General features: G+C 47.9%; 3 protein-coding genes across 3 annotated transcripts; 1 reads left to right on the top strand and 2 right to left on the bottom strand.

Moving 5' to 3' along the window:
* Positions 1 to 25,605: 25,605 nt before the first annotated feature.
* LOC115331084 (putative nuclease HARBI1) lies at positions 25,606 to 27,499 on the bottom strand. The gene is made up of 3 exons (XM_040213178.3): positions 27,482 to 27,499; positions 26,711 to 26,925; positions 25,606 to 26,162 (listed from the first exon to the last, which is right to left on the bottom strand). The coding sequence occupies exons 2-3, from the start codon at positions 26,767 to 26,769 to the stop codon at positions 25,847 to 25,849; spliced, it is 375 nt and encodes a 124-aa protein (XP_040069112.3). The 5' UTR covers positions 26,770 to 26,925; positions 27,482 to 27,499; the 3' UTR covers positions 25,606 to 25,846.
* Positions 27,500 to 31,361: 3,862 nt separating this feature from the next.
* Positions 31,362 to 47,651, bottom strand: LOC120842150. Its single transcript, XM_040213179.1, has 3 exons — positions 47,603 to 47,651; positions 46,026 to 46,385; positions 31,362 to 31,603 (listed from the first exon to the last, which is right to left on the bottom strand). Exons 1-3 carry the CDS (start codon positions 47,649 to 47,651, stop codon positions 31,362 to 31,364), a joined length of 651 nt encoding a protein of 216 aa, XP_040069113.1.
* A 13,436-nt stretch (positions 47,652 to 61,087) lies between these two features.
* LOC120842160 lies at positions 61,088 to 64,177 on the top strand. Its single transcript, XM_040213189.1, has 6 exons — positions 61,088 to 61,290; positions 62,273 to 62,479; positions 62,555 to 62,827; positions 63,411 to 63,582; positions 63,648 to 63,817; positions 63,913 to 64,177. The coding sequence occupies exons 1-6, from the start codon at positions 61,088 to 61,090 to the stop codon at positions 64,175 to 64,177; spliced, it is 1,290 nt and encodes a 429-aa protein (XP_040069123.1).
* The last annotated feature ends 7,050 nt before the right edge of the window (positions 64,178 to 71,227 follow it).

Genomic DNA, 71,227 nt, shown 5'->3' on the forward strand with positions numbered 1-71,227 from the left:
TAGGAATTCTGTTTTGAGAGGAAATTATCTTCTTAGGTATCTTTTTTTTTTAACAAAAAGTTTGGCCTTTAATTGATCCAGAGTACTGTTCTTGCTTGTTCTATTCAATAAATATTTTGGCTGATACTTTCTGCCTACTCTTCTGTTAAAATAATTATAATTTTTTGTGTGTGTTGGTTTCATGGTTCTGAAGGAGCCTGCGCAGCATCCATCGCAAGCCAGGTCAGCATTTGCATGGGTGACCCCAAAAAGGCCAGTCAGCTATCAAGCATCGCCTAATGGTACTTTTGAGACATGGTGCCCTGACCACATGCAGCAAACATTAAAAAGAATAAGCACCCCAGGTGAATTAAATCAGCTGTATGTTCTCAGCAGTCGTGTCAAAATTTGTCACTATATTTTTCATTGTGACTAATTCCGTAAAATTAATTAAGTCAGCTCTTTAAATATTGGTTTAAGAGCTGAACTGTGATTAGCAATGTTGTAGAGCATCAGGAGAAAGCTACAATTATACTGTTTAAAACAAGGTGTGGTTTCTATAGTCCTGTTTACAAAACAAAAAATACCTCAGGAATTTTAAAACGCCCTTTGACCACCCACCTTGCAATAGCGGTCTGTGTGCCTTGGTTCATGGGTGTTTTTTCTTGCCTTTCAAAGAGGACTAGTCAGAGCACACACTGTTGTAAAAATCATAATCGATCATTTCTTATGACATTCTAGAACTTCAAATACCACTTGAGCTCCTAGACCAATAAATAGAAAGTTGATCAATTAATTTTACCAATGAAATAAATAGGGACATTTTCTGAAGATGTCTGCGTCATCATATTGTTGCTTTTATCCGTCTAATGTTTCATTATTTCATGAAATTCGCTGCATGTTATCTGAGGCACCCTGTATATATACAGGGTGTTTCACGAAAGGTGGACAAATTCGATATTGTGAAAACTACGCGTCGCAACAAAAGAAGACGTTATTTTCGTCCTGGGCCAGGGGCCTATTTAAGAAAATTATTAGAGTCAGGGATAATTAGATTGCTAATTTTTTTGCGTAATCAACTTTTTAATATTGGGCATGGTTTCAATTAAACAATTGCTCAGCATCATTGAAAAACACTAAATCGACAAATTCAGAACGATAGAATGCACGCGCAGCATTTTACGGCTTTCTGAAAAACAGCACAAATTCGACGGGCTTTTAAGTTCCGGTTTGCTATCAGAGTGCATCTCGGCCCCGACGGCACCGCGCCCCGTGGAGATATAGTGCAACCAGCCTCTGCTGCGTCGGGCAATGACAGCGCAGCAAAGGTTGGTTGCACTATTTCTACACGGGGCGCGGTGCCGTCGGGGCCGAGATGCGCTCTGATAACAAACCGAAACTTAAAAGCCCGTCGAATTTGTGCTGTTTTTCAGAAAGCCGTAAAATGCTGCGCGTGCATTCTATCGTTCTGCAATTTGTCGATTTAGTGTTTTTTGATGATGCTGAGCAATTTTTTCATTGAAACCATGCCCAATATTAAAGAGTTAATTATGCAAAAAATTAGCAATCTGATTATCCCGGACTCTAATAATTTTCCTAAATAGGCCCCTGGCCCAGAACGAAAATGACACGAGTCTTTTTTTCTTGCGACGCTTAGTTTTTGCAATATCGAATTTGTCCACCTTTCGTGGAACACCCTGTATATTTCTGAACTTCATTAATGATCAAACGCTTCCTTGACGATATGCACTGACTGAACCAGTAGGGTGCCTTTATCCCAGAAAGGTCCCCATGCAGTCCTTAGGGCTGGCAACTCAGGATGTTCTCAGGACATAATGGGTCTGGACAAAAAGGTCATTTGAGGATCATTCGAGACTCTTTCAGGATGTCCTCGGGACTACCCATCATCCTGGACTCGACATCCACAGTACATCCTCAGGATGCCATTGCGTTGACTGGGATTAGATTCAATTGTGTCCTTTTCTAAGGCTTCGGCCTTTGTAGAGGATTGTCAACTACCGTTTCAGTTGCTCGGCATCTCGGTAAGACAAGAGAAGGTCAGCAATGGCGGCTGTAATTTGGCGCGTGTGTAAAGCGTCTATAGGCTCAGCCGTACTAAACGAACAATCGCATGGCATTGAAGTGGCTTGGGCACACATAACCTTCTCCACTTCTTTCGAGTCAGACATCTCGCCCCCACAGTTTACTTTAGGTCAAACCTTCACCTAACGTTTGCCTTCGTGCAGGTGGACTCGTACGTGTCTGCGTGGTGAAAGCGTTAAATTTTTACTTTTTCGTTTGTCAAAGTTTAAGCGATTAACTATTTAACCACGATTGAAGCATTAATTGATCCATCGGTAGGTTGTTAGATCAAGTGCTCAGACCTAGTTATAACGTGACGGTAGGAAAACATAAGCAAACGGCCCTGTGTGAGTGGACCTTGCCTCATTCAGCAGTTTGAAGAACAATGGCCAGGCTAGAGTGAACAGGCGCGATCTCTTACGGCCTTTGCACCGGGAGTAGTTGCTTCCTGCGGCGGCAGCTTGAAGGGGTCGCTGTAACCCTTACGCTCCTACAGCGCTTTAATTTCTTCTGAGAGGCACGTCTTCCTCGCCGTATTGTCCGCTTTGCTCCAAAGTTGAGTTGGACAAGTTTCTAGAGTAATTAGACCCACAGGTCGTGAGGCTGGCTGTTTTCAGGGACTTATGCGAAACAAGTGTTTCTCTTCATGTCCTTAAAGGAGCTGTCCAACAATTTCAGGGCTTTGCTTAAATTATTGGGAAAGTTGATGCCTGACACTTCTGAAGTGAACTACAGAAAACAGACTTCGCCTGGATACCCTAGTTTTTATTTTAAAAAAATGAAAACGATCCAGGTTTTTGCCGCCTCTAAACTTGTACGTCGTCTTCCGGGTCACGTGCGCAGTGACGTTGATGGGGTAGGCGCGGGGTTCCGGAAAATTTCTCTCTTTAGAGCCACCCGTGAGCAGCGAGGCTCCGTATTTTCGGCATTAATTTGAAGTGCAGGGGGCGTGGCCAATGACGTGACGGACGTCAAAATAAGCGTTTTTATTTTTACATTTTAGTTATTTTGACGTGAACACGCGTTTTCTTTGCATGCCGCTGACTGCGTTTTGAAATCTCGGCCGCTCGGCGTGTGTGTGGTCGGATGCTCGGCGGTGTCCGCGCAGGTGCGTGTTGTCGACGTTGCCGCCTGTAGTCGTCGCGTTCTCATGAACATCAAAATAAGCGATCTCCATTTTCAAACTTCGCCCGCTGCCGTTGATGACTCCTGTTGCAAATGAAGATTACGTGTACCGGAGGCGACAGAGCCCAGCCGCAGTAATTTCGTACGCGTTTTCCTGGAGTTGTACCTGTGTGTAAGTCTGATTCAGACTAATTCAGACAGTTGCGTTTGACTTCGTCTGACTGCGTTGTGGCAGCGAGAAACCAGGACATCCCTGCTGCTTATATCGCGTGCCAAGATGATTCCTTGAATTGGATTCCACGCTTCATACGAAGCACAGATGTGCCGGTGACTCGCTTTCGGTTCTCGACGCAACGCTGTCAAACGCATTCAAACGCAAGTGTCTGAACCGGCCTTAATACGACGGATTATGGCACTTTAGACCCATGTTACAGATAGGAAAAACAGCACGCGGGATGGCCAAAAAAACATGCTTTTCGTGCAAGGCTCGTCAAGTTATGAGGCGCTGGAGAAATGCAGCATTCTGCGTTAAGTCCTTATTTCGAACTCTTTTTGTTTGCCTTCCGCCCATTGAAAAGCATGCGGGAAGGGCCTTAGAACGCACCTGGTATCGCTGCGCCGGAGCGTTCTTCCGCAGCATAAAGTTCGTCTGCTTTCTTCGCCGTCCCCATGGCAACGAACGCCGAATGAATGGAAGCACGCACGGTACCGCCGCGTGAAGCCAGCAACAGTTGACGTCATTTTACGAGTGCCGTCTGCTAGCCAAAGCCGAACGCGGTGTGTCAGATCAACCGCCTTCGCCGGTGCGCCGTTAGCAAAGACGACGAAGCTGAGGCACGCCGACGGCAAATGGGCGAGCAACAGCACCGCGGGACGACTGCAACTGCGGCATTTATTGGAATAAAAGGGGCGAAATAAGCAAGAACAATTTTTATTTGAATCAAAACATGCGATATCCAAGTTGGGGACCACATACCTTTGCTGGGTCTTTCCTGTGAACTTTTTACAGGGACACGGGGTGCCGCATTCAAAACACAGCTCCGTTTGCAAAATATGGGGGCCCTGAAAAGGGCCGTTTACACCGCTACCAGAACCTATAACTGACGTAACGAGCACTTGACGAGCGGTTGATCGCATAAGTCGTCTTTGTGCACGCAGGCGGGTGACGGGCTCAGCGCAGCGGATCACTCAAAGTCACCGGGGCCGTCAGAATCCTCGTCCTTCGCACTATAGGGAAGGTCCCTGTCTGCGTCGGGGCTGTAGATTTTGGCGTCCGCGGCGACGAACGACTGGAATCTATCAGTGTTTCCGCGCGCCTTCTCTCTCCTCCAAAACATGAACTTTGCAAGGTAACCAGTGAAATGGTGGCTCTCGCGCCGTCCAGGTGGAAGAGAGCTTTTGACGTGGGCCCAGGTGCCCTCCACCGTATTGGTGTGCGCACCAGTGTTCGGGTCGACAAAGTGCAGCTTGTGGTTAACGGTGAGGTGCGTGAAGCAAGCGTCATCTGCAAGCTTGCGATAGCCAGCCCAACAATCAGTGATTATTCTTGTTCCAGAGCCGGACCCACTTGGCTATTAGCTCTAGCAGGGTTTTAGCGTCACGGGTCTCCACGGGAACAAGAAAGCAGCACCCGCTGCCACGCTCCACACCGCCGAAAACCCACTGGCCACCTTATGTTGGGTGAAACTCCGTTTCACCCAACATAAGGTGAAACTCCGTTTCACCTTATGTTGTACCGCGGCAAAGGCTAGAAGCGCGAGCTCATAGCGTCGGCAGCTGCTTTTGGTGCACGAGAGCTTGTGCCGCCGAGATGTGCCCTAGAGCAAGGAGCTCGTGCTTGTAGCCTTTCCTGCGGTAAAACACAAGGTATAGCTCGCGTTTTAGAGCGCAGCTCTTAGGGGCCCGTTTCCGGCTTCAGCGGCGTCGGCGTCGCCGTCGCCGTCGGCGTCGGCGTAACCGCGCGGTGCATCATGTGAAATGTCCCATAATGCACCGCGCGAGCCCCCACCGGGGTCACGTGACCCCCGCCCCCCGAGGTCACGTGACTCCCCTGAGGTCACGTGACCTCCTCCTCGAGGTCACGTGACCCCCCGAGGTCACGTGACCCCCGCCGATGTCGCGTGACCCCCCGATGACGTCATCCACACTGATGACGTCACCGGCATCCACATCGTCATCATCACTGATGACGTCATCATCAGTGATGATGACGATGACGATGCGGATGCCGGTGACGTCATCAGTGATGATGACAATGACGATGTGAATACCGGTGACGTCATCAGTGATGATGACAATGACGATGTGGATGCCGGTGACGTCATCAGTGATGATGACGTCATCAATGATGATGACGTCATCAGTGACGATGTGGATGCCGGTGACGTCATCAGTGATGATGACGATGACGATGTGGAGGCCAGTGACGTCATCAGTGATGATGACGTCATCAGTGATGATGACGATGAAGATGCGGATGGCGGGGACGTCATCAGTGATGATGACGATGACGATGTGGATGCCGGTGATGTGATCAGTGATGATGACGATGACGATGTGGATGCCGGTGACGTGATCAGTGATGATGACGATGACGATGTGGATGCCGGTGACGTCATCAGTGATGATGACGATGACGATGTGGATGCCGGTGACGTTACCGACATCCGCATCGTCATCGTCATCATCACTGATGACGTCATCAGTGACGTCACTGATGTCGTCACCGGCATCCGCATCGTCATCGTCATCATCACTGATGACGTCGTCAGCGACGTCACTGATGACGTCACCGACATTCGCATCGTCATCGTCATCATCACTGGTGAAGTCATCAGTGACATCACTAATGACGTCATCGGTACCCGCATCGTCGTCGTCACTGATGACATCATCAGTGACGTCAGTGATGACATCATCGGCATTGGGGGTCACGCGACCCCCAAGGTCATACTTCGGAAATTAAAAACAGCGCGGAAAGACGAGGACCAGACAAAGAAGTGACTCGGACGTAGCGGACAGCGCTACGTCCGTGTCACTTCTTTGTCTGGTCCTCGTCTTTCCGCGCTGTTTTTAATTTCCGAAGTATGTACCAACTCGCCCAAGCCTCAACTTTAACCCCAAGGTCACGTGACCCCCCAAGGTCACGTGACCCCCCCCCCCCCCCCCTGGTTAGTCTAACCGCCCCCAGCGCCCTTCCCTCCTCCTCCTCAAGAGCTGCGCTCTAATTCGGCGTTACAGGGAGTTGTAAGCGGCTTTCACTTTTTCGAACGACAAATCTGGGTCTCTGTTGTGCTGTCACATTTCATTTCATTTCATTTCATTTCATTTATGTACTCTCAAGGCTAATACTAACGTAACATTCCAGCTTATTAACGAAAAGACCTTAAGCGAGTTTCAGAAAGAGCTTAAGGATATGTGCTGGGACGAAGTTTTTCAACAAGGAGATGCCAATATAGCTTATAATATTTTCCTCAGCATACTTGTTGCAGCATATAAGAAGCACTTTATCAATAAGGAGCGCAAGTTCAATAAGAAATTTCGGAAACCTTGGTTAACAAAAGAGCTCTTAAGGAAAATTAAGAAGCGGGAGAGGCTTTATCTAACATTTATTAAGAAAAGGATCCCTTCAGACTTCGAAACGTTTAAGGTCTATCGTAATAAACTAACTAAAGTGTTAAGGAATGCCAAGGAAGCTTACTACATAAACCTCTTTTCTAGCTGTGCAGGGGACACAGATAAGCTATGGAGCAAGCTAAGTGTAGTTATGAAACGAAAACAGAATGTTGAAACAATAGAGAGAATTTCTCTCAATGGACGCGTACTGACAGGAGTTGAACTAGTGAATGCGTTTAACCACTATTTTGTCCATAGAGAACCTGAACTGTGTTCAAATGAGTCTTGTCGGAAACGAAAGCAGTATTTTTTAGCACTGCCGTCGACAACATTTTTTTTCTTTTCAGTGTTAATCATAAAAAAGAAATGGAAATATCGCCAAATGCCCGAACAAAACAAAATGTTCGGAAAAACAAAATATATAACTATACCGCCGCCGCAGATTGAACCCACGACCACTTGCGTGTGAAGCAGACGTCTCAACTACTAAGCTACGCTACAGGTTCGAAAATGTCGTTTTGACAATTCATTTTATACGGGACTTTTAACGCGAAGTACGTACCATCGGTGGAGTATCGTCGGACGCCCCTTGAACGCTCTGCAAAAGTGCCGTCGGACGGTCACGGTACTGTAGTCACTTCGAATCTTCTTTTGCAACAGAAGTGACCGACGGCCCTTGGCGAGCGAAAATGGAAAGCACTGTTTCTGGATGTCCGAATATAATACGCGACGAGCACAGACGGCACGTCGACACACAGCAGCGAGTACACCGCCGTGCCGCCGAGCACCCGACCACGCGCACACACTCGCCGACCAACCGACGTTTCAAAATGCAGTCGGCGGCATCCAAAATAAAACGTGTTTATGTCAAAGAACACCAAATATATTGAACGTCGGTGGCGGCATTGGCCGCGCCCCCTGCACTTCAAATTGGTTGCAAAAATACGCAGCCGAGGAGCGAAAACTCATCCGCTCTCGACCGCGTGCTGGCGGGCGCCGCGTGAACAATATGGTAAAAGGAGGAAAGTCTCATCCGGGTCCGGCCATGCCCGTCCGACCTAAAGTTCCTTGATAAAGCCGTTTTTTACAAGTACCGCCGACCATTGTTGTGGAAATGCGCGAGACACGTGCCACGAGCGGGTGCTCCGCCGCCATTCGCTTCCAAGGGCCGCTCATTTCAGTGCTGCGCCGCCATTTGCTTCACTCTAAAAAAAAGGGTGTCATGGGGTACACCCATAGGGGGTGTAAGTGCTTGTCACATATACTACACCCTTTGAGGGACTACATGTGCACCCCAAATATGGGAGTACGTGTACACCCGTTGGTGTGGTGCACATGTACACCCTTTTCTACAGAAATCTCACTCGAAGGGAACACAGGTGCACCCCATTCAATGGTGTACGGCTACACCTCTTTCTACACCCAATGAGATGAAAGGGAACACAGATGCACCCCATTCGATGGTGTACCATTGCACCGCTTCATACACCCGCCTCACTCAAAGGGAACACAGATGCACCCCGCTCAATAGTGTACCATTACTCCCCTTTCTACACCTACTGCTCTGAAAGGGAACACAGGAGCACCCCGTTCAATAGTGTACTGTTACACCTCTTCCTACACTCACTGAATTCGGAGAGAACACAGATGCACCCGATTCAAAGGTCCATGGTCACACACACCACTTTATGCACCCGTTTCATAACTTCATAAACCTATTTAAGACATCAAGGAAAACAGTAAAAAATGTATGCGCCCCGGTGATTGCAAAAAGGCAGGAAAACGGACACACGGTATTTGTTTTCAAATCTCATAGAAGTTTATTAGACGGCCTATTTCGTAAACAAGTACAAACTTGCAAGCAATCCGTCATATCTGAAGTCGTACAAAGAAGCTGTTACACAACTGAAATGATCACTAAGTAAACAAGAACCGGGGGTGAGTCTTAGGTAGTGTCCATTCTGCCAGCAGCCGGGAAAATTATTTCCACAAATTCCACCGGCAGTCGCCATTAATTCATCAAACGACGTTTTGTCGACAGCTCAGATTAGCTTTTCTATATTAACTTCTCTCCTTTCTTTTCTTGTAATAAGCCGCCCCAGAATGTATCCGCGAAGTGACGTGTATGGGTGGCACAGGTGGGTTAGCGTTTTCGTAATGAGCCGCCGCAGACTCGCCACGAAGTAGCGCGAACGGGTGGGCTGGGTTGGTGAGCACGCGCCTCAGAGATACACGCGCGACAAAATGTCCCTACAGCGTGCATTTTGCGTAACGAGTGACGATGAAACGTTAAGGCCCGTTCACACTCTTGCGACCGAGTACGACTGAGAAATACCAGACCGGTTTTTAAGCCTCTTGCGATCTCTTAGGACCAGCTCGGCAGCATCGCATCCGGTCCTAAGAAGTCGAAAAATGCTTAAAAGCCGGTCTGGTCTCTCTCGGTCTTACTCGGTCGCAAGAGTGTGAACGGCGATTTAGTGTCGATGAAACGTGTCTACAAAACGTGTATCGGCAAAAACGTGTTTTCACAAAACGCCAGGAGAATAAGAAAGTCAGTATTCTACCTGCGGTTGTCACATGATTGTAGTCAAATAATGGCAGGCGACTGCCGATAGAATTTCGGGGAAATTATTTTCCCGGCTGCTAGAAATTAGACACTGCCTAATTCTAGAAGTAATCCGAACGGAACGGTCAATTGTTGCAAAGGAGTAAGTTGCAGAGCACTTACGATGAAAACGCCGGACTCGAAATATGTAATCCGAAATATATGTCGACACGGGCACTGCAGAACAACACAAAAACGAAAGGAAAGGGGTCCGTGAAGATCCCACACAATGTAGCAGAAGCAGTAGTTCGCCGAACCGAACACTAAACTCATCACAAGAATTCCTTGGGCTTTTCTGAAGAACTCGCTTGTTGCCGATATACTCGTAGGACTTTTGAAACACTAAAAATCTTGGCACACTCGAATGCATCGTCGCGGACGAAATCTACGGCAGCCCCGCTGGTCGCGGCACAGCGCACAAGAAACTAGGCCGGGAAGCACCGAGTTCAAAAAAAGATACTAAGTCATCCTTGAAACCTTTACCTTCTTCCGTGCTTTCAGATTATGGAGAGAAAGAAAAAGAAAGGAGTATGAAAATTGCAACTCCTTCAAGGCCAAAAGGGGGTGCCCTCGCAAAGGCTTATCTTCAGGGGCAACCCAACAATGAACACAACGAAAGGATTTGTCACTTATATCCTCTTGAAAGTTCGACCCAAATTTAATAGTGCAGTGGATGCTATCCGTGGCCTTGGCCTTCAGGCAGGTGCCGTGTTCTGCCTTATCTCTAGCTTGGAGACTATAGTCACGTGATACTTCCCGGAGACCCAATTGGCCTAAAACAAGCATAGCGCCCACTCTACTGTCAATACCGAGTGAATGGGATAGCTCCATAATTTCTAAGAAACTGCCAAACCCAACAAGTGACCCCCAAAGGGGAATCCAAGCACAAGCTGATCGGGACGCGCGGCTAGCGTGGGGGTGCACTGATACACCTAGAGGTTTTTAAGGGAGAGGAGGATGCTCATTGTCGGTGTACAAGTACACTGGCTGGGAAACACAGGGTGCATCTTTTAGGAAAAGGGTGCATGTGTGCCCGATGCACCCGACTACACCTCGAGACACGGGCCACGTGAGCTCGCGCATTTGACGCTACTTGCAAGACAAACGGAAACATATCAGGGGGCCTTAGTCAATACCACCTAGAACACAAGGCCTGCGCGTTTCCTCTTCTAAACGTCATCACTAGTAGATCCCCTCAGCGCCCCCTAGCTAGCCCGGATGAGCAACATCGTCCGCTACATCGTCTGCAACATCGTCTGCTCCATTGACTGCTTCAGTGGTTTGTGTAGCAGATAATGAAACAGATGCTCATGTCGAGTGTCTTTTGCTATAGCATACGATGAAGTTAGACGTTCACGCGGAGCGTCAAATGCATGAGTGAAAGTGCCTTACTGCTGTGCGAAGGGCCGCAAAGCCCTCCGCTGGGCGCTGGACGCTGGCACTGGACGCCATTTTTGAGGGCGCTGTTCATACTCCGTTCATTCCTCAGCAGAGAACGCAGCCAATGCCAGAAGCACGAGAGTTCGAGGTGGCTGCTTTGAAGCGTTCTTCGGCAGAACGAGCGCACGCTCGAGAAATGCTCGTCCCAGAGCCAGGAGCGCGTGCTAGCCGGCGCTTCTGGCCCAGGGAGTGTTCGCATGCACGTTACAAATGACCTGCAAGCTCGCTATCAGCTCGCGCTCAGCAGACGCGCACGCAGCTGTGGCCGCAAGTGAATGCGACGTAGTTGGCCGTGTTCCAAAATTTACTCGATCTTACTCCAGGATAAGGTGTTTATACCTTGGCGTTCTAAAACCTACCCGCGTCCAGCGTTTTTCAATATCTGTCTTGTCACGTGACACGACCCGTCGGAGTAACTCGGATCCGTTTGGGTAAGATTTGGAACGCGGCCGTAGTTCTGAAGCGGCCCATATATACTCTCGTCAAGCTTCGGGGTGTTTGCCGCTTGGGGCGGGTCGGGGATCTACTAACTAAAGCCCCTTGATAAAGGCGTTTTTTACAAGTACCGCCAACCATTGTTGTGGAGCCGCGCGAGACACGTGCTATGAGCGGGTGCTCCGCCGCCATTCGCTTCCAAGGGCCGCTCAAGACGCGGGTCTCGTGCACTCGTGGATTTGACGCTACTTGCACGACAAACGCAAACATATCGAGGGGCTTTACTACTAACGAAACGTCATGCGCAGGCCTTGTCTTCTAGGTGGTATTGCTTTAGTCCGGCCTAGAGCCACTGGTCCGGCCCGGTCCCCCTTCCCCACTGACTTCTGGCGGCTGTTCGCGGTAGCAAAGAGAGCTGACGGTTTTGTGGACCTAGGATAGATTGCGCCACTAAAACTCCGTATAATAAAAGTTTTGTCGGTGATACCAAGTTTTTGATGCATTTATATACATGTTGGAACGACAAGATTAATAGAAAAGTTACCTTTTATCGAGCAGGTATACGCACAACTTGCTATCTTTCTACAAGATTCCCCATTGACGTCATGCCGCATGTTTCTCATGGCCGCCGCTCGCGGTGTCAAGTCGGGGAATATTTTAAGTTTTGCCTCGCTATTACGCGGCGGAATCGCAACATTTCGATGAAAGGAGGTGTGTTTTCTGTCATTTGTGACACAGTGAACAATATCAAAAGCAGAAGATTCTAATTCTTTCAACGTTAAAATGGTTGCACAGCTCCTTTAAGAAACACGTTTCTATAGTTTAGTAGGGTACGTTGTTGGGCTAGTTGGTTCATCTTAGTAAAACATATAAAACAGCACAAAAAAGACAGGGGCAGGAAGTATACAGGACAGGCGCTAGTCCTGTATGCCGCATGAAGAAATGTACCGTTCTGTCATCGGGTGTATCGCAGCAAGTGGCGTGGTGGCTTTCCAGAATGCTTCTGGTATTCCTCTGGACAGTTTCATGACATTACTGTAATTTTATCTAGGTAACACGTTTGTGTCATTTGATGACAAGCTGTTTATACAGCGCAAGAACATTTGTATTGGGTCCTGCGTCACACCGGTGATTTGTAACATTTTTTTTTTGGTCCGCGATTGATCGTGGATTGAATCGTGTTTAGACGCCGACAATGCTTTTAAGGTATTAGATACGTGGACGATTTTCTTGTACTTTTAAAAACTAACACCTCTGTGACGCACTTTGATACAGTAGAAAGTGTTCTGCTAGGTATTGAACAACATGGGAAAGGTTTACGTTTTACTCATGACAATAATCATTTGCAGTTTTTAGATATATATATCACATCAACAAGCGACGTGCGTGTTAGATGTATCGACCTCGCGCGCGTAGAGTTACTTCCTTTTGATTCAGCTCATTCGAAGACGGTTAAGAAAGCTATTGCAACTTCGTGCCTGCAGTCTGCATTGCTGGTCTTGTGACCATCAGGCGGATGCTAGTTTTAAATATCAGATTTCTAGACTGGAATTGGCTGTGTTCGGTCTTGGTCTCTGACCGCCCTACAAAAAATTAAGGGGTTGAAAAGAAAGGTCCCAACGAAACAGAGAACAAAAAGACGAGAAGTTATTCCGTACATCCCCAAGGTTGCCCACAATCTGAACAAAGTCGCAAGCAAGTCCGATGTTCCCGTTGTGTTCTCTGACCCAAAGACGTTGGCTGGGTTCTGCTCCCGCATTTCTGATAAGAAGGCAAAAGCATCATGTGATAAGAAACACGTCACCCCTAACGTGGACTGCACAGTGGGTGTGGCCTACGAAATCCCACTGAGTTGTGGAAAGGTAGACATCGGCCAGACGGGTCGGTGCATCAATAACTGAGCACGGGAGCACACATTCTCAGTAAAAAAAAAATAATATGGCTCGCATTTGCCTATACATTGCAACACGTGTGGCTGTGTTCCGCGACTTCAGCAGATAAGGATACTGGAGACAAGCCGAAAGATGGTCGCTCGAGAGCTACTGGAAGCATTCTTTATCAAAAAAAGAAAGGGGGGACGGCATGTGCCAGCGACACTTCTATTGTACTTCATAGTAATAAATTTCAGTTCTTGAATGATCGGGTAAAACATTAATAAACTTTTACGTGGTGCTGCTTTGCCTGTCGTGTGGCTGTCTTGTTGTATTTTTCTTGTCCTTGTCTTTGTTGCGCTATTTTATATGTTTTACTAAGTTTGTATAGACAAGCATTTAATTATTGTCAGGCGAAACGTATTTCAATCGGCTCACTACAGTTATTTCAAGCAAGTATAATTGCACACATTTTAAATCACAGTGGTCGGGTAACAGTTGTTCGGGATGGCTCAGGTGGAACTGGGCATGGTTGTGAGGTCGTACCCCTACGCGGAAAAAGAAGTTCCGTCGCTTCACGGTGAAAGTGGAGGCCACAAGGAAAGCGCTCTCTAGCCTGGTCGTGAAAGAACATGGCAGGGCAGCACTGAGCATCTCGATTGATTTCATTTCGATGCACTCATTGCGAGGACTCTGAAGAACGAAAGAGAAGCGCGAGGAAACTTCACGAGTTGTGATTTTGAGCTGGCTTGCTAGAACAGCGTCTCAGCTGAGACTGAGTGAAAGAAAGCAGTGCAAAGGGGTGAGGCGCGCGACCGTCTTGAGACGTGGCTTGAGTCCCAATGGCCTTTGGAATTGCTTTCTTTCCCACACACTCAGCTGAGACGGATAAGCTGCCAGGCGGACTTGGCAGCTTATCCTTAGTAGCAAAGGGCAGGAGTCATGGTTGGTGTAAAGCGCAAAGTGGAAGCTTGGAGTCGCTGCATTATGAAACCAACACCATTGATATCATTCTTATTTGAATAAATATAATAAAAATTAATCCAAAGAAAAACGACCTAGTATGGGCTTCGCACATGTTCAACGCTTTCGATAGGGCACTTCATGGAAAGGGTGTTAGACCCTTTTCCTTAGCATCAGATTTGAACCACGATGACTGGCTCTTTGTATCCTTACCGTGAGGCCGAGTCGTTAAAACTTAAAATCTCAAATCCCTGCACGATGGCGAATAAAACAGAACCAGCGCAGATAAAAAGCTGAAACCTTAAAAAAAAAAGTCTGTTAAAATTATTGGAGTGAAGGGAATGAAATCCTCTCTTGCAGTCACCATCATGTGTAGCTCAATATTTGCACCTTTCATGGTGTCGGAACATGGCGGGCAGCATTGAATAGTTTATTTTTAGGAACTAGGTGTTTTCTAGAACTTGCTCGTGACCCTCGTAATTCTTGTGACGCGCTTCTCGTTTTTCTTTATTTTCTTTTTTTTTTCTGCGAGATTTACTGTGATTCATTGCAAGAACGAGGAAGCAGCGCGAGGAAATATTTGAGAGAAGAATCCTCTGCGTCAGGGACAGAATCAGCCCCACTTTTCCTGAACTTCAGCCACCTTTCAAAAGATGGCGCAAGAGTGCTTCGTCTGCTACAACTTAGGTTCTTTTTTATTATTTAATACAATTAGCATGCTTTAAAAACTTACAATCATAGAAAGTGATTTTAATTAAAACAAGAAGAGCTCTAATTAAAGAATCGTTGTTTAAATAATTGTCCTCTTTTATGAAACCGGTTTCTTGCGTACAACGTCGAGATTCAAAATAGTCCCATGATTTAAAATGATTTTAAACAAATATGAATAAGAATACAAAAAAATCCCGCTTACAGTGAACCACCTCTGTTCGTCCAGCATACAATTTAAAAAAAAAATTTCATCAGATGCCAGAATGCTGCCTGAGAAAACCAAGAACGCGTGAAGGGAATTCTTTGAAATTTTATCACAATCAAGTTGTGCTTGCAAGAAAACTGCTGGTGTTGCACTTCTAATATTTTGTATGCTGGGTTCCCATGTTTTCCAGGGGCATGCCCTTAAATATCGTTGCTGCGTTATGACGTGAGACTGGGTTACGAGACTTCAAAATCACATAAAAAAAAGGCTATTTTTAAGTAAGCATTAAAAACTGTGAGTGTTCTAATTAAGAAAAAGACGTTTACACAAAACTAGACGAGTTCTTCATCTATTAAATAAAACAATAATGCTGCTTGGATGCATTACAAGTCTAGAAACATGAAATGCATACGTCTTTGAAAATACCAAAACTTGCACTTTTTGTTTTTTTATTGTGCGTTACGTTTTGAAAAAAATGTAAATCACATTTTGCACTAAAACAGTGATGACAAATTAAAATTTGGACAAAAAACAAAAAAAAAACACGAAATACGTGGCACGCGCACAGACACCACATTTGCACCGCAGATGGGAGCATTAGCACAGCTGCCACCGGTATCATGGTTGGGGCCGTGGGACCGCCGCCTTAAAGGCTAGCCCACATGGTGCGCTTTTCTCCGCGTCTGCGTCGCGTCTGCGCCTGCGCTTTGACGTCACTTCCGGCGCCGGGACGAAACGCAGCGTTTTTTGGCGCATCCCGGCGTATCTGGAGGAGCCAGATATTTTGCGTCCACGCGTCGCGTCTCGCGCTGCGTCCAGAAGGCAACAACCAATGAACCGCCGTGTTCACTAGTTGCAAGGAGCGTTTGAATTTTCTCCACTGTAGGACTGTAGTTTTCGCCACAGACCTCGCGACGAAGGCGATAATAATAATAATAATACTTTTTATTTGCACATATTGCGATACCCACTCGGCAGCGTGCGAGGCTAGGCAAAAAGGTCGAGACCCTTACGCAGGTGGGCCTGCTAGCCCGCCGCCAAGTAGGGAAAGGGATACGGGAAAGGAAAATAAATAAAAACACTCAAAGCAGAAAGATACACACACAAAACAGGTAGCAGCCCTGTGCCATTCCAAGGCAAAGCGCACGCCCGCACGCACACACACACACCCGCGCGCGCGGAGTTTACAAAATTTGCACGCTCGCGGCCTTAAATAAAAACGGCTTTTAGGCCCCGCCAACGCTAGCAGCAGGGCGAACATGGGTAGTTACGTCCTTCCCCCCGCGGATATCAGTTTATCATACCTTTTACACAAGTCCAGGGAATCCTCTCTGCTCCGCGGGAGAGGCTGACGCTGCTTCAGCGGAACAGAGAGGACCTAGCGAAGTACAAAAGCGTCCTGCACTCTCGCAGGTAAATGTAAATAATACAAGGACACCGAGAGACAGAGGTACAAAATTAATACTACCGGCAACAACCGCAACAACGTAACCACTGTAGCGGCCAGCGGCCAGCCGGCCAGCTGTAAATGTTTTGGCGCGGGCGATGGTGATGCCAATGGCGTATCGAAACGTGGATGATGCGTACGCACTAAAAAGGATGAAAATTAGTGAAATTGAGCTTCATTGCGATTGCTGTAATAAAAATGAGTGCTTACTATTACTAAAATTAAATATTACGGCATGTAGCCATCATCTACCGCGCGATTCCTATTTAATGTTTGCATTTGTTTCTTAAGCGCGTCTGGCTACGTTGGGCAGACGCTTCGGAAACGCAGACGCGAAGCGCTGCGCGGTAGCGCTGCGTATGGTTTGACTGGGCGCACGCGTCCCGCTTAGCGCGCGCGCCAAGCCGAGACGCGCGTCTAGACGCACTGAAAAACGCGCCATGTGGGCTAGCCTTAAGAGTTTCAATGCAGGCGTCTGGAATTAGCGAAATTTAATGGCCACGAATATGTCCTCCGTGACCGAGTCGGGCGAAACATAGGCCGCGAAAATAAAGGGTTTTACAGTATTCTCTTCTCTTGTTTTCTCAGCACAAGTGCGTCACAATAAGGCGAAGCCATTAAATGTCCTATGGAGCGAAGCCGGCGTTGTCTGTAGCAGCGAAAAACGACACCTAAATTCCCATTGGCTGCGAAGCGTCGTGTGGCACCATAGCAACGGCGTCGTAGTTTCAAGGAGCCAGCCTAACAGCAGGTGGCGCAGCGGGAAGGGGGTGGGTAGAGCTCCTGCATAGGTTCCCTACGGGAGCCAGAGTTACGCTATCACGTGAGGAGCCGGATCAAGTGCCTTGCAGGAAAGTAGACGTTGCACGCGCCCCGACAGTACGTTTCCCTGCTTTTGAGCGCGCCGCGCGCCTCGAACGCGCGGCGCCGCTATTCGCCGAATTCAGGCACGTGACGAGCGGGATCAACATGCCGTGCAGGAAAGACGGCGCTACGGAGATGAACGCGCAACTGTGCGCTCATACCCCAGAGTTACCTATACAGCAACTCTAGGGTAAGAGCGTTCATCTCCGTAGTGCTGTCTTTCCTGCACGGCATGTTGATCCTGCTCCTCAGGTGACTGAATTCGGCGAATAGCGGTGCCGCGCGTTCGAGGCGCGCGGCGCGCTCAAAAGAAGGGGAGCGTACTGTCGGGGCGCGTGCAACGTCCGCTGCGCGCTAGAAATGCGCCGCCTGGAGCCCAATCCAGGACTCCTCGCCAGACGGCTGTCCACTCGAAGGAGGGGACGCCCCACTGTCCAGCGCGATTTGTCGCGGGTCCTTCGAAAACGAGTCGCGCGGAGGAGTGCGAAAGAGTGGGCCAGCGGTGTGCCGTACTCTCCCCGACACGATACGGAACGAGCAGGCTCGAAGCCAGACGACTTCGGCTGGAACGTCCGCTGCTTGCGCCTTCTCGCGGGAGGGAAGCCATTGGTTCCCACAGGTTTCCCTCCTCTTAAAACATTAGGCACCCCTTCAGGAAAAGGGGCGCCGGCTCTCAAACCCCCAAATTACGAGACCTTCACGTTGACAGCACGGATTCCAGTCGTGCTCACAGCGATCAGGGACCCCGGCAGCCCCCGGAACCGCTGCCGTAAATGTTCAGCATATCGGAGTTCACGACGCACTGGCTCGCGATGCACTCTGAATGCCGTCGAACGAAGCCGAGGAAAGTACCCCGATATCGGGCGATCAAAATGGTGCGACAGGCGGTTCTTCCGCGACACAGAGCGCCACTCACTGGGAACGCCGATGCTCGGTGGTGTTGCTCGGCTCACGTTGCACGTTGGGCGCCAAATTGTGGGGATTCCAACTACCGGTCGGGCTCACAGAAAGCCCCGTCTTCCAACTCCCACCACGCAGCGTACTCACGCATCAACCGCCGCGGCGGGTCCGTTCGTTTGCTGCACAGCGTAGCTCGTACAGAAGAGTAAGACGTGCCACAAATTGCGACGACCAGGTAGTGACGATCCTGGACGACTTGGCCGCCCTCGGCGACCCTTTGGTCCGTGACTCACCATGACCGCCGCTCAGACCGCGGCGGTAACCTCGGTCCGAGCGAGGCCGCGGCGGCAACGCTCGGACCGCAGGCCCATGAACCTTCTCCGGGACGGCCGGGTCCCGGGAGCGTCAGACCGTCCCCGAGAGGCCGACCTTGGTCGCCAGTCTCCACGCTGCTGCCGACTGTCTTCTTGATCGGGTGTCATAGCGCTCGTGGTGCTGCCAACTGGACGGTCGTAGTACGGGTGCCGAGCCGCCCGAGCTGGGCCGCACTGTTCCCCAGAAAAGCCTTCTGATGGCTGGCCCGGGTCAGGAGGAAGGTCCACGGAGTCCATGGACCAAGGGCAGAATCATCAAGACGGAGACGTTCTCCTGGTGCTGTCGCGAAGTCTCCGCCGGCTCACCTATTCTCGTGCCTCCTGGGGCAGGCACGAAGGAGGCACAAATTGTTCTACCCCGACGATTGTTCCCAAGGATTAGACACCGAAGACAATTTTGTGACCTATGAACCTATCCGATCAACATGGGTCGCCGTTTCGCGACTCGTATGCTGCAGACAAACCACTGATGGTGAATTCCAGTGGTAAATCCGGATCGGTTTTCAAAATGCGTGAGAGAGCAGAAAATCCGCTCCATCGGACACGCTCCAAATTTACCAGCGGCAGATCCTCTCGCGTTTTTGGAGCGCCCCGAACGTAAGCCGGAAACAGAAAACCTGTCTTCCCGTGAGCCTCCCCACGCTTCCCAACCCCCTAACGGCCGTCGCAGTTCCCACGTCCCCCCCCATCGTTTGAAAAATGGTGTATGGAACTGATGCGAGCATGGCGGGCGCTGGAGATCCCATGGGGCAATAACTGTCGGATCCGGCTGTTCGGCAACTGTTTTCTTGCTTGGACGCGAAGCAAGTCGATTTGTACCTAGTTAGTTATTCCCTATTTTCCGCGTGCGTTTCAACCTCTTCTCTCACAGCTCCTGCATCCGGAGGGGAGGGGGGGCAAGGAATTTTTAGCAGCCAACGCGTCCCGCGTCGCATGGCGCAACAACGAAGCATCCATCGAGGATCTCAACAGATTCGTTCAGTCAACAGAAATATCACCTCTGAAATTATAGACAGTTGAAATCGCATAGTCGGAAGCCTTAGGTAAAAATGAGACAGAGAGAGACCGAGAGCGCTAATTCTCTTTGAGAAAATTTAATCAAGCCTCACTGCAGCATGTGAAGTCACGGCTTCCGAGCGGCCGAGCTCGCTTGGTCGGGGTCGGTGGATTCGTGGCAGTAGTAGCTTTTCCCGGGTGTTTGTGGATCCAGCGTTCTTGTTCGTCGTGCTCTGTTTCAAGTACTTTTTGCTAGCTGCTTGAAGTCGGGACGCGCGAGAAGAACACGTAGTAAAACGTTCCGACCAAGTAACTGAGCGACGCTGTCGGCCTTACTGCGCAAGCGCAGTAGTTCCTTCGTTTACCGCACGATAGATGGCGCTTGGCTCTCAGCATTATCAAATTTCGAAATTTTCATCACATCTCTAATAGACCGATCTCACAGCTAGTTTGGGTACGCCACCGCTGCCGAAATGCATCGTGGTAGCTGTAGTGTTCCTGCACGCGCGACAACCCCGCTGGAGCGCTGTGCGAGCAGAGCACGAGGCGGCATGAGCTATCTCGTGAATTGGCGTCTGCCTCCTACGAACTACAGTTATGGCGGCGTCACTTATGCGTGGAACGCTTGGTGAGATCGGTCTATTATGCTACAAAATGTGGACCTGAATATTACTTAACAAAACTTTTAGGAAACATTCGCCGGCTATTTATTGTTTATGATCGCGGTGGTGGTGAGATAGGCTTTTACCCAATAGGCGACGTGGATTCGGCTGACGTGCTGCGGTTCCGCGGATGCATCGCAGTGAAGAGGCAGAGAGCTTTCGAAGGAAAGAAGGCGCAAAAGAGTCCAGTTTTCTTTTAAAAGTTCTATAGCGAAGAATATTTTTGGCTCCCTATTTTTGTGTTGCTTTTCACAGCTTTTACGACGATCGGTGGATGAAATTCGATTTCAGAATCGTTTCATGGTCCCTTTAATACATGTTCGTCTCAGCCTTTTCTTGGCGATAACATGGAAGTGCGTGGCGGAACCGGCGTTCCTCCTCACGGCATTGGAGCCGCTGCCGCGGTGTGCCTGCGGAACGCGACCGAATCTCCCGGTAGGCGTCCTCGCGGCGAGTGGCAGACAGCGCGCACCACACTAACCGCCGTATTCATAAACATTCCCCTACTCGACTCCAAACTCGACTCGACTTGAGTGGAGTATGGACGCGCGACTCCACTCGAAGTGCCATCGGTATTCACAGACGCGAATCGGCACTCACTCGAACTCGAGATTCCGTTCTCCACTCCAACAAGCTTGAGGACGTCTGGAAGCGAGATTATAGCCAAAGGTTTGATTTAAAACACCATTTTCACGTGAAAAGTAAATATATTCGTTCGTGTTATCTAAAAACGTGTACCATACAAACATCGAATTAGTGAACTACGAAGTTTTATTAAGGCAGCGTAAAGTTTAGACGTGTTTGAGCGGCAAAACGGACAAAGTCGTTACCTTGTCTGGCAACAAGCGCATTCGCTAGCTGCGTCTTGTCGTTCCCTCGTCGACAGTCGTCTATCTCACGGTTTGTCGATTTCGTCTCGTTTTTTCTTGCTTTCGCCGCCCTTTGTCTACCGTGCAGCCCTGCTTCGTCGCCTCGCCGCCTCGCACGACAAATCATGGAGGACCCCAACGGCAACGACTCGGAAATGGCCGATACCGAAGAGCGGGCAGGGGCTCGTTTTATTTATACTGCGGAGGAGAAGGCGCTCCTCCAAGCGCTCGTAACGAAACATGCGCGAGTTCTTGAAAACAAGAAGACAAATAACTACTCGAAGGAGGCTAAGCTTAAAGCTTGGGAGAAACTCAGCACCGAGTATAACAGCCAGCCAAACGTCCGCGCACGAAGCGCTAAGCAACTTAAGAAGCGTTGGGAGAACGAAAAATCCAGATACAAAAAAACCAAGTCCGACGAGACGAGAGACATCCACGCCACGGGTAAGTCGACAATTTGCATATTTGGTAAACCGTTCCCGATGTGTACAAAGTAAACATCGGAGAGAAGTCCTTTCGACCAGAACAATGCTATGTGCACGACGTCGTGCTCCTTTCCGGGTCTCGTATAAAACGAATTTTTAAAACGAGTTGTTCAAAGCTGTAGCGTAGCAAAGTTCGCTTCATACGCATGCAGCCGATCCAGGTTCGATCCAAAGTGGGCCTACTTCTTTGCTTTTTTCTTGACATATTTTTTTGTAGAACATTTGGCGTTATTGACTTTTTTTTTTTTACAATCGTCACTGAAAACAAATGAGGTCCCCGCATCTTGCCGGAAGCCTATTCTAACAAAGTTCCCAGCATTCAATTGCCCATAAGGAGGTTCCAGGTGGGCCTCCACTGGGTTGTGCTAGATTTTCTCTTCGTTAGGTTCGCTCTAGTCCCCTTAACAATTGTTTTTATCTCGCACGGAGGCGTTTCGAAAATTCAGTGTGCTCTTTGAATTGTTCGTCCCATACATTGTTCACTCTCTCCAATCTGGGCTTCAAATTCTTTAGTTTCTGTCGCAGGAGGTGGGCCACGAACAAGCTGGCCGATGAGCCCCTCACTCTTTCTTGTGGGAGCGGCGGCAGACCACATGGAGGCAGTGGTGACAAATCTCTGCGACAGCGACAGGGCAAGAGACCGGCCAGTGCTGTCGCTGCCTCCGGCTGCAATGTTTGAAGCAATGGTGCGAGGCACTAAAGGCAATGACAATCACGCCTGCTGGAACGACGTGCCAGGTAACTGGGGGCTTTTGGATTGGGACAAATTTGCACCAACATGTCGAGGATGGGTACCGTGAGCTGTAACATGTCTACTTGTATTTGCGACTTGTATCATTTTAACAGCAAATCTGGAACAGAAAAAAAGGCACCGAAGCCTTTTTCTTTTATCGCTCGGCAACGTCTACACTATTGTACATATCTTCGAAGTTCCAAAATTGAAAATGCGAGCAGTGGGTCGTGACATAGTACTGATAGTACTGTGAATTGAAACCAAAACTAGTGGTTGCAAAGCGTACAGCGCCACGACGGCAGAAAATTTTGGGAAGACTCGGTACAGATCACGTGCCTTCTCGTTGCGCTTCCGCGACAGCAAGCGAGTCGTGGCAGCTGCCGCCAGCAGCAGTCGCAGCCATCCGCCATCCCGCCAAACCGTCGTTGGCGGCGTACCGTATCTGTGGCAGTGGGCGCGTTAAGTCGGCGCTCTTTTACTCCTCCTACTCCAAGTGCAGCAACTAAACGGCGTATAGCGTACAGGAGCGCGACACACCGAGGCTGCGTTCCAAACCTACTCGAATAGATACGAGTTACCCTGGCGGATTATGTCACGCGGCATCACAAATAGAGAAACGCTGGACGCGGGTAGGTTTTCGACAACCACCTTTACCCTAGAGTTAGATCGAGTAAGTTTTGGAACACGGGCTTTCCCGCAACACATCGTAGGATAGCGGTGGCGCAGCAGGCGTTTGCGACTTTTATTCAAGCGCATGCCCGCATAAAGCTTTATGCCTGTGGTGCCGGGAACGCCATCCAGATTCGGCGACATTCGGGCTCAGTCCAGTCAGCTCAATCCTATCGCCAGCATCGCTCTTTTCAAGCCCTGTGCAGTTTCGTGGCTCCGGGTTCGTTCCTCCGACGTTGCGTCAACCGCATGTGGCGATGGCAACAATCGTAAAGAAACGTACGTCGCTGACGTTCGCGACAAAGCTTGAAATCATCCGCCGCGTTGAAAAAGGAGAAAAGAAGTCCAGCATTGCCGAAGCGTACAACATACTGCGAAGCACTTTGAGCACGCTGCTGAAGACGAAAAGTGACATCAAACCGAAGGCTGAACAAAGCAAGCACTCCAGCGCACGCCGTGTTCGGACACCGGCCTTCGAAAAGGTGGAAAGATCACTTCACAAGTGGTTTATGGACGCAAGGGCTCGGAACATTCCGGCGTCAGGCCGATGCTTCAACAGAAAGCAAAGGACTTTGCGTTCATCCACCAAGCACAAAACGTCGCCGCAAGTAGAGGGTGGCTGCAACGCTTCAAAGCCTGGTACAACATTGTCGGGAAGACGGTCTCACTTTTACGCCGCTACTGCAGTGCAATCGACGGTAGTGATCTGGCGCTGGTGGACTGCTTGGAGACAGTGGAGCCGGCCGTAATAAGGCATGCGGTCAGCTCCATGCAGCAATCTACACTGCGGCAGTTTTTTTCGTCGGAATAAATAGTTCACCTTAACGCTTCACGTGAATACTGTACCTCGTTTCAACTTCCGTCCGAGCGCAGCCAAAGCTACGTGTGGCCGGAGCGAATCACACGTTGGCAATTGGTCACGCGATCTCACCTGCACTTGGTATCGCTCCGCTGCGCCGCTGGTCGTCCGCGCCGCCCGCGCTCGCCGAGTATTTCGTCTGCTACGGGTGTATCAACGAAATCGTCTGCTACAGGTTTAAAAAGTGACCTTTCACGTTCTGAAATTTAGTCGCAGGGGATGTCAGTACGTAGGCTGGCCGCTGGCGTCTGTGTCCGAGCTTTCCACCTGTTCGGCATTTCGGCATAGTTTCGAGATGTAAGTAGACATTGCAAGATGCCCGACGACCCGGCAGTTGATGTTTCCTTGTATTGTCTGGATATATTAGGGCTCGAGCCACAGTCCTTTCTACCAGCTTCTTGGCGTACAATGTGATCGGCAGGTAAAGGGGTGCCCTGATTTCGCTGTGTATCAGGGAATTGTACGCCCAGACATGCCTTTGCGAAAGGACGTTTTGAAGAGACTCGGTGAGGAAAGCAACGAAAAAACAAGCAGCAAAGCACATGATTCGGCAATTACAGGAACAAAATCAAAACTGAGCGCTGCAGCCGTGTTGCCAGCGGACGTACATTTTTTTACCAAACCACATGTATCTACATATATTAATAAGAAGTTAAACTTCAGATATTTAATTCCTTTAGTTGCAAATCATTCTCAGCAGTACACATCTGGAATATTGTGCAGCGTTTACGCACAAAACAGTTGTTTAAAAGGAATTACTTTTGCGGACTACTTTGCGATGCGTAAAAATGCTCTTCTCGAAGTTGCGAAGCGTCCGTCAGCCTTTGGCTGCGCTCGAACGGAAGCTGAAACGAAGTATAGTCATTTTTTGCCGTTAGCCTGTCTCTGATTAAATCGCGCTGTGCTTTGACACTCTTTTTGTGTGTGACTTTGTATATCGAATTTTGATTATATCGAACTATTTCACGGTCCTTGCGCTGTTCGATATAACGAGGTTTGACTAATTTGCCAACACCTAGCTTTGAACATTTCTACGAAAGGCCCATGTGGCTGTTGGGCCTCTTCCCCTGTGTACTTGCTCTTCCCCTAGCACTCACAGTGCCAATGTGTTTTGCACGCCCAGATGCTCCTGAGCCGTCCGCCTCACCTCTCAAAGACAGCAGCGTTGGAGCTGCTTGTGTGACTCCGCCGGCAAGGAGCATTAGCTGCCCCCGTGCTGAGCTGCCAAGTGGGGCATCCAGAAGAGCTGGAAACCGCATCGCAGCACTGGAGCGGATCATGGCTCCCGAAAAGGAGGCCCGTGTAGACATCCTCGAGAGGGAAGATCGGCGGAAGGAGGCGCAACATTTAATGCAAATGCGCATACTCCGCAACAAGCTTTTTGAGCAGCGACGACGCGGACGGGCAGAGTTCCAGCTGCTCCAGCTGGAGAGAGAGATAAAGGTGGAGCAGCTGGCAGCCCTGCGCTGCAAGCTACAAGGGTGTGGAAATCACAATTAAATTTGGGTTCTTTCAGTTTAAAAGCATTCCGAGGATTGACTTATTTATTTTATGTGCGCTACATTGTAGTGAAACGATAGAACCTAATGTGTTATGCATATTCGGAAGTTGAATGAAACAGCACACTACAATTGAAGGGAAGGGTAGGTCTTTCGTTAGCTCTGTGCTGGCCACAAGTCTTTCCCAGAATATGTTAGATTGACCAAATACGCGGAATTGGATTTGAAAATCAATTTATTCGAGCGCTTACTACTGAATTCGTGTCCGAGTATTTGCACGAGTCAGTGACGGGTCAAGAACAGAGTACAAGCTGGAGATGAGAAGTAGGACGGAAGCTTTAAGTGGAGAGGAGGTTTCCCCTCTCCACCTCAAGCTTCTGTCTGCTTCCTCCTCTCCAGCTTGTACACTATCCTTGACCTGTCATTGACTATAAACATGTGCTACTGGTTGAATATCCCTATTGGAAACACAGTGCGATGATCTGTGTGCGTTTCAGCGAGCCGTTGATTGTGTCGACAGGGTCTGGAGGTGATGGCAGTACATGAGGACGCAGCCGCCTCCGGCGTCGGGGTACTGGTGGAGAGGGTAGAGCAGGTGGGCATGGCTCTTTTCGCAGCAGGGCCAGGTTGTGCAGTGCAGCACAGGCGGTGATGATGAGGGCTGACCGTTCCGCCTTGTACTGTAGCCGCATGTCCAGGCATGGGAAGCGTCGCTTGAACACTCCAAATGCCCGTTCGACCGAGTTCCTTGTTTTTAGGTGAGCTGCTTGGTACCTATATGGTGCAGCATTGGTAATGAAAGCAACGTTGCAAGATAAAGGTCTTCAGGTGTAAAAATCGCCACTGCTGCAACCATCAGTATGGTTCAGTAACCTGTACAGTGCGGCCCATCCATGCTAGCTGCATTTTTGGCATTTTCTATTGCTTACCAGAGGCTACTGTTCTGCATACAGTGGTTTTGGCTGGTGTTTTCTACATTACCGTCTTAATTCAAGTTCTTGGCCCTAGTCCAATTCTAGTGACAAAAAGCAACAATTGACACCGACTAACTGTGACGAGGAAGAACAACAAATGTTCTCGAGGAAAATAAAAATAGAACTAAAATGTTGTATGCTACACACTTTTGAAACAAAAATTTGTCCACAGGAAGTGAATAATGCCAGCTTTTTTTGCCATACAAAGGCCCAAAGGTCATGAATCTAGCTGTGACAAAGATTTGCAGAACTAATAGTAACCAATAGGAACACTGTGGCTACAGCATCACTTCTTGTTAGCTGTTCTGAATTTCATGCCATTATTTCTTTCAACAAATTAGTACATACCTGCCCTTTGGGCTGTTGGCTACACCTGGGCTGGTCAGGGGCGTCAGAAGAAATGACATGCAGGCATAGCCTGCATCTCCGAGCAGCAGGCCAGGGATGCGCCGATTCTCGTACAGGACCCTTGCACGACTGTTATCGAATATCCTGCTGTCATGCACGGAGCCTGGCCATCTAGCAACAAGGTCAAAAAACTGCAGCTGGGGTCCTGTGATGGCCTGTGGATAGGAAGGAGCAGTACAGGGATGAGCAGGTTGCCATGATATGAACACAAGTGCTCAAGCTGATATTTCTACTATGATTAGTATATTTTGACAAAGTGCATCTGCAAGCTTTGGAAATTAACTAGCATTTGAGTTCTCGCAGTTTTATGTGACGTAAGCTTCAATGTGGCTTAATTCCTAGGTTTTTCACGCGGTATAATAGAAGAGAATTTGAGCACGGGGTAAAATCTCCCTAATATTTTGTTCGAAAAGTATAATTCAAGGGGAAAATGCTATAAAACATGAGCGTTTGCTATAAAATAACAAAAGCCACCTCGGCACCCAATTAAATGTATGTTTCCAAACACACAATACATAATTCTTGGTTTTGAACCCTCTCTAGCTGGCCCACCACCACTCTGCACTGTCGCAGAGTGCAGATCTCTCTACAAGTTCTAGTCTATATCAGTCACAATATCGCCGAGCTTTCACGTGCCACACCGGGTCTTGGCGTGCCGTTGTTTTCAACTTACTTCGCTGTCGCTAACAGCACAGACAGAAGTGAACTTACCTGCACGTTGAGGGAGAAGAACCCTTTCCTGTTCCTGTAGACTTCCCCATTGGGACCGCCAGGTCCCTTTATTTTGACGTGGGTGCAGTCGATGCACCCAGTCACACTGGGGAACTTGCCGATGTTGTAGAAATCCCGCATGACCTCGTCGCAGTCGCCCTCCGGGAAATCCACGAGGCGGGGGAAGAGAGTCTCGGCGAGGACCCGGGAGACACGCTCAATTACGCGGCACACCGTCGGCTGCGACACGTTAACGAGGTCGCCCGTAACTACTTGAAAAGTGCCGGCGCCATAAAATCTCAGCGCTACGAGGAGCTGGAGCATCGGGGACAGTGGCAGGCCGCGACTGCTCTCGTTTGCTTCCAGCGGCAGGCACTGGAGAAGGCTTACTACTGTCGATTTCGTAAAACGATATCGCACCAGAAACTCCCAGTCGTTGAAATGCTCCAACGGGTTGAGCCGGTCCCGGCAACGCCGTCTCGGCACATCGACGTCCTGGTCGGGGTCTCGGCTGTCGTGAAGGACTTCGTCCGTTCTCAACACGAAGTCGACGAAGTCGGCGAACGATGCGTCGGCCGCCATGACACTGAACGCACTCGAGTGGCTCGAGTGGCCGTTCAAGGTAGCTCCGGCGCAGACTCGAGATCTCGAGTAAATTTTGGAGTTTCGAGTGGAGATTTTGGAGTCGAGTGGAGTTTCGAGTGGAGATCTGTTTATGAATCGCAAAACCACCCTCAAGTCGAGTTTCGAGTCGAGTTTCGAGTCGAGTAGCGTTTAAGAATACGGCGGTTAGTATGCGCTCTGCTTAGTATGATGACAACTGACCAGTTTGTTCCCGACGCTTTTGTGTATATTTCTGTTTTGTTCTGCAACGCATGAAAGAGTGTCTCCCTTCCCTGTACGAGCTCTTGGCATTGACGGCCTCTTGTTTTCGGCAATTTCTTTGTATTTTTACTGCTTCATTTGCAGGAATACGGGGGTGGGGCTCACTGTTCTACTGCCGCCGTGGGGCTCACTGCTCTATTGTCATCATTGTTGCGGCCCACCGACTTAAAAAGCTTCCTCACAGCGCACACCTCGCGTCTTGAGATAGCACGGAATTACCAAAACGTGAAGGCCAGACGAAACACAATGATAGCCGTAGACCAGTGTCTGCTCTGTTCCATGGGCACCGCCATGTTTGTTTATGCTGACGCAATCACAGTAAAAAAAAAAAGGGGGGGGGAGGCTGCGCTTTTTGCAAGACTCCGTTTTTTTGTTTTTTTTCTTTGTTTTTGCTTAGAAATTTTTGCACATATTGTAGTGCAAGAACGTCGGAACGGCATAGTCACGAAGCTTTAACAACAACGCCATTGCCAAAAGTGTTATAAAGAGAAAAAACTTGTTTTATGCGCAGCCGCTCTTTTCACAAAGGCCTGCGCTTCAGATCATTTCACAATTTTATCGCTGGGAGCTAGGACCTCGGACACTGGTGTATAGGCCCCCTGCAATGCTGTTTGGTGTGGAGCTATCTAGCGACTGAAGGAAGAAACATCGGGCATGCCTGGGAGTGGCAGCTGCATTGTTCAAACATGAGCTATTACTCTGGTGGCGCCGCTATAGCCTAGTGACTGAAGCAAGAAATACTGGGTAGGCCATGGAAGCCGTGATCGCATAACATGCAAGTACGGCGGACGCTGCGGCCCGGTAGGCCAATCGGAGCGTGGGTATCATCGGAGTGCGCCTTTGCTGCGAAGAAGTTTCAGGCCTTCCGCTTCGTCATGATCCAATATCTGTGCGTTGCGCTCGTATACGCAGCGGATATCGAAGCCGTCGGCACGCAGTGGCGGGCTTGTCGTTCACCCTTTGCCAAGTTACACCGAGGCAGGGTATAACCTTGGATTCTCACTCTACTGGCGCCGCCTGGCTGTTACCGGGAGGCTATACTGTCACAAAAGAATTAAGCAGCAAAAACAAATACAAAAAAATCTCGACGCTGAAAAATCAGAGCAACCGTCCTCGCACAAACACTAGGTGCCCATATATAGGGCGATGGTAATTCTGAACAATTACAAAACCAAAATCTATTATCTACTAAAGGTTTAACAAATTCGTGCTACAGAACAAGATGCCAAAGGAAAGGGTTTTATCTTTGCTAGGCCACTTTATCTTGCAGCGTGGTCCAAAGGCAGCAGCGGCATATCCCCGGGGGGGGGGGGGGGGGGGGGGGGGGGTAAGAAGTCGTCAGTCCGAACTCGTCGTACCGTCACTCGGAGAAATGACATCACACACCAGAGTGACCAGACACAACCACGGAAACAACACGCCGAACTTGGAATTAAGTTGAGTACCCTTGCGCATATGTGTAGTGAGAATATGAAGGCTCTTCGGAGTCTCTGATGTTCCGTGCAACGAAAAGATTAATCTAATAACGAATTGCATCGGAGGCCACCTCGACACGAAACGCAGAAAGCAAGACGGACTTCATCGCATCCGTGAGCGACCGCCGAGACGCTCGTCTTGACGGAGGGAAATTTCACGAAGTGAGGGAAACTTCGCCACCAATAGGGGAACTTTTAGGCGTCCAGTGAAAGAGGGAGAAACATGAAACGCTCGTTACGTCTTCGCCACAGTCAGTCGCTCTCTTTCGGAGGACCTCTTCTCAAACGTTTAGGGTCTCCTCAAGATCATAGCGACCCTTCGTGTAACGCCGCAAGCTGAGCGCTCGTTCTCTTCCCTACGACGTTTAAAACATACCTGAGAGCGCCCGCTTCGAACAAGCGACTGCTCGGTCTAGAGCTTTTGAATGCTCCGCAACATTAAACCTCAAGCGGTGGACATCCTGGACATTCTTGCCGTGACAGCAGGCGACTGCATCTTAATATGTGGGCGCTTGGCATAAATAAATTGATCGAGAGCCTCTAAATTGCTTTCTGAAATAAGAAGTCACGGTTACTTTTTTATTCTCGGTGATTTCTAGTCGAAAGCACGGAATTCTGATCAATACACAAGGTGTGCGTGAGCGCAGCGCCACCTGTTGTTTACAGTTTACTTGTTTTTACAATTCTGTCAATATTCCCTACATCACTGACATTGTTTCACATTATCACCATGCGTGCGTTTCATTATGTCCAATTTAGTTTGATATAAGTATGTATTTCAGTGAGGATAGTTTGTTATACTTTGCCTTAAATATGCCATCCTTAACCCCCCCCCCCCCCCCCAAATTTTCGAAATATCCGTTCTCTGTATATCTGAAATCAAGTTCCGCATCCCATAAAATAAGCATGAATGAAGAAATATTGACTATTTTTTATTTGAGCAATTTCTAGCCCAGCAACATACCTCTCTGCAGATTCCATGGCGAGTTTCTTCAAGGCGCTCAAGCAGTTCTCACACAAAACGTCGAGATCTCGCATGGGGTAAGCTGCTTCTGGCATATGCTCCTTTAATAAAGCGATGTCCAAATCTTTCACGCTGCCAAAGTTTCTTTGATAATAATTTTTTTTTCTTTTCTCTGCTGAGATAGTCAGCGCAGAACAACTCGCTTTAAGCTTACGATTCAGCCATCGAAACGCGGGGAGCCGCTAGGCGTATGCAGTACTCACGGACGATGCTCACGAAGTATCCGCCGGACGGCAGACACTTCGCGAACACCATCACAGACAACGGCATCGCATTAATTATCTTTTTTATAGCTGTGCGCGAACAATGAAATATCCTGGTGTTTCTTTTTGTTAACTCAGTCGCATTCGCTATTTGATCTGCGCCGCGACAACAGAAGGAAACGATTTGAGAATTCTGTAATAAAACATTGCCTCTTTATTTCGATTGTGCAAAACTTAGTGATCTTCAAGGTTGGTTAGGAGTATGAACGTATCTGAAGTGAGGAACAATATCATTAACCACCCAAGCCCGCGGGCTTTTGAACTCCTCTCAAAGCAGCATCGAAGACATCGCTTAAATGGTCATTCACAGTGAGAAGGGTGTTCACTCTTTGTGCCAGAATTCCTCGGAGGTTATAAAGTTGTCCTGGTTTAAGGCTGTATCGGGCCGGAGGTGACACACGATTATAGTTCTTATCAAACATTTCGTACGTCTGCTCGTGCATTGCAAATCGCACATATTTCATATAGAAAGTGCCTGAAATATAAGGAGAGTTTAATTAGTTTAAAGGGACACTGACAGGGTATTTATGCTCGCCGAGGTTTTTAGTTCTACGTGACATATGAGAGCTCAACTACCCAGAACAGAATTTGCGGCTCGAAATTCGGTTTCTTTCCGCCCGAAAACCGCCGATCAAGAACTGGCCGGTTCGAGTCTCGCTCACTCTCTTTTTCGCGGTCACGGGCCGTTTTCTAAGGTATCGATGCGACCACCAAGTTTAATCAAAGTCGTGGGTCACTGAAGGCACACACTCAATATTAAAAATAGAAAAAAAATATGAAACCCATTTTTTTGTGGCTTCTAAAAAGCTGTAAATACGTTGATTGAAAAAAAAAAGTTCCACAGACAACAGGAAGCATTCTGTGCGTTCGTCGTTTCGCGTATCGTGGGTCTCGCGGGGACGGCGATGGCAGCGGACGACGGGCGTGGGACCTCTATTTCAGAACTGTCGTTCGCGGTACCGGCGAATTCTGTCTACCGTTAAAAGAGAAATTTGGGACTGATCAAAAGAATTGGTATTCATCCCGTACGACACTCCCGGCCACCAAGCCGCTTTGCACGAAGACGTCGCGGAGCCGTCGCTCCCTTCTCGTGGCTGAAGACATCGCTCGCGCAAATGTCAAGCACGACGTGTCTACTTCGAGTTGAATATGCACGTGTACGATTTCTTTACTAGGTGCGAATGTCCCCAAAGCGTGGTGCTTCCCGACATCGACCCGGGAGTGCTTTTGCTAGAGAAAAATCGGCAACCAACTTTCCAACTTGCAGTTTACCGGCTGTATTATTACTAAGGAAAGAGATCCTCCAGAATCGAGATGCCCCAGTAGCTCAGTGGGAAAGACGTCCGGTCCACACGTGCTAGGACCGGGTTCGATGCCCCGTGAAATTGTTTTTTCAAACATTTTTTGACGTTTACATATCTTTTTCTTTTTTTTTACAATCATCACTGAAGAAACAAACAAAAAAATAACAAACAAATGTTGTGGACGCTACTTCGCCGAATTAAATGGTATGGGATTTTCGTTTTGACACCTGCGAACTCAATGTAATCACTTTCCACAAAATGCAAAGAGCATATAAATCAGGTAGCGTCCGCTTTCCGAGGTGCCCGTATATGTTCTACAGGAATTGCAGCCAGCCATTGGTCCCGATCCCGTTGATCTTTCGGAAACTCTGTCGCACAATGCCACTTTTTTTTCGGATGCATGACATGTGAGCCAGCTCTTCACGCAACATCTTGGGTGTATTCGTTTCGGAGCCGATCATGGAAATTCACCACGGGCACTCACTACTCATCTCCAACTCCTAAATGTACAAAACAACTCATCTTGGAGAACAGGACAACGAGCGGAACAAACATAACTGCAAAAGAATCGCAGGGCGAGTAGTTCCCGCACGCCGCATCGCACGCCGCATGTCGTGTCGTCTGCTACGGAGCGGAGAAAAAAAAAACACAAAAAAAAAACGCACGGTCGGGTGTAGCCACGTGACTTCCGCCACTCACTCTCTTCTCTCCACTTCTCCGACCTCCGTCGGGTTTCGGTTTCGGTTTTGAGCAGTTGCGTCTTTTGGCTTTATTAAAAAAATACGCTACTCTGTTGCAAAATATTAATTGGGTAGTCCTCCGACACCATATTCAAGCGCCTGGCAAAAAATAAAAAAAAAATTTTTGGGGGGTGTCAGTGTCCCTTTAGGGCAGTGAAACAAAAAGTAGCATCTGGAATAATATTAAATAAAGTAAAAGCAACACCGGCACTTTATTCTAATACTAAAAGTAAGTACAGCTGCAACTTACAAAAAAAATAGCACAAATGATTGACGACCGCAGCGGCCAAATTGGGACACCCAGCGCTATTGTTCCCGAGTGCGCAGATAGCGACAGTGCCACGCACGTTCCATGTTTCAAAGCGGGGGTGGCCGGCAGAAAGCAGGCAATTATAAAGCCTCTGCATTTAAAGCTATCTTATTCCTTACTTTTAGGGCGAGCGATACGTCAACGTGGTTGCGCACGTAAACCCGTTTCTTTTTTTTTTTTTTTTTTGGAGCGGAGCTGTTAAGGGCTAGGTTCCCCAAGATAGTGTCTCTGTATGTTGACGCAGTTAAGTATCATGTTCAACTTTCACCAGCTCGCCTGCACTCTGACTATTTTTTCGTTGTTCATGTACTTTTTAGAAGTGCTAACTTGTGTATTGTCTAAATATATTTTGTTCGTTACAAGTTTGGTGCAATTCTGTGTCTATTAACCTCTAATAGCCTTCAAGTGAAAGTCGACAGCATTTATAAACAAAAACTAAAATAAATGAGCAACTATTAAAAAGTCTAAAGCACGTGGGAAGCGATTGGGTGCACTAAAGTTACCACTTGTGCACTTGGCACAAAGCTGACGGTGCGCCAAACACGAATGAAACTCTTACCATCTGTGTGTTCGCACCGCCAGCCTCGCGTCTGTTGCTTCAGTGGTAACTCTTACGCATCCCCGCGTTTTGGTGTCAGTCCCATCAAATGACGTGGTCGCGTGGTTTATGTCACGTTGCGACGCCCTGCTGATTGCACCACGTGACTACATGACTACCGTCCGCTATATTTAATGTGGGCGCATTATACTCAAAATACAGCGGGAGTTCCTTAGACCTGAATTGCTGTAAAAACGTACACCAATTCAATTTCACCCGATAAAATTAGAGGGGGATTTTCAGTACACTTTAGTTATTCACTTCCGTTGCCCACCTTCATAACACACACCCGTTAAGCTCTTGGAATGTCTTTTTTTTTTGTTATTAAATACTAGCCCTATTTACATCCTGTGCAAAAAAAAAGTATTAATTTATTTTTAAGATTTAATCGGGATATCTCTAACTTCTAGTGTTCCCCGAGGTAAAAAAAAACAAAAAAAACAAAAAAAACTTTGCAAAACTTCGCTTTAGAAACCCTGTGTCAAAGCATAACGTACTTCAATATGTACTATTTTTTTTTTTTTTTTTTTGCTTGCACGCACGGGAAGTTTTTAGGTAATTTGTTTCTTTTTACACCCCTAACTTTGTTATGACATCCCAACACCTTCTTTTCGCATTAAGCGCACACGCAACCGACGCTACGAGCGGATGGGACCAATCAGACATCGTCAAAAGCACACAATCATGGTGTTCGTCATGTTTCCGTACGTCTTCTATGATCGCTAACCAACGAGGTAGAGGGGCTTAGAGTGATAAACCGGAAGTTTGGAAGTGGCACCCCCCCGGTTGCCGCCATGTTTTACGCAAATGTGACCACTCGTCACGTGACCTCCCAAGAGCCGTGACGTCGCAGGTAACATGGCAGCGCCCAGAGCTGGCGGATGCGAGTTTGTTCGGTGCGCGGCAGTCGTGATGTGCAGCTGCTTTCCGACGATTTCGGGCTTTTTCGTGCCTGCTGACGCAGGTATAATGTGAAAATATTAAGGAATGAGACTTTATACCCTTTTTGCGCAAGATCGCTCTGGATCATCTGGATATTTTTTTTTTTTTTTATTTAGAAAATACTGCAGATGGTTTTTCACCATCCAAGCAGGAAAGGGTTACATACGGTTTCAAACAGAGCAGTCAGAACAGTCAACATTTGGGTCATGCACACAATCGGTTACATAAGGTTTCGAACACAACAGTCAAAACAGTCAATATTTGGGACATGCACACAATCGGAGGGCAGTGAATTCCAGTCGTTAATCGTACGTACAAAAAAGGAGCATTTAAACGTGTTACTTTTAGGAGCATATGGTCTCACATTTTTTGCGTGATTCAATCTTGCAGAGCGCTGGGGAGGTGGCAAGAGGTATAAGGTTTTGTCCAGGCCGGACTCATTATTGTAGACTTTATAAAAAAAAACCAGCCTAGCAATCTTCCACCTAGACTCGAGCGATTAGAGTCCGCAATTACGTATCATGTCCGACACTGATGATAGGCGCCTAAAATCGGAAGAAATAAATCGTGCACTGAGGCGCTGGATTCTCTCAACTTTTCCAATATCTTTTATTAAGTACGGGTCCCACACAATGGACGCGTATTCTAGCACTGGCCGAATCAAACTTTTATATGCCGAAAGTTTTACCGACGAGTCACATGGTCCCAGCTTCCGTCTTAAGTAACACAACTTTTTGTAAGCCTTTGCGGTTGTACTATCTATATGGGTTTCCCAATTTAATTTTGAATTAAGATGTAGGCCCAGATACTTTACCTCGTTTACAGTTTTTATGCATTTGTCTTTAACGTGGTATGCAAAGCTAAGAGGGTATTTCTTGTGCGTTACTGTGAGAGCGCACGTTTTAGAGTAATTAATAACCATTCGCCACCTCTCACACCATTCGGCAATTTTGCAAAAGTTTTCGTTAAGCGATACTTGATCGCACGTGTTTCTGACAGTTCTATAAACAACGCAGTCGTCAGCAAACATTTTCACGGTCACACTTGTATCAATGTTGTCGGCTATGTCGTTGACATAAACTAAAAATAAGAGAGGTCCTAAGACCGACCCCTGTGGAACGCCAGATAGCACGTCACGATGTACTGATTGACATCCGTTGATTTCAACAAATTGTACCCTATTTTTTAAGTAAGCAGCGATCCATGTCACAAGGCGAGGAGCAATGCCAACCTGTTGCAATTTTATTAGTAGTAGGTGATGCGGTACCCTGTCAAAGGCCTTGGATAGGTCTAAAAATATTGCATCAATTTGTTCTCTGTTATTAATCGCATGGCCGAAATCGTGTACTACTGAGAGCAGTTGAGTAGTAGTAGACAATCTTTTTCTGAACCCGTGCTGAAAGTTGGCTAATATGTTATGGCTATCTAGAAAAAAACTTATGTGACTGGCGATGACATGTTCTAGCAATTTACAGCAGGTGCTAATTAATGATATCGGTCTGTAATTTTCAGCAAGCAGTTTGCTCCCATCCTTATGTACGGGTACAACTTTTCCACAAAGTCAGTCAGGTGGAAGACATCCCTGATCCAAAGAGGTTTTGAAAATGACATATAAATATTGTGAAATCATCTCTGCGTAACGTTTCAAAAAAGCATTTGGGATGCCATCAGGACCACATGATTTTTTACATCTAGGTTTAAAAGTAGATGACGTATACCGTGGATGTTCAAGTCTATATCTCGCATTATTGGGAAAAGAGGTACTGAGTCAATAGTTTCTTCAGAAGTGCATCTTGAACTAAAAACACCATGAAAGGTGCTGTTAAACTCGCTCGCAATTTGGTAGGAGTCAGTAACAGCATTTCCATCCACATGAAGCTGTTCAATAGATTTCTTGTTGCCCGACAGGTACCCCCAAAACTTTTGAGGCGCTTCTTTCATAAAGTTTACTAACGTTGTTCCAAAAAAATGATCACGCGCCGTCTTTATTTTTTGTTTCAACGTCTCTGTGAGGGAAGATATGACATCAGCATTTTTACGATTTCCTCTCCGTTTCCTAGATAATGTCCTTTTAAGATGTATTATCTCTCTTGTTATCCAGGGGTTCTGATGTTTCTTTTTTACTATTTTTGGTACATATTTTTGAAGGCACTTTCCAGTAATATGTTTAAAGGCATTCCATAATGTTGTAATGTCACCCTCCGTCTCAAAGTCGCTGAAGTTCAAATCAAGAGTATCAATAATAGCTTCGTCATCTGCAGCAGCGAAGTTAAAGACAAGTTTACCATCGTGACTCTTTTTTACTGGGCAAAAATTAGTCGTAAGGAAAACAAGCTTGTGGTCAGAAATTCCATCGTAAACGTTAACCTCAGTGTCCTCTGGAAAGTTTCCGACAAAAATTAGGTCCAGTGTGTTATTGCTATTTTGGGAGATACGAGTACCTTCAGTAACAAGCTGACTTAGATTAAAATTGAGCATTAATTCGAGTAGCAAGTGGCAGCTTTTTTCTTCAGTTGAGCCAGGCTGGAAAGTCGACCAGTTAATTGACGGTAGATTAAAATCACCCGCCAGTATGATTTTTTGAATGGGTTTGTATATTTGTTCCATGTGAAGTTGAATGTTCTCTAGAAATGACTCGGGAGAAGATGGGGGCCTATAGACAACACCTACGAGAGTCGAAAACCCATAATAGTCGATTTGACACCATACACTTTCATTGTCGGTTATTTCGCTTAAGATGACGCATGAGATTTCCTTTTTTACTATCAAGGCAACTCCCCCTCTTCGAGAGCCACGATAACGTCTGATTATTTTGTGAGTGGGGGGAGTAACTTCGGCATCAAGTATATCTGCTGATAACCATGTTTCCGTGATTGCAATTATCTGCGGATTATATGTAAGTATAATTTCTTCGAGCTGGTGGACTTTATTGACGATACTTCTGGCATTTAGTAGTACAAAACGTAACTGTTTCGATTCAAGTCAGTCGACGTCATTCCGTCGCTCCTGAGAGCGGATGCACTTCAGGCAGTCATTCTGCTCGTCCCGTTCATATAGGTCGTCATCAACCCGTAGTTTATCATAGTCCAGCACTACCTTACGTCCTCTGGCTTTGAAGTCCCCAGATTTGGGCCAAAGTTTGCTTCTTTTTGCAAGTGTACCCTTACAAAAGTCGTGGTTGATTGAGATTGTAGTTCCTTTTAATTTATTACAATTTTTTTGTACTTTCAGTTTTTCGTTATAGTCAAAGAAGTTTATTATCACAGGCCGCGGTTTGTCTGGTTGTTTTTTTCCTATCCTGTGGACTCTTTCCACCGAGCTAACAGTTACTCCAAGCTTCTGTCCTATTAAGTCCTGGATTATTTGGCTTCTTAATGCTTCGGTGTTTTCACGGTCGGGCTCAGGAAACCCGAAAATGACAAGGTTGCGGCGTCTACTCCTATTTTCTAAGTCGTCGAGGCGCTTTTGTTGGAGCTGGAGGTCATTTCTAAAGGATGTGACTTCCCCCTGCAGTACACGAATCTCTCCCTTGTGCTCCTGTAAAGCTGTCATAACTTCGCTCATCCTAGCGTTCACTGTTGATTCTAGCTTTTCCTGGGAAGCCGCCAGGTTAACAATTCGCGTTTTAAGGTCGTTCTGCGAAGTAAGCATGGCGTTCATCATCACCTTCAGTTCCTCTATCCCTTGAGGCCCAGGGTTTTGCTCGACATCTCCAGATAGAAGGATCAAAATGACACTCCATGCATCCACAATAAGACACTCAATTGTGGCCGGGCACGGCAGGACAACAATACATCTATAATTGCTTCGAAAGCAAGAAGCATGTTTGTCACAAACCTGAACAAAGAAGATAGACGGGCTTAGCGTTGTTGCCATTGCGGTCCCGCCGTGCCCTCTGAGGAATTCCATGGAGCGATCCTCTTTATATGCCTCCACTGGCGGCGCCGTCTTCAAACCGTGATGTGTTGGTGACGTTTCATGGTGCGCTCCGGGGTGTGCGCAGTTGATGCTCACTGCCGGCGGGTTCAAGATGCTGACTTCATTCTTGGGTGGGGTCGGCACGTGGTGAGTCAGAACACACAGCGTGACCTGAACAAAGAAGATAGACGGGCTTAGCGTTGTTGCCATTGCGGTCCCGCCGTGCCCTCTGAGGAATTCCATGGCGCGATCCTCTTTATATGCCTCCACTGGCGGCGCCGTCTTCAAACCGTGATGTGTTGGTGACGTTTCATGGTGCGCTCCGGGGTGTGCGCAGTTGATGCTCACTGCCGGCGGGTTCAAGATGCTGACTTCATTCTTGGGTGGGGTCGGCACGTGGTGAGTCAGAACACACAGCGTGACCTGAACAAAGAAGATAGACGGGCTTAGCGTTGTTGCCATTGCGGTCCCGCCGTGCCCTCTGAGGAATTCCATGGCGCGATCCTCTTTATATGCCTCCACTGGCGGCGCCGTCTTCAAACCGTGATGTGTTGGTGACGTTTCATGGTGCGCTCCGGGGTGTGCGCAGTTGATGCTCACTGCCGGCGGGTTCAAGATGCTGACTTCATTCTTGGGTGGGGTCGGCACGTGGTGAGTCAGAACACACAGCGTGACCTGAACAAAGAAGATAGACGGGCTTAGCGTTGTTGCCATTGCGGTCCCGCCGTGCCCTCTCTGTGAGCACACCTGTGAGCCAGCATCAGCCGTATCGCCGTACCGGTGCTCGGATTCGGGATCTGTTCGAGGATCGATAGAATTTTGAGTGGTTTTAGCATAAAAGTTTCGCATTCTCTTAGCTTTGTGTGAACGTTGGAATGTCTGAGAATCGACGCGAAATGTATACGTCGCATTAGGGCCTAGGAGAAGTTGTTTCAGGCCTGCGTCACCGAATAACCAGAGCGACTTCTAGCGAGGAAGCTCCTGCGATCTTTAATCCTTTGTGTTAATCGACGATTCTACATTCTATCGCTTTTCTTTCTTTTTTGGTGAGTGCGAAGTGCACACTTATTTTTCAGCTACGAGGTTGACGCTTTATTGAGTGTTTAGATGAATAAATCGTTGCAGGCACCAGCTGCTTCAAAGCTATTCGACTTGCAATAAGAACAACTGTTCTGGTGTATGCAAAGATTAACTGCACCTTTCTCTCTTTCGTAGGATTCATTGCAGCAATACTTTTTTTCATCAAGAGTGCATTGTATTAGTCGGTCAATTATTTACTTGTTCTAATTACCTGGATAAGATTATTCATATTTGTGTTCATCCCTTTCCTGAAGAGCAGTCTTGTTGAAAAGTGTTGACAATTCCTTTCGGTCTCTTCAATAGACTTTTTTGAAAAATGTGGGTTGCCTATACTTCGTATCATTGTAACCTGGAAAAGGGCAACCGCCACAACCCCCTCGAGCCAATCAGAGAGACAGAGCGAAGGTGTGTGACAATTCTGTGCAGACGAGCACTCTGAATGATATGTTGTCATGTGCCTCTCTCCAACGTGCATATTGGCTCGCCGAGACTGTAGCCTTTGCTGTTTGCCAAATTGTGATGAAACTAATTACAGTAGCTACTACTCTAATTACCCCAGGCTTTCATAGTCTGGTCATTTGTTCGACAAGAATGTTATGTTCACCATCACTGTGAACTCGGCTCAGCGCCTATTCGACTCGAATGCTGCATTAGCATTCGACGTGAACTGGGGCCCATTTGTGTGCTTTATGCCGAAAAAAAAATGGTAACAGTTGTGTTGCTTGATGGGGTTCTACAAAGGGTGTATTGTGTCATACGTATAGGAAGTGTCCTGCTATATAACAATGCATCAACACATACTATTAAAGTATATGCTCAGAGATGTTTGTTTTTGCAATTAACAACCTACAGCAGTGTGCTTTAATGTTATTATCGTGTGTGTAGTTTCAGGTATCCTCTCTGCAATGCCTACGAAGGCCCCTGGAGGGAATAAATTAATAAATAACATTTTCACATCACTGGAGTTGGTTTTCGAATGTGCCACATGTTCAGGAGAATTGGAATGAGTGCAGCCCAATGCAACAAGTCTGCCAGCCTGGTATGTCCCATTAATTAATATTGAAGAGTCAGAGATGCGAGTGTCCTCAAAAGGACCTGCGCGTGCGGTGAATACAATTCTTGGTGTATAAACTCTCAAGGCGTAAAGGCAAGCGGAAATAGGTTTATCTGGTTAGTGTATCAAATATGTTTATTTCCACTGGATTACATAATTATTGATTCTTAGTTAATGGTTCCAGAACGAGTTCTTTCTGCGATAGTCTCCTGCCAGGCGTTCAGTCGTAATACCTGTGCACCTTGTTGTGAAATGACGCTCCTGGCACGTCAGTGTTAAGTCTGGTCGAGTAGCAACTTTGACTGACTCATGCCGTCTTGTAATCATGCGTCATGTGCACCCACTGACATCTGATGCACTGAAACTGCAGCTAGGGCTGGCTTCTAATCCGCAAAAGTTTCCTTATAGTTTTCTGCATCAATGCAGCAAGCTCGGGCATGTATTGGTTATGTGGCTGTGCCTTTTGCTGTACCGTTGACTTGATAGATGGCAACAATGCTTGTTTGCTATCCAAGCCATTTCACTTCCATTTCGTGATGGAGATTCATTCTGCATCCCATGACCACTGCAACTTGTGAAAGTCTTGCGTGGCAAAGTGAAGTCTCGTGATGCTTGCAGTCCAGTTTTGAGAGCAACCAACGATTCTATATCTTAAGATCACTGAGCGGCATTCTCCCTCAAAGTGTGAAATTGTGTGCTTCGTGGCGTGGACACAGATAATTAGTATAAGCAAATTATTAGGTATTGTCCTTGGACGACAACCGACACCAGATCAACTCTTCTTGCATTGCCGCTCACCTGCTTTGTCGTACTTACCTCCCGTCCCGATGAAGTAGATCACGAGCTTCGGGGTAATGTCGGCACCAGGGACAAAGAGCGCCGAAGATAATCCTCAATCTTCCCCGGACGCTCGTCGAGACGTGGTTGAGGGTCGTTCGGCACGAACCCTTGCAGGCCAATTCATTGGTACGGGCACCTCGAGTAGACATGGTCGGCCTCATGGAGCGATAGCAGAGCGGTTTTCGGTCGGCCATTCGCAGTACTCCCGTTTCTCTGGGTGTACTTTCTTCAGCGCGGACCTACACTGGTTCTTCCCGATGTCAGGAATGCTTCGGCGTTGGGGTGTCTCCTTGAATTGGCATTGAATAGTAACAAATAGCCGGTGGTGGTCGTTGTCACTTTGTGGCATAAGTCGCCCTCGGTTCGTCAGACGCCGCATCGCTCGAAGAAGACTCCAGTTGAAATGCCTGTCGAACTTTTTCTAAAACAATCTTGGCAATCAAAATAAAAGCCCGGCAACTGATGGCAGGAACTAGCTTCCCTATCTCCTCCTGGACACCATTGTGGATGATGTCACGGATGCCTGGGGGGCTGGCGTCGAAGTTGCAGCTAGACGACTCGAGTGTCGAGACGCTAAGGAGTTGTTGATAGTGACAGGCTTGGGCATGCAGTGTACATTCAATGTTGGAAGGCTCATTGATAAGAACCCTTCGACTGTTGTCGTGGGATTGCAGACAAGGCTGCCGAAGGTGTTGTCCCTCACATGAGGGACATGGGATTCTTAACCTCTTGCCTTCAATAGCATCAGGGTTGGTGTAGGTGCTCGATCAGAAGCAAAACATCCTCCACAAGGTGGTCACGCTCTCATCGGGGCCGTGTCCTGGACAAATTCAGGAATTCGGCTGTCTCTCGTCAATTTTGGCTGATGAACGTGCACTTCAGCTCGATCTTGCAAACTTCCCAGAACGTTAAGGAGGATTCGTGGTTCTCAAACCAGTGCCTCGCAGTTTCTTCCACGAGAATTATAGGTTCTGCAGGAGCTGGTTGTCTGTCCACCCACTGTGGCGGGTGACACAGCCATGTTGTTCAATCCAGCCCTCGACGTCTTATGCATCTTGCGTGAAAGGGCATCAGAGTGCGAGGTGCGACGGGCTTGCAAACGATGGTGGGAGCGGACACGGTTTGCTGCTCAGGTTTGTCATTGTTGGCTTAGTCAGCTTCGGTTTTTCCGGCAAAAGACCTAATTCCAATGGTTCTTGCTGGTAGCAGCAACTGGCTTGAATTTCAGGTGCTTCGTGGTGTATTTCCGAGGTACCTCCTTGTTGTACTCGCTCGTCTTGCGGTTTTTCTGCCGGGCTTGGGATAGGATTTGGTTCCCGGCTCGCCGGGGGTTTAAGACGCGGGATGATGTGCCACCCGTGTCTTGTTATCGGAGAAACTCGGCTGAGGAGCCGCCAGGTTCCACACAGAGTGAAAGGCTATGGGTAAAGTGCGTAGCACCTCCACCAGAACATACAATGACAGCTGAGCATGGCCTGGAACCTTCCAGAATAATAAATATTGATAGAAACTAGGACAGGAGCAAGCATCAGTGACAATATAACAAAACAGACAGAAGAGAGTCTATCATGACCACTAAAGAAGCTGCATTGCTTTAGTGGCATTCTGTCCGAATAAATCCTCTCCTTCGGGGTTTGGCGACTGCCGAGGATGAGCTGAACTGAAATGGATGTGGGACCACTTTTCTGGTAACGAGCCGCTGCAGACTGTCGTGGCAAAGCGGCGTGAACGGGTAGACTGGGTAGGATAACACGCGCGATGAAATGTCCATACAGCTTGCAATTCGCGTAACGAGTGTTGATGAAACTTTGGTGTCGACGAAACGTGCGAAAGAACAGCAGAATCAATACCAACAGCAACACCTGTGCTCCGTGAAAGTACACGTTTACGCCACAGCAATTTAGTAGGCAGCACAGCATCACCTAAAGGACGGCACAGGAACTACCAGCTTGAAGGCAGCTCTCCGGCGCGCCGCACACCTGTGCTCCGTGAAAGTGCACGTCTACGCCGGAACAATTTGGGAAGCAGCACAGCATCACTTAGCACGGTGCGGGAACTACAAGCGTCAAGTCAGCTCTCCGATGCACCGCACAACGAAAGTGGGCCTTCGGTCATTTGAACAAAGCGGCACCACGATTGCACACTGCCAAGCACGAATCATACGATTTCCGTCGCTAAACTGTGTATCCAAATATATTGCACACGCTTCACTGCAGATCTTGAAGGTTCCGATGGTCAACGCGAGCACGGAAACGTTGCCTTAAAATTTATCCTAGCACTGTCCGAATGAATCCGAAGTCCGAGCAACGAACGGCCGATTGTCTCTTTCGTGGCAACATCCCCGTCGGTCACCAGCGAAATGCACACCGTTCCTCCGTATTTTCACGTTATACCTACGTCAGACACCACGCTGAACTCTGAAGTCGCTTTCGACCGGCCTCATATGACAGCTTCCGCGTTTGAAATCAACTCGCCGAGACGAACGACAACCAACAAAGCATCCGACAAGCTCCGGCCCAGCTGGGGCCAGCCGCTGCATGGGCGCTGCCATCTTTCCTGTGACGTCACGTATTTGGTTTGGTCATGTGACGAGTGGTCAAATTTGCGTACAATGGCAGCCGCCTTATGGGGGTCACTTTCGAGTGCAGACCGGAACCCCGGTTTATCGCTCTAAGCCCCTCTACCTCGTTGTCGCTAACCCAAGCATGAACCGAAAAGACCCAATGACTTGCACTTTTGACGCTGATTCATTGGTTTCATTAGCTCGTAGCGTCAGTTGCTTCTGGGCTTAAACTGAAACAAAGTCTAGACCAATACGCGGCTCTGACATCATGCCTCTGCAGTGGCGCTGTCGTCGCCACGGCGCATGCGGAGAAGCTTCACCTCACGCCAATCTGGTTTCTGTACTCGCGCAGTGCCCGCACCTGATGTGGGGAAAAGCGTGCTTGTTTGTAAACAGCGTGTCGGTCTAGAGATAATAACGCCTATACTCCGTCTCACTATAACTCTAGAGTGCAGTCAAGGCTGCAGGGTAGAGAGAGAGTCCCGACCTGTTGAAGAGGAGGGCAAGGAGGAATGGGGGTGGGGGGGGGAGGGAATCCCAGCTCGTCCTAGCTCCTTTCCCTCCTCTTGAACAGGTTGGCATACGCTTTCTCCCCAGTAGCTTTGGCTGTACTGTAGAGTTCTGACAGAGTATGTGTAAGTGCGGAATTTTCCTGCGTCAACAGGAAAGGCAAGCGTAGGGTGCAGATTGGGCAGGACTCCGGCGTCATCGTTCCGATGGCCCTCCGAACAGGACTCGCGTTCTCACTGATTTGGCACGAGTTCGTGCTGAACACTGACGTAGGACTCGCGTCCAACCGGCGCCTCACGGTCGCCTCTTTGAGTGATGCAGCCAAATTCAGCACTTGGCTTTCTTATGCGGTAAGTGCTGGGGGTTGGACAGACTAATCTTTTCTTTGTTCCGAAGAATGAAGACGGGGGAAGAGTGCGAGAAGGAGAGGCTCACCGGAAGTGAAATAGGTGAGATGTATTCTAGCCCAATATTATTATTACCTCTAGACACGCAATGTTTCAATAGTATCGCATTCCAAGGCGTGCGATTGAACTGAAGTATCTATCAAATCAGTATATCTTATTGGATGTTTTTAGACCGTTCAAGCTAAGGTCAGAACAGATGGAAAACGAGATTCGTCAGCTGCGCAAAGCTAGTGAATTATGGTTAGTCAGAACTTGATAAGGGCCGTTAGTTTGCACTGGGCAAGTCTGGACGATGTATCTCGTATCTAGTTCACTTAAGGATGATGTCGGTTCGTTTTCTCAGTGGTGAACAAAAGCTGTCGTAAAGTGTATTCGCAGAGCATTCACGACCACCATTTTGAAGCCATCTGTCATGGCGTTAACGCCATGACACAAATCTAAAACAAAGCTAAACATTTCTGTAGGCCGGGGACATTTAGTTGCTCTATTTTCTACAAATTAAGGCAGTATTCGAACGCAGCTATGCGTTTGAAATAATGTGAATGCAACGTGATACAGGACGAATGATTGGCTACCCCAATCGTAATTCATATTTCAATGGGTAAAACAAAACTAAAATACAAACCCTTACCTGCAGCAAGCACCACTTTTCCTTTCAGTTTGGCATGAACTACGTATTGCGTCGCTTCTCCGTTTGCTTGAGGAAGCACAATGCGAATTCCATCAAATAAGACGGGACACTGAAGCGTATTTTCGTTTTGTTGCACTCGTGTGCTACACCATCCATCTCTTTTAAACCTGTAGTCTAAACCAAGAAAGACTGCAAAGGGATCGCTTCTGATATCAATGAAAGTGCCATCGTCGGACTGCAGGAATTCTCGCAAAAATATTCTTCGGCCATTCGGATTACGTTTGGCCAGCTCACACACAGTTTTGAGAAATACTTCGTCAAAAAAATATTCCAATTTGAGATCTGGTTGTGTCAATGCTCCTGGTGAAAAAAAAAAGTGCAGGGCTTTGAGAAACAATTTACTGAGCAACAAAGCGTCTGACAAAAAAAAAAAGGAGAAAGAAAACATATTTGGTGACGATATTGTCAATCGATTGAATTTGGTAATCAAGTTAGTAAACGCAATATTTATATGTATTCTTTATCAAGCAAGTAGGTAGATGTGTCGCGGCTCATTTATTAGGTTTATATATAAAAAAATACACTTGTAGACATGGTAGATCGGTTTAATATATTCTAATTCGGTGCTGTTGTTTCTTCTGGCTAAATAATAATAGCTAAGAGATGGTGCAATAATTTCCTATTCCGGCTTTAGGTTGTAGAACGTTGCGCTTAGTAAATTTATTCCTTGTGAAATACGCCAGCTGATTGAACGTGATCAGAAAAGCGGCAGTAATCGCCGGGTTTGAATGAAAAATTGTAGCAAGTGTAGTTGTTAGTAAAATATAAAATACAAGATTAATATTTTTCTTCACTTTTAATACAATATAAGAGAAATGTAAAAAGCCAACAAAAACAAAAAGTACAGTGATATATCAGCGGACAGGTAAATTATATAGTTTGAGCGGTTCTGGACCTATCAAATGACTCAACGCAGGTATTCTTTTTAGAATTGTAAACAGAAAGTAAAAGTGAGGAAGTATTTTAAAACAACAATTTACTTAAAATCACCAGGCTTCTCCCAACAACTAACGGAACGTAATGTTTAGAACGTGTAACGAGCGCGACGTCGTTTTTATTTTATTTTTTTTTTAAATATAGGTCGTGTATTTTGTCTGACATAAAATAACGTAACGCTGCTTGAAAGAGCGCAATGTCAGCAAAAAGTAATGTTGTAAAATGCTGTCACTGAATAGAACGCAACTTCTAGTTGATAGAACTAGGCAGCAGTGCAGTGTTTACTTGTCAATTTAAATTACCGTCTTTTAGCCCCGTGACATGCATTGTTTTGCTAATATCTATTCGCCACATATTGCAGGGCGAGATACACAGAACCTAATTTGTATGTAATCCCGCCATTCCTTCCACAATGTAAATATTAGCCAATTTAAAACTTAGTAGGTGAAGGTCGTTGGTAATTAATAATAGGTGGTCAGGATGCTATGATAAAGGAACATCGTCAGATCTTTGCTGGGAGTAAAAAGGGTCAGGAAAGAGTGTGGAAAGACAATACAGTAAAACAATATTTTCCTACTTACCAGTGGCGTGATACTCGGAGATTATCCACAGGAAAATAAGGAATCTCATGGCTATGTACAGTCAATAACTATTTCGTTCGTAGGTTTTGAGTTCCAGTAGTTTTATACCTGGAAAAATATTCTTTCGCTAATATTCAGTTTCTTTTGAGTGCCAGCAAAAATGCTTTCCGATTGTTTTGATATAAATTATTGTGTTCACTATTGCACTAAATAAAAATTCAAGACCCCGGAAACAGTAGAAGTTTTAGATGTTCGCAATCAGAAAAATGATACCCATAACATAAAACTTTGGAAGAAGGCATGTAATGATCAGGGCACTATATGGGTATGAAGCGTAACGTTTTTATTTATTGATGTGCCGAGGCAATTTCACATGTGTCGCCGGAGTTGAACAGCCGAATTAACAAAGCTGAGGTAATTTCCACACTGTGGAGATTGCAGAAGGCTGGAGTGCCTAGATATTGATTTCTGGCTGCGCCTTGGTAGAGTGGCGACACTTTTGGAGGGATCAAGTGCCGCTTTTTCCTTGTTCCGGCCTTCCATTTGTCTACTGCGATTTGTTGACCTCGTATATTCGAGAGTTGTGGAACGGCTTGAGTCGAGCCAGCATGTGGCGGGGGATGGATTTCACGGTGACGTTAAATTTAACGGGGAGTGCCCGGGGGGGGGGGGGGGGGGGGGGGGGGGTGCCTAAAGGGATGCTGAACCGAAATGTGGGCTCCCAAAACAAGGCTGGAGCGACAGGCGGGGGGCACTGCAAAATCCCAAAACATCACTTATTCAGCGATATCTCTAACGGATGGCAGTATTTTCGTAAAAGAAGTGCGCGATTGAACACAGCCGATGAGGCTGGTGATCAGACGTGTGACGTCGTGGTTCTCATTCCCTCTATTCTTTGCTTCATTCCCATAAGCAGGTAGGTGACCCGAAGCGAGGAGGATGAAGCGAGGACGTTTTCTCTCATTCTCGACTGTTGAAAAGAATCGTCACGTCACATGCCTCGCTTGATTGCGCCCTTCTTTTTGAAAAATACGGCCATCCATTCGTGATATGTTCGAGTGATGTTTTGGAGTTCGTAGCGTCCCATTCAACGCGTCTGTGGCCTTATTTTGGGAAGTCAAAATTTCGGTTTAGTATCTATTTAACTAAGACCCATGTACTGCTTATGCAATTAACACTCACAAAGGCCTATTCCAAGTCAACCGGAGACATTTTAAGAGTCGCCTCACACCTAGCAGCCCTAGAAGTTTGCCAGCGCACGATTAACAACGTGACTGGTGGACTTTACGGCGTCGTCTGCTACCTCAACGACATTAATGTCACTGAAAGGACCACTGCTGAGCAGTTTCGCGATCTAGAACAGGTTCGCCAGCGGCTCCAATACTACGGCTGCTTTCTCATTAAAAAGGAAGGGAAAAAAAAACCGTTTTCATATGTAAGGAAAGTCCACTGGGGAGTTTTTTTACTGTTTGAAGCGAGAGCGGCGGTTTTGAGGAGGAGGACGTATACGGCTAAATTTCAGGAGATAGACATATTATGTGCTGCCTGCCATAATGAGAGCGAGACGCTAGAGCCCTTGGTTTTGAAGTGCACGGGGCTTTGCCCTGCGCTCCCTGAATGGGTAACGGATCTGGCCGGGGCCCTAAGGTTTGCTGGCAATGAGGGAAGGACGGACGAGAAAAGGATTGCAGTCACAAAGGGGCGATCAGAAGATTAAGGGAAATTATCTAAAAAAATTGAATGAGCACAACTACTAGAACAGCTGAGGACACGCAGGACGGAGGAACATTAAGACACCCTTCCGCGTGGCTCCGGCTAAACGTCTTAACACTGCAGTGGGACAGGTTCTGGGGTGACGCCGACAAGGTTTGACCAGTGAAAAACTGGTGACTCCCTCCCTGGGGGGAAGGGGCGGGGGGATGTTTTTTAGTTGTTTTGCCTGATCCCCCGAAAGTCATCCTGATGATATCCGACGCCGCCTAGTGATAGTATTGGCTTCATAGGGCGGGAGAAATCATGTGTTTTTCTTTTTAGGCTTAGTCTAGGTGGCACAAGCTACCGTCCGTTACGAAGGGTGTAGTCATTAATATTCATCCATCCATCAATTCAGCAGGTTGAATACCTCGTGTCCGACGGTTTTACACCTTCCACTAAAAAAATGTGTGAGGTAGTCCAAATATGCCCGAGCCCCCAAAAATATCGGGTAGCTAAGACATCTGCTCGGCATGATGCACAATAACAACAAAGCAGCTCTAAGATGCGCGTGGACCTCTTCGTGTTTATATGAAAAAAATTACTTCTTTATCGCCCCCCCCCCCCCCCCCCCCAATTTCTTCCGATCCTGGCAAAAAGATTTGCGCCGCTCAACAAGCTATGGACATTTTTCACATAACCTCACACCGGCGTGCAACTAACGCACCTTCAACCCGGTGCAATTTTGGGTTGCCCGCTGACACAGGGTATGCAGCTGCGAAGGGTGTGAAAATGCTTAGAGACGGACGTCGTGCATGAGTTTGTTTGGTTAGTTCCGAGTGTTTCTTTGTACCGTATCATAATTTTCAAAGACCTGGGGTTGACTGGTTATCACTGTGTATTCGTCGGGGGAAGAAATAATTTTAATAAGCATAAGAACAATTGCGGAAAATATGCGGTGAGCATACAACCTGCAGCACGAATGTGGGTGCAATGTTACTGAGCGTGATATGTCCCATGTCCCCCAAGGGTCTTTATTTATTAGGTCACTTGATTGCGAACGTAAATCACGAGGTTTTCGTATTAGGTTCATCGTCACGTTTATGCTCACGACTACTTCGTCTAGAGAAAGCAGACTGATTCCAAACCGACGCCTGTGCTCCGATTAGTATATCACAGCAAGGTATGCTATTAATCCATGTCATCTGAAGGGTATAAAAACGTTTCGTGCCAGCACTCCAAATGCAGCTATCAAATGCCGAGAGCTGAGGTGCATTGGCTAGATTAGCCTGTTATTAATTCTAATTCATTCGTTGCGGAAACTTAATCAAAACACTCCACCGTCTTCGTCCTAGTTCTTTCGAGGAGGCAAGGTGATGTCCTGTCATTAGCCAGATGTTTCATTATCTCCTGTGTTATACAAGATGCCTTCGTGGTTCACGGACGAAGTTTGACGAAGTTACCAGAGATAGCAACGGACATCGCCATAACAAGTGTCAGGCCCTGTTATACTCCAGTACAACAGTACCTTGATAAAGGCTGGTCTGAAGATGACAGACTTTTACCACGGGCCGTTTTATAGACACCGGTCCGAGTTAGCCATCCTAAACAGCTGCAATTTATAAAAATCGCGAGCATTGGTTACACACCAGATCTGTCAAAGCGTCTTAGACTGTACTTATGAAGAACACGCGGGGCAAACCAAGATGAAGATGCTGGCACGTTCATGTTTGAAGGCAACATATGGACAAAGAAATTGACTTGCAGACGTAGAAATGCGTGCGTTGCAGCAGTTTCTGACGACAAGCCATAAGTTCCTCTTCATCTTTAAGAATCTCCAGGACGACCGTAGTACATAGTTCGCTTATTTCCCGAAACATAATCAGCAGAGCTCCCTGATTTTCATCGATGCTTTCAGCAAATGGCCCAAAGTTGTTGAAATTATGATGGTGATTGAGGTTTTATGATGCAAGAGCAACTTAGGCCATATTGCGCCAAAACTAAGGTTTTTGCAAGGAGCTTAGAGATCTACTGCAATCTATACGGATCCGATCGAGAAAAGCAAACCCTACTTTTCGGCCCGCGTAAAAAAACTACGCATCGCAGAACGCTCAAACTCCGCCAGAATGTAACCCTAGCGGTTCAAGCAAGATGCCGAAGTTTCAGAACATGAGCCTACCTGGATCAAAAGATAAAAGAAAAAAAAACGAGAAATCTCTACGGGGAGGCTCCGACCACGGAGAGACGCAGATGGAGACCGTCTGCTTTGCGTTGCATCGCATAGGTGGCGCCACCACCTATGCGGGTTGGCGGGTTATCACGGGCATGTGCCAGGCTTGGCGGCAAATTCGGGATTGTTCTCTATCATTTCTGAAGTTTCACTTACGCACTGCTTTTCACTGCAACAGAAGTAAAGATTACACGCTCTAATTTGTGATACTTCGGTGCAGTTGCTCAGGCATAACATTTCTTCATGCTAATTATTTTAGCAGATGTCGTCTGTTTTGCTCTTTGCAAACCCGAATACCGGTTCTACCGTTGACCACTTTTAATCTCTACCGTGTTTCGCTGCACTTTCCTGCCTGATGAGGCAATTAACCCAAAAGCAACGCGCGGACGTCGTGGTTTGGTATTTAAAGCGCAGAAGCTTTAAGGATGCTCGCCGCCGATACCGTCGAGTGCACCGTTCCAGGCCGCCGTCAAAAAGAACCATCTGGAAGTGGGCCCAGCGTTTTGGCGCAGTGGGCAGCGTCGCGAACAAGAAGCACGTCTTCGCCAGCATGCCAGAGAAAGAGCAGCTCGCGTACGGGATCACGGGTGCTTTCGAAGCGTACCCGCACCTATCCACGAAGGGAGCGGCAAGTTTGTTTGGAGTTTCAGATTACACTGTGCGCCGGATTCTTCGCCGACACAACCTGCATGCTTACAAGGTTCACGTTCTCCACGAGCTGAAGCCTGAAGACTATGAAAGACGGCTCGATTTTTGCCGCGAAGAGATCCTAAGGATCGCGGCCAACCCCTCCCATCTGGACTTCCTTCTGTTCTCGGACGAGGCCGTCTTTCACTTCGACGAAAAAGTCAACGCTCAGAACTGCCGGTACTGGAGCAACGGCAACCCACACTGGACAATGGAGAAGTCTCAGTACTCTCCCAAGGTAACTGTCTGGTGCGGGATCTGGAGGGAGGGTGTTGTTGGGCCTTTTTTTTCGATGAGTCTGTGACGGGCAGAAGTTATCTGCGCATGTTGAAGGAGGACTTTCTTCGCGAGCTCGAGGCCCTCCACATGCGACGACAAGTTTGCGTATTCATGCAAGATGGAGCGCCCCCGCACTGGTGAGCCTCCGTCAGGAAATGGTTAAGTGACACCTTTCCTGTAGGATGGATGGGAAGAGGCTCGCCCAGCATGCCATGGCCACGGCGATCCCCTGACCTAACAATCTGTGATTTTTTTGTATGGAGGTTCATCAAGTCACAGATCTACACCGGCCGAATCTCCACCCTCGACATCCTTAAGCAACGCATTGAGGCTGCGTTTCTGCTCATTACGGACGAAATGAGAGATGCGGCGTTTGCCGAATATGAGGCGAGACTTGGACGTTGCACCTGGCAGCTGGGAGGTCACGTTGAGGCAGAACCGTAGGACTACAGTGTTGCCTTCCAGTGCCTGGCCCTGACGCACTCCACATACTTTCATCTGGAAGCAAGAATAGCTTCCGCCATGTGCGTGGTCTTCTCCCGTTTTTATTTTGTTTACCTCTGACAAATGGCCCTTTTTAGGGCTGCCAATTACGGTTGTCGGCTGCTGAGCTATAGCTGCTCGGCGCTCTCCCGTGTCTTACTCATCTGGCGTCTCCGGACCATGCAAGTGGTGAAGCTGGTTCTTTGACGGCGCAGCTTATTTGTCCAGCATTTGACCTAAATACCAGTGAACCAAAAGTACTGAATTCCTTTAATAATATTAATAATAATAAATTCGAACCTGTTCGAGACTCGACATAATGAGTAAACCGGGTCACAAAGTCGCTGAGTTGGCATCTTCCGCCTCTCCCTTTTTTTTAATTTTCATTGCCAAAAAAAAAAAACGAAAAAAAGGGGAAAAAAATTAAGTACGCAAACATAAAAAAAAAACGGTACAGAAGTTAAAAAGGGAAAATATATTGGCCCAGCTGAAGCTCATCTGCAACCGAAAGGAGGCTCCTCTCACGGCGGGGTCAAATATTGTAACTTTAAAAAAATTTATTAGGTTATAAACAGTTTATTGGCAGTGAGCAGACATGGCCACTAGAGGAAGCTGCCACGTCCGTACCGAACTTCACATAATCTGCAGCACCAAGTGTTGAAGGTGCTATCGAACGGGAAGAATAGGTGCACCGCGGCGTTCAGGTTTGCGAAGAGCAAAGCAGACGACATCTGCTAAAATAATTAGCATGAAGAAATGTTATGCCTGAGCAAATGCACCGAAGTATCACAAATCAGAGCGTGTAATCTTTATTTCCGTTGCGGTGAAAAGCAGTGCGTAAGTGAAACTTCAGACATGAGAACAACTCCGAATTTGCCGCCAAGCCCGGCAGATGCTCGTGATAACCCGCCAACCCGCATAGGTGGTGGCGCCACCTATGCGATGCAACGCAAAACAGACGGCCTCCGTCCGCGTCTCTTCGTGGTCGGAGCCTGTTCGTAGAGATTTCTCGATCGGACCCTGTACAACTTGTCTAAAAAGCCACTTTTCTAGAGGAAATTTGAAACTCGATTGAAAGGTACCAAGGGTTGAGCACCAAGCAGAAAATGTGGATGAAAGGGAAGGTGATCTCGAAAAAGTTTTGAAAAACATGATCGGCGCTTTTTGTTTAAAGATTTGTAGTGCCACAGGTTGAACCAAACAGTCAGCTTTGCCATAATAGTCGCAAAGTTTAACATCCTAACCCCAGAGCAGCTGCAAATGAGTTAAGCAGGTATGACCAATAGACTACTTCCATAAAACCCTGCATGCAACACTGCTCGAATTGCACTCTGGGAAGTGGTTGGCTACAGAGGAGAGTGGCATGGTTTCGGTTTCGATCAACACGTCGAGACGAGATTATAGACAGAGCGTATTGTCACGAATGACAATGGATGAGGCGATGATAACTGAAGAAACTAAACGTTCAGTGAGGTGAACTTGGGCCCAAAACAAAAGTAAACAGAACATAACAGTAGAGCGTTGCGGGCGTCGATGGCGGCGTAACAGCAGGATCGTACGTTGGGGCGAGACTGACCGCAGATCGCCACGCGTAGCCCTTTATGTACGCGCGTTGGCTTCTGGAGCAATCAGCCTAGAAGGTTCGGCGACTATAGCATTCGGAACTCGATCAGAGGAGAAAGTTCTCGAATTCACGAGAACGTAACGTCGAAAGAATAGATAAAAGAACATTCCACTGACTGGAATCGAACCTAGACTTTCCGCGCGGCAGTCAAGCGCGGTAAGCAATCGGCCACGCAAGCGGTCGCTCGCCGACGCGCGTGGCAGTATCTCATGTTCTCTGGTCCAGAGAGGGTCATTTTCGGTCTTAAACTAACCTAAATGGCCAGACCTCGAAGCTTTAGCACAAGCCCGAGACGTATAGCTTGTTTTAACACATGCTTGTTGTATAGTCGTGAAGCGACACCCTTCCGCGCCTTCCGTGAGATGGCACCATCACCTCGTCTTTGTGCAGCATTGCACGGGACTATACTCTGTTTCACCATATGATGCACCGCAAGAAAGGCTACAAGCGCAAGCTCCTTGCTCTAGGGCACATCTCGGCGGCACAAGCTCTCGTCCGTTAAGAGTAGCTCCCAATGCTATGAGCTCGCGCTTCTCGCCTTGCCTGCGGTACAACATAAGGTGAAACGGAGTATAGTAACGTCATTCTCGTTCTGGTCGGCACACAGTCTGGTCTTGTCTGAGTTCCTCACCTTCCGCGGCCGTCCGGCCTGGTACACAACTAGCGACGAGGATGGGGTTTCCGTTCACACCGATAAGCGTACAGGAGTCTACGTTGACGTCCGAGTGACGCTCTTTGCCTCATCGTCGGCCCCGCGAGTCGTCACGTTCTCATTGACACCGGCTCTGCTGTCTCCATCATCGGGGAGGAGCATTTCCGGAGCCTGTTCCAGAACAAGGTGCAGCTGAGCAGCCCGCAAGTTGCCCTGCTGGAGTTCTCACGGCAGAAGATTCCTGTGTGTGGTTCCTTCTGCGCGCGTGTCGCACACAAGAAAGAAGAGGCCCTGCTGACCTTCTACGTCACGCCCGGTGGAGCATCGCTTCTAGGCCTGGACGCCGTAGAAGTTCTGGGTCTTCAGATTTTGGGCGCCGAACTTCGCTGTTTTTACGCCGCTGCAGAACCGACAGTTGCCACGTTTGCCTCCACCCCTTCCAGTTGTCCTTCAGGCACCGTCAAGCCCACCCTGGTTGCTCCAAGCCCTGGTCTACCAGCGCCCCTCTTGACCGAGTTTGGTCACCTTTTTCACCGGGTTTGGAACTTGCCAAGGATGTGCAGCACAAGGTCAAGATCAAGCAGTCCGTTGTTCCAGTCGCGCTGAAGTTGACATGTCTACCACTTCCCAGGCGAAGATTTGCAACTGGGACCAATTGGTCCCAGTTGCAACTGGTTTATGAAACGATTCCCAGTTGCAACTGGTCCCAGTTGGAGTTGGTCCCAGCTGGAATTGGTCCCAGTTACAATTGGTCCCAGTTACAACTGGTCCCAGTTGGAGTTGGTCCCAGTTACCGCTAGTACCAACTCCAGCAACAATGAAACACGGCACAAAATGGAAGGTTGACAATTTATTATCAAAAACTTGGAGAATGAAACTAAATAATAGCTTCGGTGACGTACACGCTCCGGGTTTAGCCACTTGCTTGCGACAGTTGAATCGCTTTTTCAGAGGTAGTATTCGTGAGATGAAGGAAGATCGGCCGCTGGCGTCTGTTAGCGAAGACGTCCTCAGCTTATCTTCCTATCGGGTGAAGAAAGGTGCTCACCCGTGATCCCGCGTTGCGCAGGTGAAGGCCTGATAAGCTGCGGTAGCGCTCCCACCTTGCAATCTATGTCACAACAGTCGAACATTTTCGAGGTAGACCTCCCGCCATTTTCGCCATTCTGCTCTCCGCGGCGTTCTTTCTTCCGTCCAGTCTATGTGCGTCCAGTCTTTCCTGGGTGCCCTCCGATCGCTGAACTGCATCTTTCCATCCTCGAAGTTCATCGCCGCCACCATGGTGTGTGTACAGTTAGGTCCAAAGTAGCGCAGCTGTAGTTTTGATATTTTCACAACGACGCCAACTTTGGTGATGGCGTCCGCGGCGTCCGTCCGACTCTGGCGTCAGCATAGGCAGCGCCATCTGTCGACAGCGCGTACCACTAATCCGCACCCGCGTGCCACGGCGGCCGGCTAGCTCTGATTGTCCAAAAGATAAATTTATTTAGTAAAAGAAAAAAGAAAAGAAAAATACTGTAGGTATTAAAATAAATGTTTTAATATATTTTAATAATGCACTAAATATTCATTTAGGTGAACACATTATGTCACTAATTATATTTTCTAATTAAAAAATTATTTAGTTAATTAAAATTTTTATATTATTTATAAATATGTAAATGTAGCCAGTAACTCAAAATTTCCCTATTTGTATAAATCTAAGAATTTAAGTGTTCTTAGTTTTCTTCATTAGCAAAGGTCACTACACCCCCAACTTGTCAAAATTGTTGCCCCGTGTGAACTGGGAACGGGAAAGGTATTTGAAGTCCGTCTGGGAATTGCTCCAATCAGTTGCTTTCCTAACTGGTCCCAGCTCACTCCATTCCCAACTGGGAGTCAAACCAGTTGACTCCCAACTGGAAATGGTTCAAACCAGCTGACCCCTCAGCTGGTCCCAGTTGGACTCCTATTGGTCCCAGTTGATTCCCAGTTGGGACCAGTTGATTCCCAGTTGGGACCAGTTAGTCCCAGTTGAAACCAGTTGAGGTGACAACTGGTCCCAGTTAGAAATTTTCGCCTGGGTTGCCTTCCGGCAGCAAGTAACCGACGAGCTGAAGCGTCTCAATGCTGCTGACGTCATCGAAAGAATCAGTGCATCTGAATGGGTTTCCCCAGTCGTCGTCGTCCGCAAGAAAGACGGCAGCATCCGTCTTTGCGTCGACCTCAGAGAACCCAACAAGGCAGTAGTCGTTGACAACTTTCCCTTGCCGCATACGGAAGAACTGCTGCACGCCCTCAGTGGAGCCCGCCACTTCTCCAAGCTGGACCTGGCAGCTGCATATCGCCAAGTCCTGCTTCACCCAGACAGTAGAGACCTCACGGCATTTATAACCCATGAGAGGCTCTTCCGTTTTAAGAGGATCTGCTTTGGACTTGCATCGGCGCCAGCTGCGTTCCAGCAGCTGATGATAAGGATTCTGCATGGCTGCAGTGGCGTCTTCTGCTACATAGACGATATAATCGTCTTAGGAAAGGCTCTGCAAGAGCACACCGAGAACCTCCGCGCAGTTCTTCATCGGATCTCCAAGGCTGAACTCAAGCTCAATGAGAAGTGCGTTTTCAACGCATCTGAGCTGTCGTTTCTCGGACATCGTGCCAGCGCTGAAGGCATAGCACCCCTTAAGGCCAAGATCGACGCGATCGCACATGCAGCCGTTCCATGTGAGCTTAGCATGCTGCGCTCTTTGGCCTCGTTGAGTATTACGCCAGTTTCGTCCCCAGGTTGGCCGAGGAGGTAGAGCCGATGCGCCGACTACTGCGGAAAGGTGTTCCTTTTGCCTGGGATGCCGCAGCGGACGCTAGCTTCGCCAGGGTGAAGAGGCTCCTTGCCTCGCAACAAGTACTGAGCATGTTCAACCCAGCGCTCCCTGCCATCGTTGCCACAGACGCTTCTGCATATGGTCTGGGTGCCGTCCTGCAGCAGGTCGACGGGCCTCGTACTCGCACTATTCCCTTCGCGTCACAGACATTGACCGCAGCCGAGCGGAAGTACTCAGCTGGTGAGCGAGGGGCCTTGGCTTGTTTGTGGGCCTGTGAGAGGTGGCACACATACTTGTGGGGCGGCCCTTCACTCTTCTTACGGATCACCAAGCCTTAGTGGCCCTGCTGTCTGCATAAAGCACGGGACAGCGTCCTCTTCGCATCGCACGGTGGACAGCACGGTTGCTCTGCTACAACTTCAAGGTCGAGTACCGTCGCGGCTCCGACAACAAAGTGGCAGATGCCCTGTCTCGACTACCTGCGCCAGGCACCGAAGGCGAAGAGCAGCCCAAAGAGGTCGTGGCCCTGGTAACATCAGTTGTACATCGGAAGACCTACAACACGACACAGAGGAGAATGGCGCGTCACAAAACGTCATGCAGTGTGTCCAGACGGCATGGCCTGCTCGGAAGAACTTGACTGCAGACCTGGTCCCATACCATGAGGTCCGCAGCGAGCTGTCGGTGGTCGACGGTCTCCTTCTGCGCTCGGAACGCTTCGTAATTCTGGCCAAGCTAACGGCGACGTTCGTCCAGAACGCGCACGAGTCCCACCCTGGTATTGTAAAGACAAGGAGGCGCCTTCGAGAGAAGCTCTGGTGGCCTGGATTAGACAAGCAAGTCGAAGGCACCATTCGCAGCTGTACAGTCTGCCAGTCTGCTGACAAGAGTGTCAAAACAGCGCCAACACCGCTCCAGCCAGTGCCACTGTCCGAAAGACCTTGGAGCAAAGTTGTAATCGACATTGTAGGCCACTTTGAGCAAGCACCAGCGAACTGCCGGTTTGCCATCTCAGTTGTGGGCTATGACTCAAAGTGGCCGGAGGTCGCCTTCTGCAGCGACATCACATCGCAGGCAGTCACGAATTTCCTGTCCGTTTTCGCACGAGAAGCTTACCCGACAGAGATCGTCTCCGACTATGGCCGACAATTCACATCAAGAGAGTTTGAGACGTTCCTCGAAGCAAGAGGAATAAAGCACTCGTTCTCGGCAGTCTACCACCCCCAGGCAAACGGCCTGGTGGAGAGGTTCAACAGGGTGCTAAAGTCGTATATTCAGTTAGCGCTGCTGGAACATCGTCCTCTCAAGCCAACCGTCATCGAGTATCTGGGAATCTACAGGGCTACACCACACTCCACCACCGGGTTGGCTCCTGCTGTGCTGCTCCACGGACGCCCCATGAGGACAGCACTTGACGTCGTTGGCCTTCCGACTGCTGAGCTCCACACCAACCCTGCCCGGGAGATGCGTGGCCTTCGCAAGAGGGTGAGAGACCAACAAGCCAAAAGTAAGGCTTATGCCGACCGACGTCGAGCTGCTAAGGCCCCGAGTTTCCAGGTGGGTCACTATGTGAGAGTGCGAAGACAAGTTCATGACCCAAAGGGTACCCCCACTTTCGGACCACCGTTGAAGGTCCTCAAGCGCGTTGGGCGTTGGTCGTTTTACCTAGAAGATGGACGTACGTGGAATGGATGGAACTTATCGGCAGTGACCAGGTAGTCATGGCCGAACCAAGACTCTTTGCAGAGTTCTCCTTGGTATGACAACACCGAGTTGCCTGGGACTTCTAGGTCGACTCCCACCACATTATCAGAGGGCACACCTCCTCAGTCACCGGTCAGTGTTCCACCTGTGGCGCTCCAGGCGCCAAAGGTGGAGCAAAGTTCACTGTTGCATGGCCAGGAAGCTGACGGAGAGCCCGTACTTCCTGGCCGAGCCCGAAGATTGTGAGTCGCCCTTGGGAGATTCTTTTGTTGGACCCGGCGTCAGCGGCGAAGTTTGCTTCGTTTCATCTTCTGTTAAACCAAAACTTCTTTTTCTTCAGTAATGTAGCACTGCAACGAGAGGTGCAGTCTTCCGGATTATCTCATCGTCGTGGCTCGAGGCTTGATCCCTTGAAGGTCAGGTGCAATCGCTCAGCGTACGCTTCTAAAGTCGTGAAAATAAAGAGGGGCCGGTCATGACACTCTCAACTTGCCGAAGAAAAAAAGAAAAAAAAAAGGAGGAGAGTTTTTGTTGTAAAAGACCCTCTAGCCGAGGCAAACCTCACATGTTTCGTCATGAACACCGAAGATGCGAACACTCGCTTACCCTAGCCGAATTTCAGGCCCTTCTTTGTGTTTGTTTCTGAGACAGAAACGTTTGTTCAAGCGAAATGCAAACTATGTCTTCTGAAAACCAAGGTCCTCGCTGCATGCAAGAAGTCAAATTCCAACCTCAGGAAACATATGAAGGTGAGCTATATTTCTTTATTTTCATCATTCTTGCCCAGCTCGCTTGCACCTTTGCATTTAATTACATTATATTATATTTCTACTTCGTTCTCAGCTATGTGTGAAAATCTGATTTTACGGCAACAGACGAACGCTGTGACTAGTGCCTGTGATTGGCGCTACAATAGAATATGAAGTTAATTTCACGCCTGCACCTTTTGACCGCAGCTTAAATTATTTTACCTTTGAGCTTGAAACCTGCAAGTAGCTCTTACGGTCGGGCTATGATCGTAGTTACAATTCGCTAGATAATGAAAATTTTGTGCTGCCTAACTTCTTTCGCTAATGAACATAAACGCAAAGTTATATTTTGTCTGACTATTGGGAGTGCTTCACTTGTCACAATGTCATAAATTGCAGTCGTTGCACCCTACCCAACTCTCGAAGCTGGACAGCGGCATTCGCAAACAAACGGCATGCCATGACTCTGGATTGAGGCCTGAAGCAGAAAGGGAGGCCAAGCAGCTGAAACTGCATGCCTTTCGTTCCGGAGTTTTAACCCAGAAATTATACGAGAAACCGTCGAAAACTTTGTAATCGGGGCGATGGAGCCTTTTTCCGTCGTCGAACACGAAGATTTCCTCAACATGGTGACACGGCTTGCGCCGACCAAGACTCCACTGACGAGACGTGCGCTCATGGAACGCATTGCTGCCCGCTCTGACAAGACCAAGCAGCGGTTACTGGACGAGTTGGGGAGAGCTGAGCACATCGCAATCACGGCCGATTGCTGGAAAAGTTTCAACCGGTAGGTGCTGTTTTATACCATTTGAGCGCGAAAAGATATGATTTAAAACAAGGCTGCCCTTGTATTATTAAATTTAAAAAAAAAAGAAACAGAAGACGAAAAAGTCATTTTTAGAATCGGGCGAACAGTTTACATTGCTTTTTCTCGGTGGAGCTTCTATATTCAAAGGAGAAGTGATAAAACGCAGCGTTTAAAATGAACACAATAAAAGTTTAGCAGCGCTGAGCGTATTAAACAGTTTAATACACCTCAGTGCACACGTGGATGATCGGTGACCGAGTGTTTTAACAAACTGCAGCTCGAAGTACGTGGATCGATATTTCGCGCGGCATATGTGATTAATAGAGCTTCACCGGAAATAGAAAACAACGATGGGTTGCAAGGCCGTGCAGGCCCGTAGGTCACCGTTGGCGGGCGGAATATCTCGGGGATCCTGAGTTTATAACCTCCCCTCTGCCCGTTACGATGACGAACTAGATGAGCTTCGCACCGGCATGTGTTCTTTTAATCGCTACAAGGTAGTCCAAATGAAAGACCGCAGGCTACTAGCCGTGCTTCACTGACGTAATGCTGTCTTAACTTTCATACAACAAATTTGGCTTTTTTTTGGCGCCTATCAAGAAGTATTGTGACCTGATGAAGCATCCCACTGAACGGTGCGGTTGGCACTCAAAATATGATTTTATTCTTTTCAACTTTGAACGAACGCAAGGGCAAGAGAAGGAAATATATTGTCACTAAACGTCATCCCGCCGGCTGTTTGCTGTAATTATATATGCTGAAGTACAGCGGGTGGAACGAAGTATAAACTCGTCGCGTAGTAGAAGAGGCTCCCGAACGTGTTTTCGTCTATCGAAACGTCACAATTTGTGTAAGTTCTTAAAAAAAAAAAAAAAAAAAAAAAAAAAGAACGCGCGAAGTATACATCCGCAGGTGTCAGTATTTTATACTTTTTCTGTTTTTTCTTTCTACTGATGTTTAGTGCGTTCCTCGGGGTCACCGCCTTGTGGCTCGATTCGTTGACACTGGTGAGAAAGACGGCGGCACTGTGTTGCAGAAGAGAGAGAGGCAGCATGACGTATGAAAAGATTGCCGAGGAGCTAGAGGAAGTGTTTCTAGATTACAAGGTGCACAGCAAAGTGGTCAAGGTGATCACGGATAATGGCTCGAATTTCCTCAAGGCATTCCGGTACGGTACTTTTTAATTGTATACTGCACTATGTGCTATACTGATTACGGACTGGAAGTTTGCATCTTTTTATAGAGTTTATGATCAACATGACGAAGAGAGTGAGAAGTTAGACATAGTGGATTTGGCGTCAGTTCTGGAGAATGTTCAGCCGTTTCGTTTCCCTCCACATCAAAGGTGCGCTGCGCACACGCTGAACCTTGTAGCAAGCGTCGACGCCCAAAGAGCCGACCACGACAAGGACTATCGAACCTTAAGCCAGTCGGTCTTCGGCAAGTGCCAGAGCCTCTGGACCAAGCAAAACCAATCAACGTTGGTGGCAGATGAAATCCATGACCTCTGCGGAAGGTGAGTGTTCACCAAATTGCCCTGGGAACAAATCCTAGGATGTTTCTTTTTTTGTTTTTATGAGAGTCCCAGTTTTAATAAACAGATGTGAAAGCTACACTTTTGAGTTCTGGGCTGGTAAATTATGCGGCCAGGGGGACATAATATGGTCGAATTGTTACTCTAAGTCATATAATTTTCGAAAATATGGTAATTCAACTTTAGATTAGTAAAAGAGATTAAAAAAATCTCAAATAGTGAACTTGAAAAAGAAAACACGTCCGAGTGTGTGGGGAGCAGAGCGGTGCGCTAAAACTAGCACTCGTTGAATTTGGATGCATTCTCGGAGCGGAGCACCATATTTTTCTTCAGTTCACCAATTGAGTTTTTCATCACGCTCAGCAAGTTTCTGAACATGTTTATTTTCCATATCCCCCCCCCCCCCCATAATATGTCTCACAAGCAGTATAATTCACCTACACAGACAACATTAGTGTAACTTTCATGGCTTCATAAGAAAAATCTGAACCGTCTAAAAAAACACCTGTATATTCGAATGAGCGTTTTTCTTATTTAACGCTGCTGAACCAATTAAATGACGCAGGTATCTTGTTGTGCCCAACGCCACGCGTTGGAATTCACGGTACGACGCGATGCGATGCCTGCAAGGTATATTGGAGGAGAAGCCGCAAAAACTGGAGGAGCTGTGCCTGCGCCTGAAACTTCCGATCCTTCGTCGCCCAATAGAAGCAGATTTCATAAGCGAGTACTGCGAGGTATGTTTATTGTCAGTACTTTTCCTAAATGTACTGTAACAAATGTGATATGTCTTTCTGGCTAGGTGATGAAGCCGATTGCCAACGCGCTGGACATACTGCAAGCGGATGACAAGATGTATCTTGGGTACCTGCTGCCCACAATAACTGCAACAAGACGCAGACTGGCGGCGCTATTCGGCCTCCAGTATTGTAGGCCGCTAAAAAGCGCAATTACCGACGGCATTGAAAAAAGGTAAACCGGTGATACTTCTATCGTGGCGCTAGAAGTTAGGCGATTTTCATTATTTTGGCCCGACGAGCATGTTAAATATTTTGTCCTCTTTACAGGTTCGCAGGTGCCATGGACGACACCGCTCTGGTGATAAGCGCTGCCCTCATCCCGCGCTTTAAGCTGCAGTGGGTACCGGAAGCTGACCGTGACAGAGTAATCCAGTTGCTGAAGACTGAAGTCTCTCGCCTGCCACGGCGGGAACACCACGTAACTTCAGACCCCCCAGCGACAGGAGAGCCTGAAGATTTCTTCAGCTTCAACGAGGAAGGCCACTGCAGGCGGGATTCAGAAGCCCAGGACGTCATGCTTTACTTGCAGTAAGACGATAGAGATGTGAAGGACGTCCTGAAGTACCCGACCCTGCACAGCCTGTTTCTGAAATTCAACGCTGCCGTTCCATCCAGTGCGTCGGTGGAACGTCTTTTTAGCTTGGCTGGGGACGTCTTTAGGAGAAAAAGGGGAAAACTCTCCGATAAGAACTTCAAAGTTCAATTGCTTCTGCGAGCGAATAAACTATTTTGATGAAAACGAAAACCATAAAATGACTGCATTTATTTTAGGCTGGCAGGGTTTTTCAGGGATCAAAACTGCTGTTCATTGTGCAACCACAAAAATATAAAAAGTAACTTCGAAAGTAACTTCAAAGTAACTCGCTACTTTTTGCAGTAGTTAGTAGTTTACTCAATTACTATTACAAATGCGTAATTTCTACTCTACTCCAATTACTTTTGGCGTCGATACTCAGTAAGTTAACTTAACTACCTTTTTTGAGTAATTTGTACATGTCTGCCTTTTTCCCACCCACTCTCGGGGTTTTGTCCAAAATGATTTTAGTTCGCGGCTATTCTGCCCGTTTTGAATCGCGCGCCACGAAGTTGGGATTCTGTGACGTTGAATCCCAATCGGCAGCTATACTTCTCATTGGCTAAGAGTTTGATTGACAGCTTAGATCTTGGTTGTTAAACCTTTGTTAAATGGTGCAGTTTCCTCTTGAGCGGCATAGTTTTACGTTTAAAGAATAACCCATGTGATGAGAGTTATTATCCTTTACAAAAGGTTTACAAGACGGGCTCTTTCGTATGGATTCATACCATAACAAACAAAAGCTTCGCCATTCTTTCACGGCCGCCAAAGTCTCCGCTACCGCCTGTCTCGCCTACCTCAACTAATCGTTTCGCCGAAGTGATCAGTGTTTCGTGGTGACCCAGGTTACTGGGACCGGACATTTCATCGAACGCCGTTTCGTCGAACGCCGTTTCATCGAAGCCGTTTCGTCGAATGCCGTTTCATCGAACACCGTTTCATCGAACGCCGTTTTATCGAACGCCGTCTTATCGAACACCGTTTTATCGAGCGCCGTTTTATCGAATGCCATTTGAAACAGCGTGCAGTGTTATCATAAAAGGAAGCCGAAGAGCTTTTTAAAATTTATAAAGAGGCCTAAGACACGGGAACACAAAATTATACTTTGTGTTTTTGTGTCTAGGACAATTATCTGTTTCAAATGCGAGATGCACTAAGTGATCCACTATAAGTTTTGAGGTTCTTTGCCATCCATGTTCCTCTGGGTTTTTTAATGTTTTGTCCCCTTTGTACTGGTACTGGCGCAGACGAGGAGGGCGCTGCGTTTGACCCCTTTCTCCGTTCGTCCCTTTTGCGCTTCTCTTTATCTAATTTTATTTGAAGTCAATCATAGCCGGGAAGTCGGAAGACCTTGAAGACGGAAACGGTTGTGGGTGTTTGCTTGGTATTCTTTATGAAGCCAATCCAACAGATTTCTTTATTTGTCGGTCTTTATTTATTTGGGGGGGGGGGGGGGGGGGATTCACTTGACGGACAATACAATGAACTTGTCTCTAAGCATGAACAGGATCTTTGACTATCCGCCTTTCATGGCTTAGGAATTGCGGCCTATATAACCCTACCGAAAAATCCGGTATAACTTTTCGCTATCCGGATTATGGAACCGGAAATCTATCTGGATTCTATCCGGAATTTATCTGGAATTCAGGTTTTCCGAAATTATTCCTTTGTCTGCAATCTGGATTTCGGGTTTCCAGAAACAAATTTCCGGTTCCATAATTCGGATAGTGAAAAGTTATACCGGATTTTTCGGTAGGGAAGGTGATCATGATTACCATGGCGGGTAGTACGCAATGGAGATTCGGGAGACTACACGAGGAAAGCCAAAGCTCTGTTTCGGCGGATATGCTTACATTGTAGATAAACGTGTCAACGACAGATTCTACTGGAAATGCGAACAGTACGGCGAATGCGGAGGTCGCGCCGTCACTGTCGGTGATTCAAGCATAGGGAACCACGTTCTGAAGTCATCGAAGGGGCACAACCATCTTCCGGACAGTACAAGGTCAGATGTCCTGCAGGCAAGATCGGAAATCAAGAAGAAAGTGCTCCAAACTACAAGTGCACCGATTCAAATTGGTGTTGTTGTTTCTTATAACAGGCTGTTTAAAATAGCCTGTTATAAGATTATCACATATTTGCTTCCTTCTTAGCAAGTTTCCAGTGGCCTGAATGCTGAAGCGCGGCAAGTGCTGCCAAATGGAGATGTCCTCGAAATGTCATTAGTAGGAAACGATCGTCATTGTTTCCACCGGAGCCTACCAGCCTGTCCAGCCTTGTGGTTGAGGACCCCTTCGGAAAGATCGACGTGCAACGAGAGTTTCTGCAGTATGACGACACGTCTTTTCAGGTAACGCGAGTTCTGATCTTCGCCACGTCTGAGAGTCTGAGGCACCTTTCACAGGTAAATATATTATGAATATACATATTGATAAGTCTTGCTCAGAGACTGAGATTTGTTGAATGACTACCCGTACGAATCTAATTCTTTTCAGGCGACTACCATTCTTTGCGACGGAACATTCAAGACCGTTCCGCGTCAATTCTACCAGCTTTACACGTTTCATGGGGTCAAGGAGTTTCAAGGACGGAACATCTCCTTTCCTTTCGCATACAGCTTGTTATCCTCAAAGACAGATGACGCCTACTTGCACCTGTTCAATGTAAGTATGAAAGTGACGTCCCACTATTGGGAGAGAAGCACATTCTGTTTTGTAGCATATTGAAAATTCTTTGATTTCTGTTCTGTTTCTGTTTTCATTGCCGGCAGGTTTTGTTATAAGATAGCATTCATCTTTCTTCGCCCAGGCTCTCCCTCTCACCTGCTAACGCCACGGATTCGTACTGTCCCCGGGGTTCATAATCACAGACTTCGAAATCGCCGCGATCAACGCGTTGCGACAGGTTTTCCAGGCAAGCGTGCTGCACGGATCTTTTTTTTTTTATTTATCTCAAAACGTGAACAGGCAAGTCTAGAAGACCGGACTGCAGGCTCAATATGCGAATGACGCCGCTTTCTCAAGCTTGGTGAGACAGCTGTGTGCCCTCTCCCTCTTACCCCCTCATCGGATACGTCAGGTATGTTTGTTTCTGCGCTGTGGCATACCTATATGTTGCGTGGCATTCTCTTGGAAGAGAAAATGCCTTATTTGTTTTAATGCTTTTACGCAGGGTTATGCAGAAATCAAGCCCCACTTCTCACCCCAGGCAGTAAAAACTTCTCGAGTGGTTCGAGAAACACTAGGTGATGTGGAGGGCAAGAACGCTACAGAACGGGCTCGTAATTCGCGCTCCACCTCTCTTCCTTCCGAGCCTGTGGTCGGTGCAGCCCCTCATGGACCTCGGTCAGCCCAGAGGGAACAACAGCGTGGAAAGGTGGCATTCCCGCTTCCTGAAGCTGGTCGGAGGTGCCCATCCCGGGTTCTGGAAGTTTTTGACTTGCATCGCCGCAGAACATCAACTGACGGAAGACAAGCTGGAGGCGATGCTGAGTTCCCAAGAGCCTCCTCGCCAGCAGAAGGCCATAGCGGCAAGAAATAATAAGGTCCGCCTTTTTTATGAGAACCGACGGAGCATGGCTGTGGAGGACTTTTCGAGAGCAATTGCTCATCATTTTAAACGGCGAATGGCTGTCGCACGAACACATGAACCCCCGAAAGTTTTGGAATAAAATTTAAAGTGACGTACTTACTTTTGACTTCATTGAGTCTTAGAACTAAGAAAACGATGTTTCGTTGTAGTTTCATAAATAGCACCTCAGCTTTAGCTAATGCAAGCTTCGGGCAGTAAAAAAGTATTAATAGAAAGACATGAGAGGCTAGGAGGCTCACATGGCTGAAGTTGTTGCGCCTGCGCAAAACCTAGGTCGCCTTCTGGCCTCCATGGGTTGGAGTGCGCTCTTACCGGGAGTGCGACTTTTTATTTATTTGTTACAATAGCCTGAAGGCCCATCGGGTAGTACAGAGAGGGCGAACAGATGAGCAAAATATTCGAAACAAACGGCGTTCGATGAAATGTCCGGGAACCCCAGGTTACACCCAGGTGCTTGAGTGAGACTTCTTGAAGTGATGTAGTGGGTGTTGAGCAGCTGTCGCAGGTGTTAGTGATAGGAAGCGATGCGGGGTTTTGGCTTTCCTAGCGCGGTTCTTTCGTTTTCCCCTTTGCTTGCTTAGCGTGTTTTTTTGTTGTTTTTTTTGCGCTTCCGCGTGCAAATGCTAATTTTTCGGAGATGTCAGATGAGTGATCCCGACAAAGAGCCTCCCAGCGGCCATGTCGCCCCGAAAGGAAAGCTATTTGGCTGGAGTCAATCGAGCGTTCGCGTAGCGACAAACGTGTCCACTTACGTTCTTGCCATATCGCTCCGGAGGCCGTCGAGGTTCGCACCGGGTGCCCCAGGTGCATCGAACGTCCGCGACCAGACACAGCTGTTAAGTAAAAAACCTGGCACAGCCAGGTGATCACGTAATAGCTGTCCGCAGAAGCCCTTGGACGTTCGAATTCTGCGTTAGCCGACAAATTTTGTTTCTCGGCTTTCGAGCCATCTTACGTAAATTGTTTGAATGAATATGTACTGTTATCGTAAATCTTGGCTTGTGATCGCGCCTTTGTAGATTATCGTATTCATTTTGCTGGAAAGACGCAAACGACGGGCATAACAAATCGGTTGCATATTACGCATACCTTGCAAAAGCACTTCCCCAGTCACCTTGCGTAAAGCGCGAAACACGGAGTCTGCGCCGTCCTGACTTCCCAGTCTTTTACCTGCTTTAGAGCAGTTTGTACCTGCTAGTAGGTATGTCTACTGAAACTTGAAACTAGGGGTGGTGCCAGAGAGCAAAGAGACAAAGTTCGGAAAGCTTGCTCGCCCTCCCCAATTTCTGAACCTTCTGTGGCTACCATACTCCTTCGATTCCGGACCGCCGTCACATAGATAATAGCCTCTACCCTGGCAAAGCTGCGGTTTATGTAAACTCCTCAGTACCCCACACGTCTCTGAATCTACAGAAATGGTGCAACACTCGCCAAGAGGTCGTCGCTGCCCTCACCCAACCTGCCCGCACCCCTGTGATTCTCGTGTCATATTACGGCCGGTCCTCCTCCTCATCCCCCAACCTAGGCTGGCTTCGTCATGTCCGAGCTGCACACCCCAGCGTTCCTATCCTTGTGGGCGGTGATTTCAATGGCGCCCACTCCGCCTGGGGTTACTCTGCAGACAGCCCACAAGGTACTCATATAAACGACACGTTCTCGGACCGTAACTTCCTCCTCCTCAACCTGCCAGGCACCCATACCCGACCACGCGCTGGCTTGTCGTCACCCGACCTCACATGGTGGCTTGGACCAAGCAATCCACGCTGGCACGTTGAACCCGATACCTGGGGCAGTGATCACGCTCCGATTTTTATCCACCTCGCTGAAACGCAACTTCGCAAGTTACGGCGCTTCGTTCGCACCACGTCGTGGGATGCCGTACGCGCCGATGATCGCACAACGACGCTCACCCCAGCGACGGCGTTACAAACGCTGTCTACGGTACTGTCGGCACACACAACCAAAACAACGGTTGACGAAGACCAACCAAACCCAGATACCTACCTCCTCAATCTATGGGCGCACCGTAGGCAAGCGGACCTTTGCGTATCACGGAACCCGGATGACAGCTCAGCCCTGGTCGCGTTACACAAGGTTACAGCCAAAGCTCGCCAATATGGAAAACAACTTTGCCGTTCCCGTTGGTTGGATTGGTGTGACTGCCTCTCTTCAACCCGGGGGAACAGACATCTGTGGCGAGTATTCCACGCCATGGAAAAGTCCCCCACAGTTAAAGACTATGCCGAGAGCATCCGCCTAGCCATGGCACTGGACGAGGACGCGTTTGCCCAGCAAGCGGCAGCTCACTTCTTCCCGCATCACGACCGTCCTGCCATTCCGCCACCTCCCAATCCGGTTGAAGATTCGGAGGACCCCGCTGCATCTGATTTCACTTTGGCCGAACTTATCTCTGCCATAGAGAAGGTCAAAGCCAACACCGCTCCGGGACACGACGGTCTGCCGTATGCAGTTTTTCGGAATCTGGAAGGTGCTGCCTGAGAATCACTCCTCGAAACTTTTAATGAAGTGTGGCGCACAGGCTTCATCCCACCTGACTGGAAGCACTCGATCGTCGTACCCATTCCGAAAACCGGTCAACCACCCACTAGCCTCTCTGCTTTACGCCCAATTTCTCTCACACCCACAATCTGCAAACTGTACGAACGCCTCGTTGCAGCCCGTTTATCGTGGTGGCTCGAGGAACGTCACTGCTACCCCGACGCCCAGATTGGATTTCGTCCGCACTTTGGTACCGAAGACGGCCTCGACATCTTTGCTAGCGACGTCATCCAGTGCTCGCCACACAGCCACGTTGTACGCACGGTTCTGGCAACGGACATCTCGAAGGCCTACGACAACGTTATGCACCATGCTATTTTAGACTCTATGGCAACGCTCGGTGTCCCACACCGCATCTGCCTTACCATTTACTCCCTTCTCTCGAATCGCACCTTTGGCATACGCATTAGGGGGCACTCTGTGGGCCATTTTGTCTCCAATCGCGGTGTTCCCAAGGCTCGGTCTTGGCACCGACTCTTTTCAACATTGCTTTCATCCCAATGGTGAAAGCATTATCCTCACTTTCAGATATTGGCGTCATGGCCTATGCGGATGACATCACCTTGTGGTCTCGACAGCCGTCCTTAACAAGGCAATAGACTGCCCTTCAAGTGGCCCTTGACACCATGGCCCACCACCTTCAACCACTCGGGCTTACACTGTCGCCTACCAAGACATGCTACGTGCATATAGGCAACAAAGCAGGCCGACGCAGACTCACCACTACACCCATGACTTTTAGTATTGACTCCCAACCTATCCCAGAAGTGGACCGCGTCCGTATACTCGGCCTTTTGCTCCATGCTTCTGGCTCGGGCACCCCCTGGCTTGCTGACATCCGTAAGTCGTCCCGTACCA

The sequence above is a fragment of the Ixodes scapularis genome, unplaced genomic scaffold (genome assembly GCF_016920785.2).
Source record: "Ixodes scapularis isolate PalLabHiFi unplaced genomic scaffold, ASM1692078v2 PGA_scaffold12__126_contigs__length_90152505, whole genome shotgun sequence".
Classification (NCBI taxonomy): Eukaryota; Metazoa; Arthropoda; class Arachnida; order Ixodida; family Ixodidae; genus Ixodes; species Ixodes scapularis.

Bases quoted from the DNA above. Each gene is read 5' to 3' on its own strand.
- LOC115331084 (XM_040213178.3), bottom strand. From the start codon at position 26,769: ATGTCATTTCTTCTGACGCCCCTGACCAGCCCAGGTGTAGCCAACAGC. The intron at 26,163-26,710 runs GTATGTACTAAT...TGCACCATATAG, and splicing joins GCCAACAGCCCAAAGGGCAG to GTACCAAGCAGCTCACCTAA.
- LOC120842150 (XM_040213179.1), bottom strand. From the start codon at position 47,651: ATGAGATTCCTTATTTTCCTGTGGATAATCTCCGAGTATCACGCCACT. The intron at 46,386-47,602 runs GTAAGTAGGAAA...TTTTTTCACCAG, and splicing joins CTCCGAGTATCACGCCACTG to GAGCATTGACACAACCAGAT. The intron at 31,604-46,025 runs GTAAGGGTTTGT...CTTATATTTCAG, and splicing joins AAAAGTGGTGCTTGCTGCAG to GCACTTTCTATATGAAATAT.
- LOC120842160 (XM_040213189.1), top strand. From the start codon at position 61,088: ATGGAGCCTTTTTCCGTCGTCGAACACGAAGATTTCCTCAACATGGTG. The intron at 61,291-62,272 runs GTAGGTGCTGTT...ACTGATGTTTAG, and splicing joins TGCTGGAAAAGTTTCAACCG to TGCGTTCCTCGGGGTCACCG. The intron at 63,583-63,647 runs GTATGTTTATTG...CTTTCTGGCTAG, and splicing joins TCATAAGCGAGTACTGCGAG to GTGATGAAGCCGATTGCCAA.